The sequence below is a fragment of the Chenopodium album genome, chromosome 7, assembly GCF_948465745.1.
Source record: "Chenopodium album chromosome 7, dcCheAlbu1.1, whole genome shotgun sequence".
Taxonomy (NCBI): Eukaryota; Viridiplantae; Streptophyta; class Magnoliopsida; order Caryophyllales; family Amaranthaceae; genus Chenopodium; species Chenopodium album.
Window position 1 is genome coordinate 2,755,593 of NC_137840.1, and position 72,089 is coordinate 2,827,681.

Genomic DNA, 72,089 nt, shown 5'->3' on the forward strand with positions numbered 1-72,089 from the left:
TATAAATTCACTCATTATACTAACAAATTATTAAGTATTTACATGAAAAAAATTAATCAAAGTAAATAATTTGAAAATTAATTAATTAAACTACTGCTGGAGTGTTTGACTGACGGACGCCAGAGAGATTAGGCTGATGGAGTTACTTGCGAAGTTGTGAGTTTCAGATTTAAGTTAAAGTTAGAGAGTGTGAGATTATAAAGTTTGGTAGAATTAGTCAGAAACTCAAAGTCATATATGATGTGCGTTGGGTTGTATTTTGAAAACAATTTTCTTAAAAATAAAAACGAGTCAAACGGATCTGGATACGGGTTGTTGGGTCAGACCCATATCCAGATCCGTTTTTCAGGACAGGATCCGTATTCGACCCGGATCCGTCGGGTCCAATTTTACAAGATCCATATCCGTGAAAACGAATATGGATCCACGGATCCGGGTCGGATACGGATCTATTGCCATCCCTACTTGTAACATAGTGATTTTTATTAAAACTTGTGCGAGCTTGGTTTGAGGTACACATGTGCCACTTGACGTAACTTAAACATAATGACTTTATTTTCAACTTAGTGACCAATATTATTCATATTGACCAATATATTAAAATTTTCGTTATAATTTATATTACTCTCTTATAAGTTATAGCCTTTATTTTCTCAAAAAAAAAAAGTTATAACCATTATTATATCACACGGGCTTTTTTTTAACATAATCTTTATTTTAACTTATTAACAAAAAACTTTTATGTTTAAATAGCAACGTTTAAACATAGTGACCTTAATATTAATGGTCCACAATAAATTACAGTGAATTAAATTTATTTAAGAGTTACAAAAACTTACTAGTATGAGGAATGCATGTGTTAGAAAGAAAAAGAAAATTCTATTTTCTTTTTATAATTTAAAATTTGAAGATAAATCTATTAACAATTATTAAAACAAAACATTACTAACATCATCATCCTTTAAATTATCCTACGTGTCATCCTCACATTAAAAGGTTTTCCTCCATTTCTATTGATGATGTCATTAATTATTATTATTATTATTATTATTATTATTATTATTATTATTATTATTATTATTATTATTATTATTATTATTATTATTAAAACCTACAAATTCAATCAATTTACAAGAAATTGGTAGGGAGCCGAGATACAATGTGGGCCCCCACCCCTCTAGCTATAGCGATCCCGATCCTACTGAAGATGTGAGCAGTTGCACGGGCACCAATATCCTAAGTCTTAGCGAACGTCTGAATTCGCTTCAGCAATGCAATAACATCCTTCTCTAATTCCCCTTACGAAGAAAAAGAGAAAGGAAGAAAACCACATCCAATAGCCCTGCAACGTGCCTCATATTTGTCCCGCTTCCACTGAGCCGCCGCCGACACAACACGACCAGGAACGAAGTTAGACAACCCCGATTGTGTCAAAGGTGAAGACCCCGTCAAGTCGATACATACATCACGACCTCTATCCCAGGAATAAAGCAACACATCTGCTGGTCGTAGCGCCCCATCGTTCCCTCTAGTCAACCCAACGCTAACCTCCTTTCGAGCAGAATTCCCAGACCGAAAACAAATATCAACAAGGGTGTCATGAACAACGTTGTGCCGATGCTTAATACCTACCATCCCAGCACAAGACATTATATGATCCCCATAAATATCTCCATCAAAAACCTTTAAGCAAGCAGAACATGGTGTTGAAACGGAGAACAAAATAACACCCAATCGATAGCAAAGAACACTACGGTAAGTCTTACCATTCATAGTCTGACCCAAAACTGATATCGGAACCGTCCGCAACCAGGCCGAAGAGTGATCCCCCTATTGGGACTTCCATAAGGCAATCTGACGCGGAGATAAGGAGAAAGGGGAATCCGCAGATGCAGTGACTTTCGTGAAATATGTATCTGCCAATTTTTTCATGAGTCTGGGGGCAGCGATCTCACTAGGGTTACTCAAAAGGTCAGTCTCCACAGTCCTGTTAAAAAGACTTAGAGTACCATCAAAGGCTGGTCCCGGACCAACAATACCAGAATCGCGAAGAAGCGTAGCCTGAAGACCAGAAGACTAGAGACTGACCTTTTTACACAATTATTATTATTATTATTATTATTATTATTATTATTATTATTATTATTATTATTATTATTATTATTATTATTATTATTTTAAACAATTATTATTTTAATCTACACTATACATTTTTTAATAATTAAAAAAAAAGCTTCTCATTTTTACACAAATGATAAAATTAATTTTGCATGCATGATAACAAATTATTTCATATGCATAATAACAAAATTATTTAAATCGTGCAGCACGAGTCTAATCTAGTTTATTTTTATAAACTTTAGATGCTCTTTTAACTTAGCCGTTAGATATTTGCTGGTTTTGCTTAAGTTGTTAATTGCTCCGAAAATCAAGGAACAACTTAACAATCAATCAATAACTATATACTAAAAGACACGCCAGCAATGACACGTGTCATTTCCTGGTGTGTCCTGAGTTTTTTTTTTTTTTGGCTGAATAAAATAATATAAAAACTTAAAATAAAAAAGATTTGATATATTTTAACACAAATATTTATATAGCCGTAAGAAACACATTCTTAACATAAGTTTTATAATTTTTTACAACATTTTATACCTAACAAATTTTTGGCAATCCTTTATTTTGATCAAAAATTTGTCAACTATATTTTATATTTGTTTATTAAAAAACTAATTATAATGATAGTTCAAGAATGATTATTGAAAATTTCCATTCAAGGCACGGAAATAACATAGTAACTTTTGATATTAGAGTTGTGAAAGAATTTTAAGAAGTATGATCTCACATTTTGTAGCAACATCCTTAACCTCTTTCCAACCCACTTTTATAGCTTGTATATATATGTTGCAAATGGTTCTGGCCAAAGGTAGAGGAACAACGGTCCACAAAATTTTCTATTAATTTAAAATCAAGCAATACTATAATTATTACAAAACATTGGTGTAATTTGGTTCGGAGATTTTGGTTGTCGTATCTCTAGCTCTCGAGTTAGATTTTCCTAGGTCGAAGGTCTGAGTTGCGCTCTTGCGTGTTCAAGCGGTTGTCCTCTCCTCTCAGGCGAGGTTTTCCGACCGTATTTTCAGGGGGATGGCAGGGGAGATCATTGAGAAGTGGTCTAAACTGAGTATTACAGATGAAGAGAATGATATCGCTGATCTTGGGGATTCGAATGGTGGGGAACATAGCAATAAATTAGCCCTATCATTGATGGGGAAACTACTGACAATTAGATCATACAATTTTGAAGCAATGCAAATAACTCTAAAACAAACTTGGTCTCTGTCCCGTGGTGTCATATTCCGCAAGATTGAGAACAATATGTTTATAATACAATTCCTCCATTGGCGAGATAAGGAGAAAGTGCTCGATGGTGCGCCGTGGAATTTCGATAATCAATTACTCTTGCTTAAGGAGATACAGGGGGATGAACAGCCCGATAACATCGAGATTAAATTGTGCCCTTTTTGGATTAGACTTTATAATCTTCCTTTCGATAGCAGGTCTGAGGGAGATGTGAAAACAATTGCTGAGAAAATTGGTGCGGTTATGGATGTTGAGAAGGATGAATTGGGGTGGGACAAATCGAGAAGGGCTCGGGTGATGGTTGATACCACAAAGCCGCTTCGCAAAATTCAAAAGATACAGAACAAGAAAGGTGTGGTGACTATAGTGCAATTTAAATATGAGAGACTATCTACTTTCTGTTTCTCATGTGGAATCTTGGGTCACACTGAAAGGGATTGCCCCAATGTTGAGGAAGATGCTGAAATTGATGAAAAGCAGTGGGGTCTTTGGTTGAGGGCCTCACCAAGGAAGGGGCAGGACAAACTCAAGGGGGGATTAGAGAGTATACGCTCAAAGTCTAAGACACTTTCTTTCACCCAGAAACCTGACGTACTCCGGGAAGGAATTCACAATGTGGCTGCTCGAAAGGCACTTCAATTTGGGCCAGAGGTTGTTGCTGATGATCATATCCCGATTGACATAGCTGCTGCACTAATCCCCGTGTTTGATATCTCCAAAAACAAGACTGTGTTGCGCACAAAAGGGTTTGTGGATGATTCGATGGGAGGAAAAACACTAAGGGGAGTATTGAAGTGGGAGTAATAGATGGTATGGGAAAAGAAGTCCAGGAGGTTGTGGGTAGTGCTACGGAGGTGGTTGTTCAAGAAGATGGGGGGTTTGTTGTTGAGAAGGGGGGGACTACTGGGATTGAGGGGGTTAGGAAGTATGAAAGTGGGGTGGTGAAAAAAACAAAAAATACAAAAACATGGAAAAAGTTAGTTAGGATGGATGAGGGTTATGGGGAGGGGAAGGCAGAAGCTTTGGGTGGAAGTGGGGGCTCAAAAAATAATAATAAAAGGGTAATGTCCGAGGTTGGTGATGATGAGGAAGGGAGCAAGAAAAGAAGAGTGGTGTCTTGTAATCACACTGGGGACAGTACAATCCAAGTAGAGGGTGATGGTGTTGAACATACCCTCGAAAAACAATGAAAATCCTAAGTTGGAACGTCCAAGGAATTAGCAACCCTTGGACGGAAAAAACCCTCAGAGATTTATGTTGGAGAGAGAGGCCAAATATAGTTTTCTTGATGGAAACTATGATTGATGAGCGGATGTTAGAAAAAATTAAAAAGAGGTGTGGTTACACTAGTGGGGTTTGTATTAGTAGTAATGGAAGATCGGGGGGTTTGGCTTTTGGTGGAAGGATATTGGTGTGAAAATGGTGTATTTTTCTGATCACCATTTTGCGGTAGATGTGTGTAATGAGGCGGGGGATCCTTGTTGGAGGGCTATTGGGATCTATGGTTGGCCGGAGACGGTGAACAAACATAAGACATGGGAGTTAATGAAAACATTGAAGAGCTCATGTACCTTGCCTTGTATTATGTTTGGAGATTTCAATGAGATTGTCAGTATGAATGAGGAGGATAGGGGGGCGATGATAAGGGAATGCTTGATGGATGCCTTTCGGGAGGCCATTAATGTGTGTGGTATGCGAGATATGGGTTTCAAGGGTAACATATTCACTTGGCAAAGGGGAAAGACAGAGAGTACGGTGGTACGGGAAAGGTTGGATAGATTTTTGGGTGATGATGGGTGGTGTGTGCTTTTTCCTGAATATGGTGTAAAACACCTCCCAAGAACCGACTCTGACCATGCGCCAATTCTAATGGACACTACAAATTATTTCGAGAGAGGTAAAAAGAAGAAGCTGTTTAGATTTGAGGCTATGTGGCTTGCAAAGGAGGAGTGTGCTAATGTGGTGTCAAAGGCGTGGAAGGAGGGTGAGGGTGTTTCTCCGCACCTTCGCATTGCTCTTTGTGCTAATGAATTAAAGAAGTGGGCTACTTCTTCGTTTGGTGATATCAAGAAAAAAATCCGAACACTTGAAACTCAATTAGAGGAGGCACAAGGAGGGAACGTAGATTGTGCTATGTTGGAAAAATGTGAGAAGTTGGCAGGTGATATTGGGGAGCTTCGCCGTCTTGAAGAATCATATTGGTACGCTAGATCGAGGGCAAATGAGATGAGAGACGGAGATAAAAAATACTACTTATTTCCACCGAAAGGCGTGCCAGAGATGGAAGAAGAACCGAATTGGTGGGTTGTTCGACAAGGAGGGCGTATGGAAGACAGGAGATAAACAAATTCGAGGAATTATTGAAAAATATTTCTCGAATTTATTCACCTCGGATAATCCAGTGGAGTTCGAAGTAGCTTTGGAAGGGTTAGAGCAATCGGTTACAAGTGAGATGAATGACATTTTGAATACCGAGCCATCTGATGAAGAAATAAAGGATGCATTGTTCCAAATGCACCCTAACATGGCCCCCGGAATCGATGGTATGCATGCTCTATTTTTTCAAAAATTTTGGCATATTGTTGGTTATGATATTATTACCCTTGTCAAGAAGTGGTGGAGGGGTGTGATTGATATTTCGGAAATTAATAAGACCTATTGTAGGGAATAGTTTTAAGCCTTTAAAATCCCACTAGCTTGAACCCCACTGTGATCATACACTAAAGTACGGTGGCGTCCAAAAGGGAAGAAGATAGAGCAAAAGAGTCGCCAACAAGTTTTTAAGGAACTTGTAAACCGTCACGAGGTGAAGGTTACACCCCTTAACGATCCAAGAGATCGTCAACTCCATAAGGTCATGAACCAAATAAGGGTTCGGGGATGATGGTACAAATCCAACCTAAAAGAGATTGAACCTGCCCTAATAATAGGCCTCTACTTTATTCTGCTCGTATTCATGTGCGCTTTCTGATTAACATACAATCAATAGGATTAACCCTAAACCTGCTTAATCTATGTTGGTTGAATATTAATGCACAAATAAACTATTATTGGCGATCACTTGAATTATAATCACAATTAACCTAACAAGATTATTAATTATCTTATTAAGCGTGGTTGCAAGTACCAATTCCCTTTAAACATGCAATAAAGGTGATCAAGCAATAACAATATGATACATATCAAGCAACATAATAATAAATAATCAACATCATTAATAAAAATAATATCAATCATAATCATAATCATGTTAAAGCATAGCAAGATCCTAGGCATGATACTAACAAGATTAATAACAAACCCTAGCATGTCACTAAACAATAAAAATCAAAGCTTTAGTCTTAACATGATACTAACAATCATAAGTATTAGGAAGAATATAGGAAGCATCGTAGCAATCATACTTGATATTAGAATTACCCTAGACATGATACTAGGAATCATAATAACAATCTAAACATGATATCTACATCATAATATCAATTAATCAATTAAAGCACTTAAAGTACTTACTTGGATGCCTCGTACCTCTTTCTAATAACACAATACACGCGTTAGTAACTTCAAGTAAAATAATGATCAAAGCAATTAAATTAAATAATGTAAAGAGAGATTTGGGACCAAACCCTCAGAAATTAAAACCTTTCACGTCTAAGGAGAAGGCAACTTCGAATATGGCTAGGTGTATCAAGATCTTGAGAATACAGAATTTTGTATTCGAGAAAACAAAGTTTTAGAAAAGAAAGAATGAATGATTTTAAGAAGAGAATTGAAGATTCTTGGTGAATGAATATTGATAATCCGTCCATGAAAACGGAGTTTTTGATACGATATTTATAGAGAAAAACATCCAAAAAAGATAATTTATCAAAACAGAGTCTGAAGACCACAAAACCACTTTGGCGCCAGACCTGGCTCATTGGCGCTAGGACCAGTGGCTAGCGCCAGGCGCCAATGCTGGCGTCTGGCGCCAATCCTGGTTCCAGGCGCCAAGGCCTGGGGTTGGACGCCAAATCGGCTTTTAACACGTTTTTGAAAATCTGATAAACTTACCGTACTGGAAGATAAAATAATATAATTTCAGTCGAAAATGCTATTTGATCTAATTAAAACTCTGAAGAGTCCTAATTGAATTAAGAATGATAAGAACCTTATAGAATGTTCTAGAAGACTAAAAACCATTCCTAATTGCATTAGGAATGATAAATTATATTAGGCCCTCCCCTAGATCATTAGGCCGTACTTAAAACTCAAACCGGGCCCAGTTTAGTAAATTGGCCATAATTTCCTCAATATTCATCGGAATTGGGCTTATAATATATCGTTGGAAAGGTCTTTGCAAGCCCCATCCAACTACACCACTATTGGACCCATATCATGGACCAACCAACTGGATTGGCTGTTTTCTTAAAATAAAGTTTTCAAAAACAGAGAGAAGAGGAAAAGAAATAAAACTTTCCGCAACACTAGACCTTTCCACACTTTCGTTTCATTCGATTATGATTCGACGTGAAAGGCACTCATCACCGGGTTTGGTTTTGGGGAGACACAAATGGGTGTCTACACCTATATTGTGTTGATTCCTAAATGTGATGATCCGAAACATATGACGGAATTTAGGCCAATTAGTTGTTGCAATGTTATTTATAAAATAATATCAAAAACAATGGCGAATAAGCTTAAACCTTTTCTGAACGATATTATTTCTATAAATCAGAGTGCTTTTATTCCGGGTCGTCTTATCACAGATAATGCGTTGATTGTTTTTGAAATCTTCCATTCTATAAAAAGGCGGGGTGAAGGGAGGAATGGTACAGTGGCTTTGAAGCTTGACATGAGTAAGGCATAAGATAGGGTGGAATGGGATTTTTTGGAGAGGGTTATGGCAAAAATGGGTTTCTGCAATGATTGGATCCGCCGAATTATGAACTGCATTTCTAGTGTGTCTTTTGCTTTCAAAGTAAATGATGATATTTCAGGTTCGGTGGTGCCTTCGAGAGGTTTGAGGCAAGGAGACCCAATATCCCCTTATTTATTTCTTATGTGTGCTGATGCTTTTTCCTCTCTATTGTCAAAAGCAGCTAGAGAGAAGAAGATTAGTGGGGCAAAAATCTGTAATGCGGCTCCAAGGGTTTCTCATTTATTTTTTTGTTGATGATAGTGTACTTTTTGCTAAGTCTACTCTGCGGGAATGCTCCAAAATAGCTGAAATAATCAGTGTGTATGAACGAGCATCTGGTCAGAAAGTTAATCTAGATAAGACGGAGGTCGCCTTAAGTAAACATGTGGCTATTGATAGAAGAGAAGCAATTATTGAGGCACTTGGATTTCGGGAAGTTGAAAAACATGAGAAATAGTTAGGGCTACCAACGATGATTAGTAAGTCAAAAAATCCATCTTTGCATGTTTGAAGGAAAGAATTTGGAAAAAGCTCAATGGTTGGAAGGATTTCGAGACCGGGAAAGGAAGTACTCATTAAGGTTGTTGCTCAAGCTATTCCGACATATATGATGAGTGTGTTCAAGACTCCGAATGGTTTAATTGATGAAATTCATAACCTATTGTGCCGGTTTTGGTGGGGGTCGAGGGAGAATGCTAGGAAGCTACGTTGGCAAAGTTGGGAAAAATTATGTTTCCCGAAAGCAAAAGGAGGCATGGGGTTTAGGGATCTCAAATGTTTTAACCTTGCGCTTCTAGCTAAGGAAGTGTGGCGGCTACAATCAAATGATACGACTCTCCTCCATAAAATTCTTAAAGGAAGATATTTTAGGAACTCTTCGGTTCTTGATGCTCTTCGTGGCTATGATCCAAGTTATACTTGGAGGAGAATGTGGGGGGCGAAGGGTTTGCTTCGTGATGGACTGGTTCGCAGGATAGGTGATGGATCGAATACACTAGTATGGGGATCTCCATGGATTATCAAGGAGGGCAAACCGTTTGCTCCCACGATGCCTAGTGATGGGGATGTGAACATGAGTGTTCGTGCTTTAATGCTTGAAGGTGGTGGGGAGTGGGATCTTTCTGTAATTAATGAGCTTTTTGATGTGGAGATAAGGAGTTGTATTGCTGCGCTGCCATTATCTAGAAGGGGAAGGGAGGACTCATGGTACTGGCATTTAACAAAGGACGGAGTTTTCTCTGTCAAATCTGCCTATTGGTTAGAAAAGGGTGGAAGCGAGCCTAGTGTGGTGGGTAACATTGATGAAGAGCTATGGAAATCAGTGTGGTTAGTGAAGGGGCCTCCAAAGTTGCAACACTTTGTGTGGAGTGCTCTTAAAGGCAACCTTGTAGTCAAAGAGAGGCTAGTACAACGCCACATTATACAAGATGCTTCTTGCTCTATTTGTGGAGCTGCATGGGAGTCCATCACTCATGCCATCCTCGAGTGTGAAGTTGCTTCTGCAATATGGGCACATAGTACCCTCAAAGATAATTTGGTGGGCGCCCCAACATCTTCTTTTGCGGAATTATGGGGATGGCTTGTCCACAAGTATAATGCTGAGGATATTAGGGACATGGCTACGCTTATTTGGGCCTCTTGGCGTTGCAGAAATTTGATGGTTTATGATGAAGAGCAACCAAATGTCGTGATGCTAGCTGTTGGGTACATCAGGTTAGTGCAAGATTATTGTATGTATGCTACTCGTGTGTTTGGTAATATAGCAGCGCAACATCGTGTTAGCAGTGTTGGGTCTTGGTTATGCCCACCCCAAGGGGCCAAGGGTGTATCAAGATCAATGTTGATGCCTATGTCCCAAACGAAGGGATGGCTGGTCTTGGTGTTGTGTTTAGGGATGCGCAAGGGAGGATTGTTCTGGCAGCAACGAAGAAAGTACCCCTAGTTGTTCCTGAATGTGTTGAGGCTCTGGCAGTGAGATATGGCTTGCAATTTGCTCAAAGGTTTGATTACAGGAACGTTTGGGTCGAATCTGATGCTTTGATCGTGGTGTAGAAGGTCTCTTCAAGGACGCAAGGCTTCTCTCCTATTTATATTGTTTATGATGACATGGGTGTTGATAGGAGCGGTTTTAATGTTTGTCTCTTTTCTCATGTTAAACGAGCATGTAATACCGTTGCACACCTTGTAGCAAGGTGGGATACGGAAACGAACTCTGAATATGTACGCTTGGGTTCTTTTCCCCAAAGTATTTTGACTTTGGCGGAAATGGATACCGCTTAATTAATATATGCTCCGTTTGCCTTAATATATATATATATATATATATATATATATATATATATATATATATATATATATATATATATATATATATATATATATATATATATATATATATATATATATATATATATATATATATTGGTTGTCGTATCTTGGGAAAGGAGCGCATAAATACATTCTACCAGTGTAATGGGGCATTTTCCCTTTAAGGATAGTACGTTGCAGGCTACAACCCAGGCTATTCTAAACTTATTCTTTTACTATTATTTACTTCTGTCTACTTGATTGTTATTATAAGTAAGAATTTTTGACAATTATCACCTACAATTGTTGTTGTTTAGCAATTATTACCTACAATTTTATTGACATCTAAACAACAGGAATTTTCTGAATACTATGCTACAAAAGCACGAGGAAAGATAATGACTATAACAGGAATCGACAAAGAAATAAGACCATCATAACTTAAAGTTTACTGGTTTTTGTAATTTTCTTAAGACTTTCTCCATTATCAAATTTCTCTTTTAGTTGCAAAACAGGCATATATTCGCAATTTGTAGCATTTATAGTTTCACACTTTTCAATGGAAAACTTTGGCCACTAATACTCCGCAATTTAATTTGGTTTTAGTTAAAAAGATATTAAATTTTGATAATTGAAAAACATAAACAAATCTAATAAGATCCCATGTAAATGTTATAACCATATTCTTTCTTTAAAAAATGTGTGATTAGTAAAAACATTCATATTAAAAATAGACCAGATTAGATAGTACTAACTACTAGGGGCCTGTTCAATTTACTTATTTTCAGTTCAGTTCAGCTCCAATTAGTTCAGTTCAGTTCAGTTCAGCTCTGTTCAGTTTAGTTTAGTTTAGTTTAGTTTTATGCATTTTAATTTTTCAGTTCAGTTCAGCTCCAATCAGTTCAGTTCAATAAATATGAACAGGCCCTAAGTTCATGAGGCAGACTAGAACACCAAACTATACCAAACCAAAATTTGAAAAGAAAAAAAAAAAAAAAAAAAAAAAAAAAAATCAAATCAGAATATGTTCAATAGTGTGAAGAGAACAAAGCTAAAGTTATGCAAAAACATTTGTATCTTTATTCTTGAAAAAATATTGTAGTAGTTAAATTTAAATTTTAACCAGAATTAGCGGCCATATACAAGTGCGAAGAATATCATTACAAAAAGACGAGCAAATGGTGCTCCTTGAATGCTTTAACATTTGCTATAGATAATTAAGACAGATTTCAGCCAAAAAAGAGAATTACAATCCTTTACATGTACTGCTTTAGCCATTATTAACTAATCATCACTGTATTTTTTAATATTGAAATATCAAAGTAAATACTTCGTACATCTGAGTCCTGTAAGAAAGTCAAAACATCAACTGAGTCACATCGCCATCGAGCTGTTGTCATCATTCAAATAAACATGACTGACTGGAAACTCTTTGGTATGACATTGTTTCTCCTTGTTCACTGCAGGGAAAGGAAAACCTTTCAGCCAGTAAACACTTCTCAATCCCATCATAACCAGTCTCCAAACATGTAAGAAGAAACCTCGGGTGATGCAGACAGAACAAAATTTGCACAACACTGCAGTTCCAATTAGGAAAAGAGCCGATGACTTAATGAGAGCATTTCAATTGCATTGTATGCTTCATTTTCACTTTGACACCAGCACACCACAAGATATTGAGAAAGAAACTTCAACATACATGGCAAGCCAGTCCACATTTGGCTAAAAGCTTCATCACCAATTCACCATATGACAGTCAAAGTTCATGTGCTCTATCACAAGACATCTGTTGTTTGGGTAGCAACACTCACAAGTCGTTTGGCCCATGGACTCTCATCAGGCACCCATGAAATTGAGGACCCAACAAACGAGCACCATCTTAGATTCAACAGAGCAGCAACAAGGTGCTCGGAATCTCGAAACATCTGTAATATATGTGTGTCAGCATTTTGTTCTTCACTAAGAATGAGATTCTCATACAACCTTCTCATATCCTCGAGAGTCTCATGATCTAGGGAGATCATTCGCAAGCTCAAGACCTGCAACGCCTCTACTGCAGTGCTTAGAAACCCTCGCTCAACATAAGCACTAAATACACAACTACAGGTTGATTGATCTGGTTGGATCTTCTCCCGATGCATTGCCTGAACCACAGTCTCGATAACATCGATCCTTCCCTGCATCATTACATGAAAGCAAAAGTACTCACAAGATGCTCAAAATCATAAGCAAGAAGGGGTTACACACTAGCTGCCTTGCGGCATTTGAGCATTTTCATAAAGAAAGCAATAGGAAAAATATTGGTTAAACTGCTAGCCCTAAAAGAAACAAAGACAAGAGGGGGAAATATAAAGGAAAGCATATTTTAGCATTTGTTCAAACAAGACAGGAAAATATAATACAACTTTCCAATAAGGTAGCAGAGATGCAGCAAATCGTGCTAATACAATAAACATAAAATATAGACATATGGAAGATGCAATGCACCCAGTAAACGAGTGAATCTATCAGCCTTACCTTGGATATTGCTATAATTTTATTATTGGATATAGATAGACAGAAGATTGAAAAGCTCCCAGTAGACTTTGAAACAAAGTCCAGACAACAAATTGCATAGAATAGGATTAGATGATAGGGCCACGTTTGATTACACTTTACATTGATCCTCAAAATTTGAGGGAACTGCAAATGCAAATATGCAATCACATGATTCATAGCTTGCTTCACTTCACAGCAGAGATAAGGGAACCTTAAAGATTAGATGTATTTAAGGCACCGATCTATATACTAGGGAATCATAATCTGATTTCTGTTGAATACAATCTACATCACCAAGCCAAAACACAGCGCTAACCAGAGCTATTGACCATTTGCATTTCAACTAGAAAGCCTCTCTAAGCCACTCTTGTTTTGCTTAAAGTCTGTAGGGGTTCCAACTACCCTTACATGTATAACAAAAGATTGAACAATTAAAATAGGATATATGTTTGACAAAACATAAATAAATACCTACCTTTAAACTTGCTTTTAGAAGAATGGGATTGAAAAGCAATACATCAGGTTTCTTTCCTTCAGATATAGCTTGATCAAGAAGATCCACAGCATCAGTGAAAGCATCATATTCCAACAGAATCTGAAGACGTAAAGAGAATTAAAGCAAACACAAAAGGTTACATCACAGATGTTTGGGCACTCAAGTGCAACGGAATTGAAATATTGAACTACCAATATTGTAGCAAGAACTAACAAACCAGAAAACATGATTACAACTTTAAAGCTTGGGTTGCAATTTATATCATATTTTTGACTTGGTGAAACTATATACTTTTGAAAAGCAAACACCTCTAAAAAGAAAAAGCTCTTAGAGGTAATTATAAGTCAAGTTATCGTAAAACAACAGTATAGCACTTTCCACCGATGAAAATTACTTTAGATACATCACATATCACTATAGCAGTGATATCAATATTAATCGCAGCTGTATATATAAAGGTAACTGGGTTAAAATTCATAGATAAAACTTAAGCTCTCAACAGCTTGACAATTCACAATTCCATAATAATCTAGGTATAGCTTTCATACAATCAGTTATGAACATACTAAACTTATTTTTGCTATCCAAAAGGAAAGAAGGAGAGAAAAGATAAGCAACAGATCTATTATCACAATAAGTTCATATCAAAAAATACTACCCCTGTTTTGTTATCGCAACACTTTCTTTTTCACGGACTCCCATGCAAACCTTTGACAAGTGATTTTACAAGATCTTACATAGTAATATATTTATGTCAGTAAATACTGTGAAATAATCTACACATCTAATGAATTTTACAAGATCTCACACAGTAATTTATGGGATATTCGAGATGGTAGCTTCATACTATCACAAATCCCGCTAGGTGGAACTTTTTTTTTTTTTTTTTTGTCATTTTCTCAAGTGACCCTGTGGTTATGCAAGTACACATAATGTGCCCTCTTTGCTCATTTAAATGGAAAGCCCATCATTTAACCACAACCCCCTAACCAACCCAACCAACCATCCAAAACCAAAACCAAACCCACCAAAAATCACCACTTAACCCCCAAATAAACCACCCACCCACTAAAAACCTCCACCCCACCCTTAAAACCACCACACAACCTTTCAAAACCACCATTTAACTCTCCAGATGACCACCTAACCCTTTGAAAACTACCTTCACCTTGAGTCCTTCACTCCTATCTATATATTCATGTTTATTCCTTTTAACACTAAATCAAGTGAAAATCAAAGGGGGAGGAAGTGGTAGCCAAAGTTGGTATGGTCATCAGATGTAGTCGGTGGGTGAGGTGGTGGGCCAAAGGTGGTGATGTAGGGTTGGTGGCCTGGTAGGCTTGGTTGGGCCAAGCAAGGGGGCCACATGGTTAGGGGGTTGTAGAACGCATTAACTATACGGGTAAGTTAGTATTTTAAATTTTAAGCCTAAATTAGCCATGTATATTACAATTGGCACATCCTAGTTATATTGTAAAAGTAAAGAGCCATGAAAGAAAACAGCAAAAATATAAAATTACAAAACCACCAAATGGAATTTGCAAACATACTAGGCTACTATGTAGAATTTATCTCTAAAGTTTGACCACCAAAAGGCAAGTGTTGCAATAATTATAAGGAAAAAAAAGGTTGAAAGTAATAAAGGAAAGGAAAAAATTGACGGGATTAATCCCAACTTTGCTCCGTCCGCTCAAAATAATCCTAACTTTCGATTATTTTTTAATGATCCCAACTCTATACTCTATCCGCCCAAAATAGTCCCAAGTTACCAGTGACTTGTTAACAGGTAAGATTTTTTTCTTTAAGGTTTAATTTACACGTGTCACCACGTGATTGGTCAAAAATAAATAAAATAAACTACTCCCTCCGTTACGAGTTACTCGCAACAAAGAGGGAGTTTACGGACTCCTAGGCAAAATATTGAAAGCATGATTAATAAAAAATAAGTGCATACACTTAAGTATTAATCCAACTTTAAAAAAAAATTAATTAAAAAAAAAAAAACACCATGAATTCACGAACAGCCTATCACCACCACCACCACCACCTAGCACCACGAAACCACTCAACACCACCATCTAGCACCACGAAACCACCCAACACTACCACCTAATACCACGACACCACCCACCACCCACCACCAAAACCTAGATACCACAACCCCGAACTCAAACCCAGAACCCCAAAACCCACAACCCCAAACCCAGAACCCACAACCCTAAAACCCACAACCCTGAACTCAAACCCAGAACCCACAACCCCGAAATCGAACCCAGAACCCCAAAAAAACCAGAACCCACAACCTCGAACTCAAACCTAGAACCCCAAAACCCACAATCGACTAACCAGAAATGGATGTAAATGACAAATTAATGCCTTCTCTATTGTCAATTTAAGCTTTAATACCATAAAACCTTCAAATTTAAGCTTTAGAAACAACAAGAGGAGAAGAGAAAACGACTTTCGGCGACAAACAGCAACGGGACATCGGCAGTGGTTGCGGTGGAGATCAGGGGAGATGAACAAAGAGAGAAATTTCTGGGTAACTAGAGTGGAGTTTGGTGGTAGTAGGGTTGGTGGTGGTTTCCCATGAAGATGATGATGAATTAAGATGGAAGGGAAATTATTTTGGTAAAAATGGTTTAATCAATGTTAAGTTTAAGTTAACAAGGTTAAATCAGTAGTTTAATTAGGATGTTTAAAAAAATAAGTAAGGGTAATGTTGTAAAATCACACTAAAAAACTTACCATTAAAGGAAAGAAAAAAGTTTGTTGCGAGTAATAAGTACCGGCCATTTATAATAATTGTTGCGAATAATTCGTAACGGAGGGAGTATAATTTTTTTTGAAAGAAAAAAAGCTATTATTAATATTAATATTAATAACTAATTAATTAATTAAAAAATTAAAAACCACCATCAACCCCCAGCACCTTCCAAGGCCCTCCTCTCCGGCCGGCGCCACCTCATCCCCTTACCGGCACCGGACCCAACTATTAACAGTCAACCCCGTCCCTATCCCTCTACCGGTTGCCAGCCCTCTCCCTTTCCCTTAAACCACCATCCACCATTAAAGAGATGTGTCAACCGCTCGAAGTTCGCATCGAAAAAGAGCAACAACATCTCGACAATCGTATAATCCCTCAATCTCTCTCTTCAAGTCATCTCCACCTTCAATCATCATCCTTTCACTCCAAGAAATACCCTCTCGACAATCGAGCTAAACTGCCTCCGATCCCAAACGATTCCTGAAATTGGAGGGTGTGGGAATGATGGTTTAAGGGGAAGGGGGAGGGTTAGTCGGGGCAACACCGGCGCCGGGGGAAGGGGAGGGCGTTTGGGTGGCCTGGTGGTTTTGTTTCTTTTTTTGTTTTGATTTTTTTTTTTTAATTTTTTTAGCCAATTATAGAATGACACGTGGCTGGTAACTTGTAATTGTAAGTTGGATTACCGGTTGGGACTAATTTGGGCGGATAGAGTATAAAGTTGGGATTATTAAAAAATAATCGAAAATTGGGATTATTTTGAGCGGACGGAGCAAAGTTAGGATTATTTTTGGCAATTTTTCCTTAAGGAAATGGCCAAAGGCAGGGTGGCAGACAAAAGCCTATGCCTCAAAGTACAAAATGCAACACCATTCACGAATTAATCCTAGCGTTACAATTGAAGGCAAATGAGCTCAGACTTCACATGAAAATGTATGAATTTGATTGTGTGAGGAATATGGCCCACCTCATACTCTCACTCTTTGCTTTACCTCTAGCTTAGATTCACAATGGTTAGAGATGTAGAGTGAGCGGGTCAATCCACATACTATGCCAGCGTAAACAAATAAAAACTAATAATCACTATGCTTTGAGAGAAATTCTAATGAACCAATACCTTTATAAGTGCAGTATATGTTAACGTCTGGGGAGAAAAGCCATCACGAACCATCATCGAAACCAAAGCACATGCAGACTTGAAACAGCGAATATTTGAGCAGCAATCAATCATAATATTGTAAGTAGCGGCATCAAGCTTGATCCCACACAGTTTCATTTTTCTGAAAATTTCAATTGCCTTGTGATTCTGCACAAGAAGCAAAACATTAAAGCAGTCATCAATGGAGAAATAGATTCCTCACTGATAGAGAAGATTGTAGGAAGAGCACACCTCTTTAGCCTCAACAAGTGAATGCAGTACTGTATTATAAATATCTATTCCAAGATAATTATTGACCGAAAACTGGCTTTCTGCTCGATGCAAGTACTTTAGCAGCTCCTGCACCATCCCTTCTGAGCCAAAGGCTTTTAACTTCAGAACAGAGAAACCCAGGGGTGAATTGAAGTGAAAACATTATATATTTGGATAATACAATACATAAAAGCATGATACATTTCAGAATAACAAGGCTTCCAACTTCATAAAAGATGAAGCCAGAGGAGAAAACCTAATACATTACATTCAGATGATAGATTGCACAGAGCATGATGTGTTCCAGGAGAACAAAGCGCCCAATTGTTTCACATCTATAATCAATGCATAAAACCTACTTGAAACTTTACAAAATTCAACATATAATAAATAAATTAAAACTACAGATGCTATTATAGAAATTATTATGACAGATGAACCTTAATGAAGCTAACAATTTTCTGCCTTATCAGTTTTGATACAGCAACTTCAGAGTAGCTAATAATTCAAACCAATTCTTTAGTCCTTTTGTTGCTACTTGCTAGAGAGAGCAGTGAAATAAATCAATGGGCAAAATGCACAAGGCTGTCACATATCTATGTATACCAAACAAGAATAATGAAGACGCTAAACCAAAGTCTATATATATTCTAATTGCAATGCAGGAAAATCAATCAGTGAAATACAAAGTGTATTAATAACTTTTTTGTCCACCAACAACACATGAATTAGCTATCTTAGAAGATAAGAAACCACGGTCAATGCTTGTTAACAAAATTGCAAGAATATGCAGAGAGCATCATCACAATCAGAAGCTCACTAATCAATGATCATAATAAATTTTAACACAAATGAAGAAAGAAAGTGTATTTCAACATACTTGGTAACACAAATGATAATATATTAAAATGCATAAAGCCTCAAGTATTACATTCGAAGAAAAGTTAAAACCATATCACAATTAAAAATAAAAATAAAAGTTTTTTTTTTACCAAATTCTTCATCGAACACTGACTGTGCTGAATTCCATTTTGGAGCATATCCATTTCTATGATGTTGATCCTTTTAGCAACATCTGCATGCGATAACAAATTACCTTCTTCATATGGGGCATTGACATTCCCAAATAAAGAAAATAACAGCTCATATGTTCTGATATCTGGCTTAATTTTCACTTTTCTCATCTTAGCCAACATTTTGATAGCACGTTCAGGTTGATCCTACAGATATCAGTGGTGTCAAAATTACATAATAGAGAGGCAATTCTTCAGCAATAGCAAAGTATCAAGATGATGATAGGAAACCAGCCTCAGCTTTATCAAATTATATGAATACTTTATGCCAAGATTTCAGTCCAACAACCTTCTTTGAAAGCGAATCTCATGGAGTCATGGTACTTCCAAGCATGTTTTTATCCTGAAGTTGTTCCCTCGAGAAAACGTGGAATACAGGAAATGAATGCTAGAACAGTTTGATACTACAGTGTCTTTTCACAAGTATCCTAGCATTGTCGGAAAAATGTCACTTACTTTGCATTGTTAACTTGTTATGGGCTAAGGTGGTAAGGGCATTCAACAGTTACTCCATTGGGAAAATTATATGAAATTTGGATACTTAGTAATATTGGTTTTTCTGTTTGATTAGCTTGTTTTCTTTCTCTGTACTTCAATCCATAATATATTTTTCTTATATAATAAGTGATCCCTTAGCTCATGCTTTAAGTCGAGCACAAGAAATATACCATCACTCTTCAAATTCACCCCAACACCAGCATGAACTCCAAAAAGGACAGGTACAACAAGAGTGACAGACAGACAAGACTACTATTACATCACCCTAAAAAGAATTAAGCTCTAATCGCCAGTTTAATTTATGGGCTTCCAAAGACATTTTTTCCATAAAGGGACTAGATGTAAATTTCAAGAATCTGACACTTAAGAAGAAAAACAACAAGGAATCCTGAAATCTAGACTACCTAAGACTTATTCAAGCCTAGAGTACAAATTCATTGGTTTGTAAAATTATCAGCTACAAATAAGAATCTAAAGACAGCCATAACCACACGCCCAATACATAGTGTACTCCATTCTTCAAAATAATAAATTTTGATAAATCCAATTTTGGAGTGAAAGCAAAATCTTATAAGCACTTTTTTTTATCTTTTTGACAAGAAAATTTTCATTAGAACTGCACAGAACAAAGTTTAAAAGGAGAATAAGGTGTCCTCATGAAGTAAACTATAAAAATATTATATAGCTATTATTAAAACAAGTCATTGCTGACATCATTAATGGACATGTGTCAACTTCTTGTGAAATATCTATTTATAACATCATCCTTATTAATTTTTTTCCCTCTGAAGTTCTAAGGCTAAATAAACAATTCTCTTCTAAAAATGAATGAAATTATAACCCGACATTTTTCGAACAAAGATTAATGATTTTATACTTCTTCCTTCCACAAATATTGCAACAATTACCATTTAGGAAGTTTCATTAATATTGCAACATTTCTCTATTTGCACATATTTTCACTTTTTCTCTCCTCATCACATGGACCCCTATTTTTATTCCTCTCAATCTTTCTCCTCTTCTTAAAATCCAATGCCCCCCCCCCCCACCCATGTTGTAATATTAGGGGAACATAGGAAGTATAAAATAAATAAATATATTTTAAATCGTGCAAGGCGTGGGATTAACCTAGTACTTAACTACAAATCAGCCTAACATCTGGCCATCTTCCCTATATAAAACTTTGGGAAAGCTCAAACTGCTTAAGCCCATAATGAAGCTAAACCAGCAAGAATATTCTCTTAGACACCAAGTTCCCAAGATGTAAACCACACATAGTCCTAAAACCCAAGTATACAACCTTGTCACCTCAAGATAATCTATTTTAACCTCAGGTCTCTAATAACCTCTTAAGACTTTTGGCTACACCCAGTGGAATTTTGATGGGTATAAAAGAAGAAAACTGGACAAAAAAGATTGAATAAAACTAACAAAGCATCAAAAGACATATGCGCCCTCTTCCATCATCGAGAAGAGAAACACTTTCCAAAGTAAAGAGCTCAATTTTACTATATTGTTTTGGATCTACAATTAATCCTGCATATCCCTAGGATTGGTAGAATTGGTAAATTCTTATACTTCCAAATAAAGGCCTTCAAGATTACAAAGAATATTAACTTTAAATGGAAACAAAAAAAAAATCTTGTTCTTGATTTAGTAATGTAAGTACAAATGTACAAACTAGCTTAATAGCATACCAGCTAAATTATCAAGTGTAAATCCATGCCTCGCAACAGTAATAAGGATCTTAAACTTCCAATTAGTTTTCATTATAGTAAAAAGCATATCCCCTCAGAATCACACTTTGATCATAGTTTTAGATAATTTGATTGACATTATGATAAAATAAGATGTAAGTGGGGTAGTTGAGTATTAAAAAAGAATAAGAAAAAATATTGGAGTTAATAGTTTATAAAAAAAGAAGAGGTGTGAGATGGAAATAAATTAAAAGGATTTTTCGTCAAAAACTACCTAAGAGAACCCAAATTTTGTGAGAAGCTACCTATTTAAAACAAATGTTGTAAAAAATTACCTAATAAAAGGTAAGGTGTTGTAAAATACTACCTTTGGCTAGATTTCCACCATTGACCTAGTTTTCCAGCGTTGACCCACCTCAAAACACCCCAAAACCACTTCGAGGATTGGTTTTCTAGGTGGTAAGCTATTTTCGAGGTGGTAAAGATGTGTGAGTAAAAGACATAAAGGATAAAGGTTTGAGAAAATTTTAACAAAGGAAATGAATAAAGTTCATAAAACACGAATTAGGTAAAATAATTAAAGTAAATACTAAGATAAAACAAACAAAAGTATATAATTCGTATATAATTATGACACATTGTTGAAGTTAATGTTCTTCCACACCGCCCTATCAAACACCATATTTCATCAATCTCCAAAGCACTCATACCACTCTCAATCACGCTCTTCCCTATTAGTTCTTCCTCTACCCCTCGTGATCCAAAGACTTTGTAACTCTTCAAGCCTCCTTACCACTTTACCAAGCCTCACTTTGTCTCCTCACATGGCAAAACCACCTTAAGCGATTCTCCCTCATCTTGTACTCAGTCGATGTAACCTCTACATTCTTCCTAAATATCTCATTCCTCAAACGATCCTTTCTTTTATGGCCACACGTCCATCACAACATATGCATCTCCGCCACATTCATCTTATGCACGTGGCAATGCTTTACAGCCCAACATATTGTACCATATAACAGAGCTATAATAAAGAAAAATCTACTTACCATCCTATCACATGCTCCAAGAAAAGCATTGTACGGAATAGCATTAGGACTTGCTGCAATCTGATAGAGTAAGTCTTCAGCCAAATCCAAGTGCAAAGCTCTGCTACAGAGTATCGAAAGGGTCGAAAGAGTGGAATCATATGGCTTCAAATTTTTACCTCGCATCACTTTCATCTGCGAATGTTGTCACACAGGCAGCAGAATCAGTGCTCTTGATTAAATTTAATATCAAGAGCAAGCAGCAAACCAGATAAGTATGAGATTTACAACTTACTAGTTCCAAAGTATCGCTGATGCCTCTCCTTGGAATAATCGCTTTGGCCAAACCATCATAAGTATGGGATGAAGGTTCCATCCCAAGATTTTGCATCTAAAGATATTTGGACACTAAATTCAGTATTCTGTATTGAACAATATACATAATGACTTGAAACAACAAAAGAAATGGAAGTCAGAAGAGAAATGCAATATATAAAGCAAGTCAAAAACAGCAAAAACAAATGATGACTTGTAAGTATGGCAATAGAGCAGTAAACAAAGGACACATTGCAACATCATATTACACTCTATCACAAACAATTTGTTCAAACTTCAAAGAAAACACTATTGACACCAAAAGCATTAGCAGATCAAGGAACACCATGAACACTTGAAAATGTATAACCAACTTAGGCTGAAATCCTAGGCCAGAAGATAGGATAAGTGATTATCTTAAATAGGCAAGTAACGATAATTCATTGGTTAATGGAAGCATGGAAATGTGATAATTACCTCACAGAGGATAGAAATCATACAATTTCATGGGTACTTCATATCAACCAATACACTTTTCTTGGAACATAGCAGTCACATTCATGGCAATAGGTATGTAAGCATATGGGCTGATCTGTAATGTTTTTCTAGGCTTACTGAACCAATATCTTAAAGTCATAAAAGATTATCAGTGATACAGACTCGTGACAAGCCAGACATCACCAGCATGACCAAGTCATGCCATGTCAACAACTTATAATATCACCACACTGCAATAAAATAGCTCAAGTGGCAGGAAATAGCAAAGGACACAAACACAGCCACAATTTAAAACCCAAGAAAGCCTACTTAAGGAAATAGAAAGAATAAAATCATTAGTTTTTTGAAATAGGGCATATTAGTTATCAATACTTCCTTGTACACATAAAAAGGAGTAGGCAACAAAACCCAAAGATCTTGTCCTTTTTGAACAATTATTGCTTCAAATTTCAGATGTAATCATTTCTTCACATACACAGTCCGCCGAATGGGAACACTTTTGTCTATAGTTGTACACTAGTATACAAGAGCGTTTTTGCAAAGGCATGCAAAATGCTGCTTAAATTAGGGTTATTATATGGTATAGCATGAACTGCTCTAAAGAATTAAATATTCCTACTCTTCAGTCTGCTACACCTATGGGTAGTGCACCATGGGTTTATACTAGTACTAGATGCCTAAGTCGTGTTCAACGCTAGTGAACTACAAAGTATAAACTCGGTATGGGGAACACCAATAGAAATAGGCCCTGCCTAAAAGGTGGTGAGGGTATCTGAGTCAGCATAGCCAATAGCCCGGAAGCACGACCAAATACAGCATTGTGTGTGTGTGTTGGGGGGGGGGGGGGTGAGAAAAATAGCGTGACCCATTCTTTCCATCCATGCTCAACAAATTGCAAAAGAAACCAGCTTTCACACTTCAGCAGTCCAAGCCATCTTCATCCTCCTTTCTAAATTCCCAAGCCACAAACAAATCTTGCACTTACTAGGTTTAACTAACTCACCCCAAACAAAGCTAGTGTTAAAGAGAAAGAGATGGCTGACAAAAACCATCTCATCTTCACACACGCACACACTAAAATAAATTGTAAGGTTAAACTTACTCCTTTAAAGCACATCCCCGTACAAAAACTAAACCACTCCAGACATTTGCTTTTGGAGAGAAGCATTAGACAGTGAATCAAAAATTAGAGTTCATGTATAGTTCTACAGAAGCAATCAAAATATTCATTGTGTTTTATAGAAGAATCCATTGATGCACTACATTTACAGCTATTATGTAAATGTCTTAAAAGCCATTTATCCTTAGAAGCAGCAGACTTGTTATCAATCGTTAGTCCTTACAAATTCTTCTTCCCAAGAAATGATTTCTCTGAGGCTGTTTGGCTCAGAGCTAAAGGTCTAATAGCAGAGATCGAGTAACTAAATTCTAACCTTGTATTTCAGAGAAAGAGTGAGAGTATTAGGAATATCTGAGTTGGGAGCAGAAAAGTTCTGCAATTTGAATAAGTAAATCCCTTCATTTTTTCAGTTCTAGCACTAACTGTAACTCTTATTTCTAGGAAAGTTTGAAAAAAGTGAGTGCAAAGGTAGATGAAGTAAGAGCCACGGAAAAAAATAAATATAAAAACTAAGAAGGTGAATAAAGGGCAAAATACAAGTTTCTTAACCTGAGAAACATACCATGTTTCTTTTCACCTGAGAAGGTGAATAAAGGGCAAAATACGTATTTGTGTCTTTTCAGCAAAACAAAAAACCCCATACTCACTACTCTCTCTCCTCCAACAATGGAGTTGATTCAACAAAGGAGTTTGGAGATCGAAGAATTCTTTCACAATGGACGCAAAGCTCACAAACAATAACAAACACCTAACATTTAGGGTTAACCATGCCCTTAATTTATTTATTTTTTTTCTAAGGGTTTTCGTTAAATTCGATGGCGAAGCCGCGGGAGATGGTGCCCATGTCGAGGTTAGGATTTGTTGTGGTGTCGGTGGTTTTGGGCATGATGCTGGTGGTGATGGACATGGTGTTTGTTATGGCGTTGCAATTCATCCGCCATTGATAATGGGAAAGCAAGGTTGGAGAAGAGAAGGAAGGTTGAAGGAGGAGGGAGAGAATGAGTCAGCCACCAAAAAAAAAAAAAAAAAAAAAAAAAAAAAAAAAAAAAAAAAAAGAATAAAATATTTATAAAGTTGCTAGTATTTACCATTTTGCCATGTTGAGAAACATTTCTCAATGTTGAGAAAATGGGGCAAGCCCGTCAAGTAAGAGCCATGGAATTAAAAAACAATGCAAATGCTATGAGGTAAAGAAAAAATGGATAATAATATACTCCCTCCGTCCCCAAATGATAGTCCCTAATGGCCTATTTTTAGTCCCAAATTAATAGTCTCATTTGCTTTTTTTAAGTACCATTAATATCAATTTTTTTATCAAAATTCCCTCCAATTACAACAATATTTGTGCAAATTTAACTTTTCCGTGTAAATTTTGTTTTTCATGTACTTTTATTACTTTCTCTCTCTACAATTTTACATACCCAGTGTAAATTTATCTTTACAATGTAATTTTACTACTTTTATTTAAGTTTCTTAATTCCCGTGATTTTTGCCCAGAAGGGACTATCATTTGGGGACAGAGGGAGCATCTATAATGGAAAGTGAGTATACCCAAAAAAGATGGAGTACTAATAATTCCCATTGCTTGTGCAGTACATAACCCCTCCCCAGCTTTTCTGCAATCTACATGTCACTAAGTAAGAAATCTTCCATGTGTTGGCGAACAGAAAGGTCTACAGCAAAAGAATGCCGGATAGCAGATATCCCAGAAATTTTAATCACAACTTGATCGAGTGAAGATCTGAATGTGGAGCAGATTTTTTCCCATTATATCTACTAAAATACTCGTGAAGTTTAGGTATCAAGGCAACATATTCTCTACAAAAATATTTCTAACTCTAAACTTCTAAAGACAATTATACAAGAAAGAAAATTAGAAGAAGCATGACTACAGTGTGACACTTCCCTAAACATCATAAGTATGTTCAGATTGACCAAAAAAGTACAAGAATGTGAAATGGTACAAAATTATTACCTGCACAATCAATTGCTGAGCTAACTTAGGCTTTTGGCAATGACCACATGCATGTATAACATCATTGAAAGACCACCTCAGGATCTTCTTTATGGGTTCCTTTTTCGGATCCTTGAGCCCTTTTATCACAGCTGACCGGTTTATGTTATCTTCAGCATGTAAAGGACTACACCGCAAAGCTTCAATTGAGTCCATAATCATTTCTTCACCATTAGAAGAGGCAGAATTGGCAAGTTGGTCCTTATGCAGGTTGGAGCACTCCACAATACCAGAAGGGATAGGAATGTCCAGCTCTGGGCAATAAATCTTTCCCTCCGCAGATACACGCAAAAAGATGTATTCTTTAGACACCAAAACAACCATATGTTGCAATGTTCTATATGCAGATTCTACATCCTTCAGACGTGCAAAAGACCATATAAACTTCCTCAAAGACAAAATGTTCACTTTATAATGTTTGCAGTGCTCTTTCCAAATTTCATGCACAACAGACAAATTTTTCTGCCAAACTGCAAGCTAAAAGCAGTCAGTTAGAACAAACAACCATTCTATAGACTGCAAAAGGCAATAAAGTCATCCTAAAACCTCAGAGATAGCACTTAGTTGAACTAGTAAATTGCCCAGAAAACTAGAGCATAAACTGAACAAACCAAAGGCTAACACATAATATATTGAACATCATAGAATGACTAATATGAACAATATTAGAAATGATATTATTACATGAACCATACAATTTAGGCAAAGGCATCATGTTGTCTCCCCACCTTCACAATTACTGCATGGTGGCTCATAAATCATAATCTATAGGTCAACAACTTCTTTCCTCCCACCCTACAGGAGACTAAAGGTGTCACTTACTCATCCACACTTACTAGTAGGAACATTATCACTTAGCTTGGTGTGGTCAGTGATCATCGAATAATATATGCCTCTAAAAGACAAATTATTTGGTTCATAATTCCCATGAGCTATCATCTCAACCAATCTAGTCCTCGTCTATCCTATAAAGTAACAACTTATAAGGAACGTCGTATTGTTGCATTCCTGCTATATTGTTAAGCATAAAATGCCCCATAAGACTCAAACCCAGCTTCCAACAGAGGTAAATAGACAGTACTTACAAATATAAGGAGGCATAATCCTATCACAATATGTTGGATTCAGTAAGAGAGGGTACAGACCCAGAAGTAAGCTAGAAAGCATCATCAACATTACATTATGGTTAGTCTTATCCAACATGACAATTTTTATCTTGCTAGCATTTGCTTGTCCTTTGATATTTCTTTTGTTGGGAGGAAGGGTAATGGTGTTGCCCACATACTTGCTAATGTTAGTAGATCTTTTGATGGTTTAAGAGTGTGGATCAAAGAGGTCCCCCCTTGTGTTGTAGCTGCGGTGGCTTTTGATGCCCCCTAATCTTTCTTAATAAAATTCTGGCTCTCTTCTCTCGTCAAAAAAGTCTTGTCCCCCACAAGATTTTCTTCACTAAAAAACTGTGATAATGGGTTACAATACTATAATAAATTTACTTTTAAAAAGAGAAATAAAATGTTTTAATTACTTAAAATTCTACTCTAATAAATCTGTATAAGGGAACCATATTCTACTTTAACTTAAAATCAGAACAAGACTGTGATGAAAAACATGTAAATCTCACATACACCCACCTTCCCCAACACTTGGTATATGTATTTTTCATATTTCTTTCTCCTTTGAACAGCACATTCTGGACAATACCTCCTGACTCAATAACAGAACTTGACCTAATCCAAGAAATTTTCTCTTCCACACAAAACAGCTACAACACTAGAAGTGCATAGCATGCACCTCATTATATTTTAGGCCTAACTTGAAAATGTTCTTTTAATAAAGGGGGCTGTCTAAGAAGCATATGAGAATTTTGAAAAACCTTTATTGATATAATTGATTGCACTTAATTTGTTGCACATTTAATTATTTGTATGACAGAACTAAGTCTCCCACAAAGTTTAACATTGGATTTACTATGATAAATGCATCGGTTCACCTCAGCAAATCAATCATCAACCCCTAAGCTGCAATGCAAATATATATATATATATATATATATATATATATATATATATATATATATATATATATATATATATAATGAAGACATTATATGTATTGGAAAAGGGAAAGGAAAGAAAAATTAGACAAAAATCTAGTTTAAGGTCATTAATTTCGTCTACAGTTTATTGCAGTGTTGATTCCAATGAAAGCTTGGTTTCACAGACATTGGCAATTAGTTAATGAGTCAGGTTACGAATTATAACTTTTGTAACATTACTTCATGTTTTGGCTTCAATTCTAAGTTCCATATAAGGTGCTAATGGGCTACTTTTTAATCTTTACACCATCTAATGAGTTGAAGTGAAAAGAACTTGCTCCTATTCTTTGCTCTGCTAATTTCTACAGTTAGCAAATAGGTAGTGTTATATATAACACCCATATTAATGATAACTTGTAGAACCCCTCATACAATCCCAACCTGTGTAAATAAACACTTGAAACTAAACTGATCCTCGTCTACTCATATTTAGTTGTTTGATTAGAATTGTTGACTTAATATCGAATTACTCTATTAAATCACTATCTAATGCAACATCAAGTTGGTTTAGGATTTCCGACCTTTTAGAGTATTTATGGTTCATTGTATTAGTACAAGTATAGCAGTGTCTTGACTTTTTTGGTGTTGAGTGTTGAAATATCTATAAGTTTAATCAAAAAGGTTGGCGACATATTCATGTTCAAAAACTGGTTGGTATTCAAACACTTTACTTGAAAAGGTTGAAATGATTGTGTTGACTTCTATTAGCTCTACAGCTTAAATGGGTGACACAACTCACAATACTTAAAAAATTATTTAGTCTGGTTCTTGTCATGTTACCATATACAATTGGCTTTTGCTAATTCTAAATACTAGTAATTTTCCATTTTCCTCAGCTCATCTTTTTATTCTAGCACACTTCATTTTCTCCTTCAAATATCCTACAATAGCACTGCAATTTAATCGACAAAAGATAAAATAAATAAATAAACTACTAAATAAAATCAGTATATTTTGGGTAGAAAAAAACTTCTAAATTTTAACAATTAATCTTGTGAAAATGATTATTTATTTTAGGAAATTTTGCAAAAAACCACCTTTTAAATCTTATTTTTTGCATATAACCACCTTTTAAAAAAAATGTTGCAAAAGACCACCAATTTTAAAATTTTTGTTGCAAATTACCACCATTTCAATGTAAAACAATTGATAAATTTGGCTTAAAAAGTGGTATTCTGCAACAAAAAATTTTAAATTGGTGGTCTTTTGCAACATTTTTTTTAAAAGGTGGTTATATGCAAAAAAACAAGATTTAAAAGGTGGTTTTTTGCAAAAATTTCCTTTATTTTATTGCACAATTAATTTATATACCTTGAGAAGTGCTGAATATGTAACTTCATTCTTCCCCAGGCATTGGCTCTCCATCAAATCCAAGCACTGATTAAAAAGCACCACATCTTGCATTTTTGTACAAGCTGACAAAAAAGTATTGCACAGAGGGAGAATAAAACTTATACGATCATTTTCTCCTATAAATTTCACCAGATGAAATGCCTGGAAAAAATATATAGATAAAAAAAAAAAAATAAGATTTAACTGAACATCAGCAATACAAAATTTTAACATCAGCAATTAATAATTAATGGTATTGCACAGTACAAAAACACACAGCTGGAAAAGGTACATTGTTACCAACAGCCTGAAGCTGTGCACTGCCACATGATTCAAGCAATTCATGAGCTAAGATAAACGAGCAAGTTCGGAATGTTAGTTTGCAATACATCTCCAAAGCACCTCCTTCGTCCAAGCCAAGAGAGATGCATCCCTTCCGTCCAAGCTAAGGTGTTCAGCCTAGTTCAGGCATGGGTGGTTGGCTAGAAGAACCACCAGTGATGAACAACGAAGAAATCAAGGCCACGAAGAAGGGAACTAAGGAAGCGAAGTCCATCAAGGTCAAAATACTACTACCTCCGTTAATGGTTATGTGCAACTTTGGGGAGAGGAATAGACTCCAATGCAAAACTTCTTAATGGTGTTTAACAAAAAGTAAGGGTATGTCATTAATAGTTAATCAATCCAAATCTTAAGAAAAAAAAATGAAAGAACCATCCAGCGTCCTAGCCATCGAAACCCACCAACGGAACCACCACCTCCACGAACACACACCAAAACCCAGAAAGACGGTCTCCAAAACCCACCGACAGAACCACGAGAACCCACCCACCAGAACCCAGATCCACGACCACCCACCAAAACCCACACACCAAAAACAACCACCCACCGAAAACGAACACCTACGAAAACCACCCACCGAAAACGAACACCTACGAAAACCACCCACCGAGAACGACCACCAACCGAAAGCGACCACCCACCGAAATCCACCCACCAAAAACGACCAACCCACCAGAAACTAAACCCCCAACTCGAACCCAAAACTTCGACCCACCTCAATTCGAACCCAAAACCACCTAAGAAACCGCCACACCCACCGAATACCCATCCAACCCTCTAACAACATCCTACGTCGTCTTCTTCTTCGTCGTACCACATCTGGAATGAGTTTGAAGGAGGAGAGAGAAAGGTAATGGGGAAGATGAAGAAGGTGAAAAATTAGTGTATGAATGAGGAGAAATTGGATGATTTTGAACTAGTTTGGTTGATATAAATGAGTTATTGGGGGAGATAAATTAAATTTGAAAGAAGTAGTTAGATTAATTAGGTTAGATTAGTAATTAATTAATTATTTTTTAAGAATGTAATTGATGTTATAAAGTTTTAAGTAAGGGTATTTTTGTAATTTTTTCACTAAAGATGGAAACATTTGGAAATGTTGCACACATATTTAGCGTCCATTAACGAAGGTAGTATTATAGCAATGATAAGGGAAACTATATTCTCCTGTCGTTAGAGTACATGGCTAGATGTGGGAATAAGGTTCGTTGAAAATATCGAAACTTCCTCGTTCCCTTGGACTACAAGCACTATTAAGTGTGTCGAGTCAGGTAAAGACAATAAGGCCTTATTGACTCAAAAGTTTGATGAATCGTGTTAGGATCTTTGGAGTTCCAACACATGTAGGAGAAGCCCTAAGGATTTGGGAGTTACGCCCAACACTTACAGATTGCTAACAGAACGATGTAAGCAAAGAGAAGACAAGGGGCCCCATGAGGCCATGATCATCTTTACTATCCTCACGAGACTAAGTTCACAGTGAAAAATTGCTATGGTTTTATGGTATGTTCGGGTGATAAGATACAAGCATACTCAGAGTTTACAAGATACCCTGGCAGCCCCACAAGGTTGTCTCAACCTCAGTAAAATTGTTTTCAGGGTCAGTTGGTCAGTCCTCATGAAAAGCTTCTAACATTCAGTTGCAAGCTTGCAAAGAAGAGTTCAAACCCCTTATACACTTTGTTTTTTCATGGATAGTGGAGACAATTACTATCTTATATCCATACTGCTTCCGATGCAATTCTTCCTTTCTAGATTATGCTAGTCTTAGATGTCAAATAGAGTTTTATAGGGTGCAGAAAATTTGTTTGGTTTAGTCCTGCTTTAAGGATGAATAAGTTTTGGCACTTAAATAATTGTTATTACTGTACTTTGAACAAAAAAATATAGATAATGCCGATAAAATGTATGTAACAAATTAACTGCATACAGGCTGACAAAAACTCCATACCTCTTCCAAGTAACCACCATTACATAGAGCACGAACAATAAGAATATAGTGTTTCCAGTTCAAAGCAATATCATGTCCTTCAAGGACCCTCCAAATTTCCATAACAAACTGCAACAGGTAATAGATGCATTAATAAAGAGTAATACACTTTGAGAACTCATCTTAAATTTTAAACTCGTGAATAAAACTTGAACATATGAGTGAAGGCTTACAGCATATGATTAAAGATTTTTAAAAAAGTGATTCAAAATTTAGAACATAATCAAAATTTAGACCATCTGCATAAGTAATAATTTAGAACACCATTTAAAATTAAAACATGGGAGTAAAAATTTAGAAAATCTGATTTTAAAATTACAACACATGAGTAAAATTGCCTGGTGCACCTCTTAGAAAAAGAAGCATAATAAAAGATCCACGTGCTTCGGGTGCGCCTCAAAGAAAGCGCCTCACCTACTCACCTAGAACATAAAATGCGCTCTATCTTACTTGCCTAGCCCCTAGACACGACTTAGACGCGCTTTTTTTATACAGTGTTGAGGACAATGCATTCACAACATAAAATTGTCTCAAGGATAGCTACACTCACCAATGGATCTGGTAATCTTGCACAGTATTCAAGAATGTAAACAATATCTTCAGCATTAATTGCATGGATTGCAGCACCAGCATCCGAAAGCATATAAGAAGCTTGGCTTCTGTGACCTAATTGAAGAGCACTGACTACTCGAACACCTAAGGAATTGGTGATTGTATCTCCCATGCAGCCATAAGTGAAGAGATCTGCAAACAAAAGCACAATTGAAAGTTTGATCCACAATAATGACAAGAGAAAAGAACAAGAAATAAAAGCATTATAGCAATGACTAACTTCTAAGCAATCTAAAGTTCTAAATAATCTAACATGAACAGCTTAAATTCAATCTGCAACAAATCATAAGCACATACATATGAACAATTAAACAACTAAATTTTTAGTTGTATTATGGTATACAATTTTCCTTCAAAGGACTCTATTAGTAGCAAAAGTAGTTCACTATTGAAATGATACAGCACAAGCCAAGCTTCTAACTGTATGCCAAATAGGATTATTATAATACTATCCTGAAAAGTAAAGTGATAAAAAGTAATAACATGAATCTTCATGAATCTGTAGCTTGCAATGAGCATGCAGTCAACAATTGTTTACTACAGTTCTATTTTCTAGAAATTCGTTGTTAAACTTACTCTCAGAGAGGTAATGATTATCCATCAAACTCGCAGAAGCTATAACAATGAACACACCAAAAACAATTGCAACATTGTGCTTGGAGACCAGAAAATAGAATATAGATACCAGATAACTGAAAATGTAAAAACATGCGAGGTGTAAAACTGTAGTGAAGCAGGAAAGCTCTGGACATTTCCAACGTTTACAGTTACATTTATTTATGAGAATGACGATAATAAAATAAATTTGACGATATCTTGAGTAGACAAGACCCCTCACAAACCCTTCATGTTCTTGTTTAAATACAACACAGCGATATATATATATATATCAAAATCAGAAGAAAAAAAATAGATCAGCCACGAAATTCTCCCTTGCCTTTTGTGCCAGCGATAGTTTGGAATGAATACACCATAAGATGTCCATTAGTCTTTCCCTGCATCAGCATAAAAAGTCAATCATGATCCATGAACCATTATATCTTAGTTCCTCCATTTCTTTATATATGGAGCACTTTGACAACTTAGTCTAATAATCGCCGCAATCAAATAAAACCTATCTAGGTAACACAGCCGCTTACACCTAAACAAGTATGTCTAAGAGACCAGAAAATGTATACCCTTTTTGGCAATAATGGTCCAGAAAACAATTCAGCAATGGACCGCCGAGGGCACTTTAATCTGTACAGCAAGAACATTAAAACCATACAATAAGAACAATTTGGAAGACAACCATTGAAAAAGGCGGCACATAAACAAATGGAATGGTAAAGAAGCTCTCACATCGTCCGATACATTCCAGAACTTCAGACAGCATAGCCTAACATACAGTAAGATTTAGTTGAGCAGTTTTTGTAGCAAATGAGCATTGAAAGCCAAATCTCTCCACATTCGCCGCCCACGAATCGAACAAAGTTCCTGCTTGACACAACCATTTGACCTTTCTCATCAATAAAACCACCATATAATTACAATTTTCACAATAATTGACCTTTGGTCTTTCAAACATTCCAGAACTTTAGCAGAGCCAGGGCAGGAGGAGCGGCTGCCCTGGGGCTAGGAAGATAAGGTCTAATTTTATAGTTAAATCCTAACATTAAAGGATTGTGCAATACATTAGCAATCAAATTTGATTGAATTATATCAAATAAAGCTCATAATTTTAGGGATATGTGATTCAATTATCAAATTTCTAGCAACGCATACAATCGCTGGTTATATGATAATCTTTCATAATCTTAGATTGTGAAATTGATATGATAATTACTAAAAGAACAACTTACCTCGAACAAATAATTTGTAATGGAGAACGTCAAGTGCGATGTTCAAGTGCGATTTTGAATGCGCTTCAATGGAGAACTTAGCAAGAGAGCAAGAGCAATTCACTGGGCAGAGCTATGTTCAAGTTCATCCGTGTTTTGATTCCTTATTGACAGAGCTCAACTCAATGGGTTGGAGCCCCATTAATAAATAACCTGCCAGTTATATTTGGGTCAGATCCGTCTTATAAATAAATGGGTCGAGTCTCTATACAATCGTTTAATTATGGGTCTAGGACGGGTCGGGCATTATAATGAATTTAAATTAAAAACATCAATTTTGCTTTTATCCGGTTAAGTATTAGACAATTATGTCCTTAATTAAAATGTTTATTTACATATTTGCCCTTATAATGTTAATTGTTTTTTTTTTGAAACTCTTAAGTAATAGTGTGTGGTCATTTATACCCCTAAAAATGTTTGTTTACATATTTTCCCTTATTAACGCTACTGACAGTAAACGAACTTCCTGGATATGGCTAGTTATAACGCGCACATCTCAATTATTTGAGAAAATGCAATGCAGAGAATGCATCTTTTCGGAGTGCATTCTGACCCCAATTTCTTGAATTCTTCCTTGGAAGACTAGTTTTGGAGTACCATTACAGGTGGTGATGCAATAAGAGAGGAGAGGAGTGGCCTAGGTACTTGTCGTGACATGTTGATGGCTAACTGGCTATGGAGATGGCGCAACAAAAGAGCTTTCCATACGGAGCTTAATCTTCCGGTGGACCAAATTAGTTTTATTTTTGCGAGAGTTGGGTTGATCAAACAAGCTATATGGAGAGAGAAGTGTAACACCTCAAACTAATCAATAATAATAATAATAATAATTGTGTGTAGTAGTAGCTAGTACATATGAGTAGTAGTGAGTAAGTATTACCCACTACCATGGTATGGGTAATACTACCTAATACTACAATTTTTTTTTTCCTTGTTTTTTTTTCCTTTCCTCTTCGTCTTCTTCCTTCCTTAAACCCTTTTCCCCACCTCCATGGATAACTCCCATTGTCGGCCAAACCTTCGCCCACCACACCTTCACCTCCGATAGCAAGAAGCCCACCCCACCAGCTACTACCTTGGTCGAAATCCAAAAACACGCAACTACCTCCGTAAAAAATCAATGGAAACCACCCAAAAAAACATAACCCAAAAACGAGAGACACAAACTTATGGCTCTAGCCATCAAAAACGGTATGCTGGAAATCACTAAGTTCGGCCGAAATTGACGCGGGTAATTTTTTGTCGGTGCTCAGTTACTATAATATTATTAATTTCTATACTATTATTCTTGATTTGTGTATTATTATTCTTGGTTTTTATACTGTTATTATTAATTTATATATTGTTTTTGAGATGAGAGACTGCATTTTTACAACATGAGTAAGTAATACACGAAATTACATTTTTGCCCCTGGTATGGGCCCAACGAGCCCGTACCTGGTAATGGTCTATCACTACTCGTAGTACGTAGAGTAGTAGTAGACTAGTACTATGTAGATGAAGTGAATACATCAACAATAATAATGATAATAATAATAACATAACAGTAGTAGATTGGTTGTACTATATTGTGTAGTAGTGTATAGTAGTAGTATTATTATGACTCAAAAATTAAGAACTACACCAGTAGTATCAAAATGTAAGAAGCTATGATAATTAAGCAAGGGACAAAGGGTGATGGTGCACTGGTGCTACATATATATGGGTGCTGCAACGGCGGCAATAATAGGAGGGCAACAACAAGGTGGTTGGAGTGGTGGTGGTCATGGTGGTGCGCGATGCTCGCGGCTAAAGAGAAAGGAAGGGGAAATGAGGAGAAGGGGGAAGGAAGATGAAGAAAGTAGCTTGGGGAGGATGATTTTGAACAATGTGACTGATTTTCATGGCTACTTATAGCCTCAATTGGATAGTATTTCAACTTTATCAATCAATTCAAGAGCAAGTGGGAGGTTCTATTGTTCTAGTCCCATTTTTGCGAACATGGTGGACTTCAAGGAGCAAGAAAATGGTGTTCTGTCCGGCAACCATAACTTTTAATCTGTGCAATCAAACGACAATTATACCGTTGAAATTGAAGCTCTTAAATAATCAAAAGTTAAGCCAAATCGGATCACGGATGGACCTTGATCGGAAGTGATTTCCAAGACTGTTCAAGTTTGAGTCAATTTTAGAGTTGAATGGTGTATAAGGGAGCTACGTGAAGCATTATTTATGAAACCATTAGGGATAACATAGCCCCTTTCTTCCGCCAAAAAAAAATTTTTAATCCAACACAAAAAAATGATATTAGTTTCCTTATCTTTTCATAAAAATTAACGTCCCTATAATTTAAAGTACTTAATCGTCTAAATGCAAATGTTGTTAGCCTAAAAGGCAAAATTTGTGCGACTTCAAGTAAACGAGGAGTAATATAACAGCTAATTCCGAAAGTCCGTAGTCCGTAATATGTTTGGCTATAAACATTACGGGTAGCAGCATAAATCCTCTCCTTCCTTTGTTTTATCCTTGTACTACTCCATAGATACACTTTCTCTGTCATATCAGTAACACAAAAAGGGCTTTAATGGAGGTTTAAGATTAGGGTTTTCAAGCTGAATCAGTCAACCAACTTAACTACCACCATGTCTTCTTCACTCATACTAAAGCCTACCTCACTCTACACTCATTCTTCTCGCTCTTCGCTATTTGCTTTATCAACCAACTCAAGAGTTTTCATTTCTTCAGTCAGTTTTCCGAGGAATTTCACCACTCGACGCCGATTATCTCTCGGAATTCGTGCTTTGAACAATTCATCTTCTGATAGTAATACCAATGATACTGACATTGGCAATTCCCAGGTCTCTTTCTTTTTCGCTATCATTTTCTCTATTTTTGTTTGATTTTGTGTTAAATTATGTTATTTTTATGCTCCAATTGATCATTATATTCCTTATTTTCGATTGTTTTTGCTTGTTGATAGAATTTGTTACTTGCTTGATTGCAATTTCGGTTTTTAATGGAGAGGTTTTATGTCGAATTGCTTGTTTTCGAGATTGAACTTTAATGCCCTGGAATCTGAAATGTGTAGTTGTGAATTGTTATCTGAACTCTTCTTGGTGATGATGATAAAACTTTAGTAAAGTTATCGATATGGTCAAGCTTGTAGTTGCTTTGAGAGCTGCACATGAGCATGATTTTAGGCCCGGAATCCAGTTATTACTATCGCGACACGTAATTAGGTCTAGGTAGAGTGTCAGTGCCATAAAGTTGTAGATTAAATAATACAAAGAATGGAGGAAGTAGGTTGCCTTGCCTTTTCCATTTATAGACTTACAGGAATCCTAGTTTGAACTTTGAAGTTGTTCATTCTAGTTTTATAAGCATTGAGCTTTCGATTTGATCAAGAATGTTTACGAGAGAAAAGGGAAAACATTGCTACTAACGTGGGCAATACATACGGCAATTTATAACAATGCCTTGAAAATGAGAAGATTGATTTCAAGGTTTACTTCAAGTGCTTTATCGCTTGCTTATTCTCTCTATGATTTTGTGATTAATGTCAGTTGAAAGTTTGAAACAGCTTTGCTTGTTTGCACAGGAAAGTATGTGTTCTGATTTCATGAGTAATCTAGTTAGAAACTTTACAGGTCTTTTTTGTTATCTTTCTTCTAACTGTCACTTTTCAGATGCGTGCTTTAGCAGAAGGAGATACTGTAGAACTGTACAATTTGTTTTTCTTTTTTTTTATATCCTGCAAGCAGTTTTCTGTTATAAAAGACCAATGTGTTTTGTGGTAGGTTGAAGAATGACCATTTGGATGTTCAATGATTAAATTTGAATAAGATTGTGAAATTTAATAATTGACTGTTCTAGTAACATTTTAGATTTTGTGATGCAAAGATATCTAGAATTCTAGATATCCTTTTCAAATCTGTCCAAACTATACATTGAGCATTACTAGAAGGGTTTCTTTATTTTGTTTATTTATGATATTATTTATTTAGTTTGTGTTGGGGTTGGGAGGATGATTACAGGTTTCACATTAAAGAGAAAATAAGAATTCTTACCTAGTCACCTCAACCATGTATTTAGAAGAAATTATCGACTTCTGATGACACTCTGCATGCTTTATTTCTCGGTTTCTAGCTTTTATTGCTTGTCTATAGTCATACTTTGAAATCCTCATCAATCCCTATTTTTTAAAACAATTATCTCCACAATGTCTTATTCCTACTTACAAAGAGATTACTGTAGGTCTAGTGGAGTAGATACACCTTCTCTTAATGATATCTTACCTTTTCAAATTACCAGCCAAAAAACAGGAAGGATATTCTGCTGGAGTATGTGAAAAATGTGCAACCAGAGATTATGGAATTGTTTGTTAAAAGGGCGTCTCCACAGGTTTGTGTTTTCAACATCATAATCTTCTTTTTTATTGTGAATTAATTGCCCATTTTATAACAAATTTTTTTCCCCCTGAAATTAATATATGAATTCCAAATGTAAATGTATTTCTTGTCACTCCTTAGGTGGTGGAGGCAATGCGTCAAACTGTTACAAACATGATTGGCAGTTTACCTCCACAATTTTTTTCTGTAATTGTAACTACTGTAAGTCCTATTCCCTAACCAGGTTGTATCTATGCCTCGATATCCATGTGTCTTGGCAATCACATTTGCATATGAGTAAAAGTTGTAGCACTTTGTTGATCAGGATTTCTACCACTTGTTTCAGGTGGCTGAAAATCTTGCTCAACTTATGTATAGTGTAATGATGACTGGCTATATGTTTAGGAATGCACAGTTCCGAATTGAACTCCAACAAAGTTTAGAACAGGTGGCTCTTCCTGAACCGCAAGAAAATAAGGTAACACCTTTCTATGTAATGTTTTAATTCTTCCGACTTAAATTGTTTCTTTTGGGTTTCTTCTGGTCCTATGCCAGAGTTTGTAACTTAAAATCAGGCCAAATTTTCAGGATGCTCCAGATTATGCTCCAGGTACGCAGAAAAAAGTGTCGGGTGAAGTTATTCGGTGGAATAATGTCTCGGGACCTGAGAGAATAGATGCTGAGAAGTACATTGAGCTGCTTGAAGCTGAACTAGAAGAATTGAATCGTCAAGTTGCTAGAAAATCTACGAATGGTCAAAATGAGTTGTTAGAATATATGAAGTCTCTTGAACCCCAGAATTTGAAGGTGAGGAAGACCAAAATCTTGTTTTTAATTAGGGCACAAACAAAATATAGTCAGAGTCTTCTCCTGCTGCTCGTGTTTTTATGACATAATTGTGCCACCGAGTTTTATCGCTTTTAAAAATAATTACACGAGATTATTTTAGGAAAAGTTGATATTTTTCTTTTAATAATCCCAACTTTTGATTATTTTGGGGGGTATTTACTTTCTTCAATCCCAAACTGGTCAAGGAAAGTCAATGACCTTTTATAACCAGTTATGTGTCACGTGTCAAGATGTAGTTGGTAAAAAAAAAAAAAAAGAAAAATATAAAAAAATTAGGAAAACCAGAAAACCCCTTATCCCTCATACTGGACCACCCTAACCACAACCACCACCTGTCGCTGACAAGGCCTACCCTTCCCTTCCCTTGCCCCAAAGCTGCGCTGATTTCTCCCCAATCCCCCCGCACCGGTGTCCGGCGTTGCGACCCACCCCCACCCCAAATCTCCTCCTTTTCTGATCCGGTTCTCCGCCTCCACAATCGAAAATCCCTTTAAATCCCTCCCACCATTTGAAACTCCCTTGAAACCCCTCCCTCACTCCCGAAAACCCCCAAAGGCCCCAATAGCCCCTTCCTCACCGTCGAAAATCCTAGCCGCCGGGGTAAGGGGAGTGGTGATTGGAGGTTTTCGAAGTGGTGGAGGGGTTTATTGGTGGTTGCGTGGGGGTTTCGGGGAGGAGATGGTGGTTTAGATGGAAGCTGCCGGAGGGGCAACGCCACTGGTGGGGGAGAGTGGTCCGGCGAGGGAGAAGGCTGGCTGGCGGGTGGTCAGATTTGTTTTGGGTGGTTGGGGTTTTGGCTGGGTTGTTTTTTTAACCAGTTAACTTGTGAAACATGTCATTTCAAAAAAAAAAAAAAAATCAACCGTAAGCAGTAATTGGAATTGAAGAAAGTAAACAACACTCAAAGTTGGGATTATTAATATCAAATTTTACCATTATTTTATTATATTTACTTGTTACAACTATCTAAAATATAGTCACCTTGTAAGCTTTGTTTATCACTTTAAAGTGTTGTGTTTTTTTTTTGTTTTTTTTTTTTTAATTTTTTTTTATTTATCATTTTTTTATTTTTATTTTATTATCGCTTGTAACATATGCCTATGGATGCATGCACACCAAATTTTGTATTGTGTTAGGCTAAAGCTAATTTCTATTTATAAATCATCCATTTTTTTTTAAATTGAGGGTATATATGGGGGTTCTAACGTTTCTTATATAGTGTAACGCACAAGAGTTTCTGAACTGAGGCACACTCATGCATTGCACTCTCTTTTTGGGAAATTGGTTCTACATATGTCCCCACCCCCCCCCCCCCCCCCCCCCTTTTTTTGTTTGTTTGTTTTGGTGGCCAAAATGCATTCACTTGTTGTGAGAGATCATTTTTATAATTTAAGCAGCAGCACCAAAAAAATGTTAGAGAAGGAATAAGAGAATGATGTGGGGGGAATTGGGGGAATGCAAGGTAATCGTGTAAGCTTGAGGCAATGGTGCTGGCACCTTTTTGCATCTCACACTCGGGAGGCACTTTATAGGACCAGTCTGAGCTTTTAAAGTTTCAAGAACTGCTAGCCATCTGATCCATACTAAAAAATGACATCCATATCCAAGTCTAAGCATCATAATTGCTAATAATGAGGACTACTTTAATAAATGACACAACTTGCATAATTCTTGTATGCATTTGGCCTAATTCATATTCTCCAGTGTACTGAGGTTTTACTTGATTATTCCAGTAGAGATCTAACTCAATTGGATAATTGTTCTTTGTGTAGGAGCTGACAAGCACTGCCGGAGAAGATGTCATTCTGGCAATGAACACATTCATAAAGCGCCTGTTGGCTGTTTCAGATCCTGCTCAAATGAAGGTGTAGAGCTGTTCAGATTTCATCTTTTTTTGTTTTTTTACTTCTATTATCACCCAGCACCACATTAAGACATTAACTGCATAGCATATGTACCTTTTTAGTTGAGAGAGTTCTGGTATTCTCATGGTAGTAGACTGTCTAAGGGAAGGATTTGGTTTTAATTCTTAATTAAACATGTCCAGTATTCAGTGGGCATCTGATTTGGCTTTAATTGGGGACAGTAGGACATGGATCTGAGTTTTCCACTTTGGTTGTCTTTTATGAAGCTGCTGGGTTCTGAGAATGCTTTATGTTTTTGTCCGGCCTTAAATGATCTCTTCTCTGAGTCCGTTACAAACTAAATAGCAAACCATTGGAGAACCACTCACTCATACCAGACAAAAAAGTAAAAAAGAGGTTTTCCCTCTTGATGTACCATAAATGCGAACTTAGGAATTCTCAATTTTTGTTTAATGATTTTTAATGGATGACTTTGACTACCTGGTTGCTAATATAGCGGAGTTTGCTGATTTCCTTGCATATTTACTGCAGACTACTGTTTCGGAGACTAGTGCGACTGAACTTGGCAAGCTATTATATTGGCTAATGGTGGTGGGCTATGGTCTCCGCAATATTGAAGTCCGTTTTGATATGGAAAAAGCACTTGGAAGTCCACCTAAGCTGGCTGAGCTACCTCCAGGGGAAATCATTTAGGTTCTGCTGAGGAATTGTCTATTTATGTTCTCCATTATTATGAATTCATCATTTTAAAGCTGCTTGTGACGTGATTTATTTATGTCCAGCTCTAGCTTAATAGAGGTTTATATTCCATAGAGAATAGGTTATAAGATGAGATATTCAATGAGAAATGGATTTTCAGCACACCCTCTTTCTTTTAGATACAAGTTCATAAGCCTATCATGTTTGTGCAAGGGTATAACAGAAATTTTGCAGGGCAACATTTTCAGAAATACGCCTTAAAAGTGTAAGCCCCATTTTACATTTTGGGGTATTATCGCACTATAACATGAATATTGAATATCATCATGGTTATTTGGAGTTGAGTGTAGGCATGGTTGTGGCCTCTGGGCTACATGGCCTGCGGCAGTTGTGCTGTACTTGCCATGCCAAAGGATATAGGCCCCAACAACTTCAGGTCCGTCCAGGTTTTATTCTGCACTGCCAAGACACTGGCCCCATGAGTCACGGTAAAGTTTTTTCCAATTCTTTTGACAAGCCTTATTGTGTAGGCTGGTGGGTGACCCCTCCTGTTTGTACTGAAAAAACCGCAGCCTAGGCAAGGGGCTCGTGTTTGCATATGCGTTGGACTATGCCAACACGGCCCACTTTTAAAGGGTGTGGTTATGAGTCTATAGCATAACAGTATTCTTACAATTGTGTTTTGGTGCCCCTAAAAGTCACAAATATACTGTCAATGCATTTTTTATTGGAGAGATGATGGCGTTTAACAGAAGGAATTTCTGATATAGCTGCAGCTGGCAAAGGAAGTTGCTTGAGTTTGTAGGAAGTATTATTAACGGTTCTCAATTATGCTCAGAATAATGATAGCATTGCTCTGCTTAAATATAAATCACGAGCAATGGAATATGTAGTACCATTATTCCGAATGGGACAAGTGGATTTTTTCGTCTTCAAAGTGTAAAAGTTAAAATTATTTATCTTTTCGTTTAAATAAGGAGGGTAATAATGAATTGAAGCAAGCAAGCATCAATGCCAACAAATTATATTGGTTTTGGTTTAGATTATATTTCAAGCAACGAGGCTTGTTCTCGTTGATTGAGCTGAACCTGAACTGAACTAAATATTTTATAAGAGAAGGAAATTAGGAACTGAACTGAACTGAAAATAAGTTGAAGAGAACAGGCCTTCATTTGATATAACATATTAACATTGATTAATCACGGTATGATGGGATGGTTTGAGTAGAGGTGATAAAAAAAAATCAGTCTGTGTTAAGCCTTAACATTATATCTCATGCCCAAACCTGCAAAAAGTAACGGACTTTTTGAGCCTATTGTTGTCACAATGATTTCTTTACGTGTTGAATTGGGTAATACACTTTATTATTTTATTTTTTTTTATCTAGAATAGAGACATAATAAAATTGGTACACCATATTCAATTTGGATATAATTCGGAATTAGATCGATCGGATGATGAGGAATTCTTAGCCTCTAATAATTAGAGTCATGAATGACTCTAATAACACACGTTGATATTTCACATGATACCAACAACAAAATATTTTTGCAATTCGTTGGTATCACTGAATAAGGATGTTGGTATCATGATGATAACATCTAAACGATAATGAAATACCAATGCGTATTATGACATTTTTTTTCCAAGTGCGATAAAAATGAATGGACAGTCATTTACTTGGATAATCAAGAATGAATGTGTTTTGCATAATGAATTATGTACTCGTATAAATTCTTCACTTCACTAGTTCACTTACCGAGAAAAGAAGGGTATCAACTATTTAAGCATCCAATTCTGACACCTCTTCCTCACGTCCGTGCACAAAGATGATTTGTTTTCGTACAAAGCAAAGCACTAAAAGTATGGCCACTTTTACTCCTAGTATAGTACTCGTAGTATAATATTGTAGTAATTGAATGCTTATCATCTAAGTTATTGTTTCCCAAATGTTTATAGTATAATTTTTAGACTGAAAATGACTTCAAAATAGAAGAATAGCTCTTAGACAAGTCCATCAATTGCATTAACAAAATGCAGTTAGGGCCTTGCTGCACCTATTTAGAGCCTTGTTTAACTTCAAAATAATCAAGTATTTTTCTTATTTTGACTCCATAGTCTACACTTGACTTTTGTTTATCTTTCATATTAACAATATGCACTTTCTTGATGTAATTTGCATCAATAGTTGATGCCAACATGATTTAAACTTATATAGGGGGTATCAGATCAAAATATCCAAGTATAATTACCTAATTTTCAATCTAAAGATTGGAAACCGAAATTTATGTTTTCGACATGTCAATCGATTATCTTTGGTCCTACTTATACATAATTTGCTTTTATTGTGCTAGAATATATGAGTATGCCATTTATCAGGCATTTAAGGTCAGCAAATATGCCAAGCATTTGAGGGTAGGAGGGAGATTAAAAACGTAGTATAATCCTTTAAATTTTGCTTTGATTATACTACCTCCATTTCTAAAAGTTCTTAATACTTTCACTTTATTTTATTTTTGGCAAAGTCATATTTCTACTTTATCTCTCTTATTGCACAATATTTATAACCTTCCATCTAATTTGTATTCCGTATTACTCCGCTTAATAAACTATTTTTACTTTATCCACCTTTTTCTTATACTAGATTAAACCCCGTGCAATGCACGGTTGTTAAATAATTCTAATGACAATAAATTTTACCAAAAATAATGGATATAAATATTATAAATAGACTTAGTAGTAAAAAGTATGAAATATTGGGAAAGAAATTAATTAAACATGTAATAGTTTTAATGGGTAATTTGATATTTAAGGACATTTATTTTAGATTTTATACAAAATAAAAGTCATAATTTAATTACAATAAGCTTTTTTTAGTAAGTGGTTTTGGAGGGAAAACTTTTTATAATATTTTGCCGAGTGTTCTCTAAGTTTCGCCTTTAGTATAATGTAATTGATTCATCACACCAACACTCCATATCTAATTTCCTAACTTATTTGCAAATTGTAAATGTTTAAAACTTTTTTTTTTTTTAACCAAATGTTAATTTGAAAGAAGGCAGACATGTTTCTTAAAAAAAAAAAAAAAAAAGGCAAACATGTAGTATTATCATAATTATTGACCCTAGATTTATCTTACCTTATTTGAACCTATTAACTTTTATCTTATCTAAATTTATTAATTTTTATCTTATTTAATCTTACTTAACTTTTTAGACCTGATAAAAATGAAAATAAGGTAAAATTATCTTATATGAACTTATCTAGACGATTTAATGAATCTAAAATATGTGAACACAAGGTAAGGAGGGGAGTAGGTAATTCGAATAATGAAATTTATATGTCCAAAACATTGAAGTGGTAAATCAAATAAATAATTACTTTGTAAAATTGAGGAGTTATTTCTTGTATTATCCATAATCCATTTTCTTAATTATTATGAATCTAAAAAGGAGTTAACCTAACTAGTTATACTTTTAACTAGAGGTTGAAGGTTTAAACCTTAGCTTTTGTACTTTTTTATCCAAGATCCGCCACTATAAAGTATATATAGGTTTGTAAAATTATACAGGGACTATATTTTCCTCCCTTTATTATTATTAGAATGAAAAGGAGGTTGTCACTTCAAGGGAGTAACAAGTGGGGAGGAAGGGTTACGAAATCCCAACCCCCAAAGTGTATCTAGTAGGGTTTGATCTCACAACCTCTTGATTGTGAGATCCAAACTTTGTATTACAATTTATTTATTTATTTATTTTAAATCAATTTATTTATTTGTTTTAACATACAAAGTACAATGAAAATGAAAGAGAAAAACATTTAAAAATATAAAGCAAAATTATTTCTATATTTAGGTCTCCTACATCTAAAAAAATCCAAGCTTATCTGTCTTGTAAAAGATTAAAACACCAAAAAAGCAAGAAGAATGGGTTGTACTTACAAAGTTGCACCAGAATTAGAAAAATTGCAAATTGGCAAACACAACAACACCCAACAAAAAAAAAATAAAAAATCGTAAGAAGAAGAGAGTAGAGTGCAGTGTGTTTGTGTGTGCAGTGATTGGTAAGAACGAATCAAATTGTCGTCATCGAAGCTGCCATTTCCATTCCCACCAAATAAAGCATCGCATCGCATCGCTTCGTATCGCTTTCTCTCTCCTCTTCACCTTCCTCCATTTTTCCCCATTCCTCTTTCTCTCTCCACCTTCTTCTTCTTCTTCTTCTTCTTCTTCTTCTTCCTCCTTTTCTAGAGAGAGAAACGGTGAGAGAAAGTTGCAGAGGAGAGGAGAGAGAAAATAGTGTTGTTGAAGCTTTTTTGTTGGCGCCAATGGCGAATCAACGGCGGCGCCACCACCATCTCCACCACAGCAACACCAGCATCAGCCGCCTTTCTCGCCGATTTCTTCCCGCTGTTACCGCCATCGTTGGTGTCTTCTTCCTCTGCTTCTTCGCTCTCTCTCTTCTCGCTCCCCGTCCTTCTCGCCTCCTTCACCACGGCCGCACTCGCAGCTCATCTTCGTCTTCTTCGGTAATCTCTCGCTTTCGCTTCAAACTGCAGTTTCAGCATTTTATTTTTTGATTAATTTGTGTTTTTTTTGTGTTTTGCTAAGGATGATGATGCTTCCGTCGGAGTTTCGATCTCTTCTGTTCCGGTTAGGGCTTTTGATTGTCTTTTGATTATTTTTGGATTATTTGAATTCGATTTTGTGATTTTTGAGTGTTGCTTGGATCTGATTTTTTTTATTTTTTTTTATTTTGTTGTTTTATGAAATGTAGGATGTTGGAGGAAAATCTAAACATGATATTTGGAGGTCTAGAGATTCTGAATTTTTCTATGGTTGTAGCAATGCCAGCAGTAAATTTATGAGTATGTGCTCTTTTTCCTAGCTTGTTATTTCGATTATTTATATTTGCTGTTGATTAATTCAGTTTCTATAATTTGCAGTATGAAGTATTTTGTATTGGTATAATAATATGTTGCAATGTCTATTGAAATTTTCCCTTTCATTAATCAGCAATAAGTTAATTGCTAATATATCTTTGCTACTCGCGTATATTTGATTGTTAGACGTCTTCTTCATATTATAGGTATATGTTGAACTGTATTTTTGAAAGAATTAGTTGAAATAGCTGTAGAATTATGTGTGATAGTTAATGTGTGACTAGTTTTGGTAATAATATCTACAAGGATGTTTGAACATGTTTGAACCTTAGATGTACTCGTCGTTGTAGTCTTGGGAGGTTAGGGGATTAACTAAATATGCTGTTTGTATACTGAACTTATATGGTAACAGTCTTGATACTATTTGCATATGGATTCATTGTCATTTGTTTGAACCTGTGGTTTCATTCTCATTCTCAGAAGCTGATACTATCACACGTCCAAGTCGTTATTTGATGATTGCTACAAGTGGAGGCTTGAACCAACAAAGAACCGGGGTATATATTGCATTACTTTGTTATATAAGCATTGAGTGGTCTGTATATGGTTTTCTGTTTGTATGTTATCTTATTTGCTTTGGTTCAATTGTGTGCCAGTTTGTGAGTCTGTCCATCAAAATCGTTTACTGGTCTCTGATGTTTGGCCTGTTACATGTAACACGGATATCTTTGCTCTTTTCTGAAGTGTTTCTCTGCTTGATTAAATTTTAGCTTTAATAAATGATAGGATTTTATTGACTATATGATTACTGATTTACTGTGCTGTTCATTTACTACATAAGCATAGTTTTTATTTTTTGGAAACCTGTTTTCTTGACCAGTTTGTGAAACATAAGTCGGAGTTGGATTATTCCTGCTCAATCAAAAAGCATGTATATAGTAGAATGGATGATGCATGTTAAAGACTTTGTCTTTTCATCTGTTGTATTTCTTAATAGGTGTTTAGGAAATTTCCAAATACCAGACCTACTGACTTTAGAAACTTAAGAACTACAATATGTGCTGTTGTTGGGTACTTTAATTCTGTGACATTGTCAATGCATTGCGGACGGATCACTGCTATGCATGGATTCTCAATCACCTTTTGATGTCAGTAACTCAGTATCAGTGATTTTCTGCTCATAATCCATACATAAAATTTCAGCTCTTCTGTGTTTGCAAATGGGTTTGGATATATATATGTTTTGAGTATATCACTCTTCATCTTCCATAATATTTTTATGGAAACTATGATCCCCCTTCGTCATTATACTGCTAGCTGTTAGGATTAGTGCTCTGTGTTTGGGATAACACTGCAAGAGTGCAAGTGCTGACTTTGGGCTACTGGTAATTAATACATGCAACTTTTGCCAGATAATTGATGCAGTTGCTGCAGCTCGTATCTTAAATGTCACTCTCGTTGTGCCAAAGTTGGACCAGAGATCTTATTGGAAGGATGCTAGGTTTGTTTTTGTAGTGATTTCCATAAATCTTCTTTAAACAAACTTCTGGCATGTCTATTTTTTCATGCCTAAACAAATTTAATGCTGAAGTGCTGGATATTGTTGTATGCTTGCAGTAATTTTGAGGACATCTTTGATATTGATTGGTTCATATCCTTCCTATCAAATGATGTGAAAATCGTAAAAGAACTCCCAAGCGGACCAAAAGTCACAACCATGCGAGTTCCTAGGAAGTGCAATGAAAGATGCTATGAAAAGCGAGTTTTACCTGTTATAATGAAAAGGCATGTAAGTCTTCAATATATTTCTTTCATTTATTATCTTGAATTTGTTAGTTTATCAGAAGCTTGTTATTTATTCATCTTTTTTCTTCTGACTATCACAGTAAATTGACTTCCAGCTTATAACTAAGTATACTTTCTGAACTTATGACCATCAGAATAGTGAAACATTGGCTATGTGGTTGCTGAAATTCAATTTTCTTCATGTCAACATGACTTGAGGAGTTATCTCATTGACATTAATTCTTGTCCATCTTTTTTAATGACACAGGCTGTTCGGCTTACCAAATATGATTATAGGCTTGCAAATCGGTTGGAGACAGATCTTCAAAAGCTAAGATGCAGGGTTAATTACCATGCTTTGAAGTTCACTAGTCCCATACTAGAAATGGGCAAATTATTGGTACAGAGGATGAGAGCCATGAGCAAGCATTTTATTGCTCTCCATTTAAGGTAGAGCCAATATATCTTTGGAATTATATTATATTTATTTATTTATAGCATTGCTATGTTTGTTAATCACAATTGCTATAACTCCAGCTCTCATGTGCTCATATAAGAGCAATAATACATATATAATGAGTGACCTTTGTGGCTGAGCATATTTGGGCCTGCTTTAAGAAATGGTTGGAACTGTAGTTTTGATCACACAATATGAGCTTTGTGATCGTTGTTTTAAAAAGCGCATCTTAGGTGCGCCTAGCCACAAGTTATGGTGAGGTGTATGATTGACTCAAGCAACCTTGGGCACGACGAGAACAATGTGGCTCACCTGAGGTGTAGTTTGTCGAAGGCGCTTGAGGTGCAACTATAAGCTGCATGTGTGGTTAAAGAGTATTTGTGAGGCCATGACACATCCCTTCCCCCCTCCCTCTTCACACTTTCTGTTTGCTCAGTTCTCTGTCCCCTTTATTTGTTCAGCATTCCCATGAACAAAGTTGAGCTCTTTTTGCTGAAAAATAGAGTTAACTTACTTGACTGTGCCTTTTATTAAGATGTCTGCCTATTGTGCACTTAAGGTTGCCTTATTCTGCTTCAATGCAGCATTCCATGTATTTTTTTCTCCCAGTTGGTACATGATTTTCCCTTGCTGCCTAGATTTTTGGAGATGTCACCTAGAATTCCTCTAGTTGCAAATCATTTTATCATAAATCTAGACATGATATATCAAAACGAAGAAGTAGGGGGGTGGGGTTATTTGTTGAAGATTTACCTCTCCCTCGAACATTGTGTTTAGAGTTTAATTATTTGTAAATTAGGCTTGGACGTGGCATCTGAGAGGAAGGGCAAAAGCTTAGGGATTTTCCTACCCTTCCTAATTGTTTTGCATGCAACAGAATTTTCAACTAGGCAAATCTTATGTGGTACCTTTATCTCTGCGTTAGTTCTACGATCTGTCCCTGATACAATGAAGACTCATGTCAACTTTGGCATTAATCTTAAGAGTAATAGTTGAATGGAATTCAATGAAGTGGAAGAAAAGGTTGATGTGATGGCTAGAGATATGTAGTAAAAAAAATTCTGAACTATTTTTTGTTATTTTATGATGTCCAATAAAGTGGTAGTGGTATTGTGGGGCACATATTAGGTTTCCATACTACATTATCTCTAAAATCGTGAGGATGAGGCCTAGTACTCTTCAAATAGCGAAGCCTTCACTTTAGACATGCAGATCAGAAACAAGAAAGCAAAACAATAACACATTGGATATGTTCCTGTTACTCACACAGGGTTCAGACAAAAAACATATCACTGATATCCTTCATTAAACAAAAGAATCTGTTATATTAGAAGGTAAAGAGTTGTTTGAATTATCAAGACAAAATTTCATTTGTTATAATTTCACCACTAAACACGGAGGTCTAAGGATTTTCTAATTGCACTTGTCAATCTTAGTGGTATTGTGGGTAGGAGAGAGTAAATGGATTTTAGTGGTAATTAAACCACCTTTCTTACCACTTGCTGTCTTACCCACAAATTATGTGGTATACTGGTATAGGAGAATCAATAACCCTTTCTTACCTTTCTAAAGAGAATGGAAAGCAGTTTAGTGTTGTCAAAAAAAAAAAAAAATGATGTATATGCATGTCAATCAGACAATCATTTTTTGCATCCTGAATAATGTATGTCTCTTGAGGAGGCGAGGCCCATGCGACAAAGACCAAACATGGGATACTTGTTGGCTCTGTCAGGCAATCTGCTTCTTATATAAATGTTTTGACTTTTGAGAGACAATCTTTAATAGTCATTCGGGCCGTTAAACTCGTTTACTAATTATTATATCTGATGCACTTGATCAGATAATAACTTGTTGAATGTCTCCTGGTAACATTTTTTTTTATAAAATTGAATGATGACAGTGCTTATGAGTTGGATGATTTCATTTGTGAAAATTTGGTTTATAATTTGATCCATCCTATTTGTTACTGCAGGTTTGAACCTGATATGCTTGCATTCTCAGGATGCTATTATGGTGGAGGGGATAAGGAAAAAAAAGAACTGGGTGCTATAAGAAAGAGGTGGAAAACTCTGCATGTAAGAATTTTGGTCTTTTCGTGGCTTGAATGTTGACAACATTGATTTTTTTAGCCAACAATGTATGTTTGATTTTTTACAAAATTAATTGTCAGAAGATAGTACCCAACTTGCTTTGGTTTTCAACCTTTATTATGAATTTCCCTTGATATGATTATAGCTCTTTAGCTACCTATTGTTTGGCATAGTTCAAATGTAAAGTATACAAACAAAAGTACTGTAAGAGCTGACTGCCCATTGCTATGCAGGGAAGCAATCCAGACAAGGCAAGGAGGCAGGGAAGATGCCCGCTCACTCCAGAAGAAGTGGGGTTGATGCTGAGGGCTTTAGGTTATAGCAAAGATGTTCATATTTATGTGGCATCTGGTGACGTGTATAGGGGAGAAGAAACCTTAGCTCCACTAAAGTTGCTCTTCCCCAATTTCCATTCCAAAGAAACAATAGCCAGCAAAGAGGAGCTAGAATCATTTTCCAGGTTTTCTTCTCGCATGGCAGCACTTGACTTTATTGTTTGTGATGAAAGTGATGTTTTTGTCACTAACAACAATGGAAATATGGCAAAGATTCTGGCAGGACGAAGGTGGTTCCCTATATTTTGGTGTCAATTGTTGCAAGAAATTCAGATATTGAATATAGGTGCTAACTAAATTTGCTCTCACTTTTTTATAGGAGGTATTTTGGTCATAAGCCCACTATTCGCCCCAATGCTAAAAAGCTATCTAAGCTTTTCCTGAACAAAGGTAACATGACTTGGGAAGAGTTTTCTTTAAAGGCTCGTTCTTATCAGAGAGGATTCATGGGTTTGCCTCATGAGGTAAGACCTGGCAGAGGTGAGTTCCATGAGAATCCAGCTTCATGCATCTGTGAAGATTCTGATGCTAAGGCTATGAGAGATGCAAATCTACGGAAATTTGGGTCAGGGAAGGATCCCACCAAGAAAGAAGAAGAGACCGAGGATCATGAAGCTGATGATGAGTCGGAACCAACAGACCCAGACACTGATGGAGATTTGCTGCTTCAAGAGAGACAGCCAGCAAATGAGACCATGCTAGATTATGAAGGATTTTTGACAGATGAGCCTGAATTAGAAGATATATTATCAGATTAGACAATTTTGCCCTTACGAGAGATATTTTGTCTTTTTCTCTGGGATAACACGGAGTCTGGAGTAAGCTGGGAGCTGAAATTATGAGGTCCTGCCTACATATGAGAATCTGTACAAAGTTAAGCAGACACAATGAGGCTCACGACTTCTAAGCGTTCATTGAAAGATTATGCAACTTTGAATCTGTGTACATTGCTACAATTGGTCGGATGCAGAGATCTTTATACCTACTTGGAGAAGTGCCACTGGTACTATTTCAGACTACCCTTTCTGTTGGGGTACAAATGACATGCTTAATACAAGTTTGCCGCTTTTACAGATTAGATAGTTTATTTTGTAGTTTAATATTTTCCAACTTATTCACCTCTTCCTGATAATATTGCCATATATATAGTAGATTTAGCTTTTAGTTAGTGTATCAAATTAATTGGTAGTAATTGCTGATCATATCTGATGTCTCCTGCAATCATTTTTCTGCATCCGATTTTTTTTTTCCAATGCTCGACTATAAAAATTATTACCTCTACAAATCTTGGCAGGGCAAGGAAAACTGCTACCTTTGAAAGATGCAATTTTAGTTATCCCTATCAAACAATTGGGTCTCACAGTCGTAGAGTTCTTCACCTGAATATAAGTAGTCATTCCATAACTTCCATTATTATTAACCAAGTAAAATACGCAGACAAAAAAATAAATCAATCATGGAAGAATAACATGCGATTCTGTTACACCTTCAATTTCTACCATGACAAATGAATTTCACGAATCAGACTAACTAGAATGAAATCAAAACTAACTAGGAAAATTGTTTTCCTTCGTCATGACGGAGGTGACAAATCTGTATCATCGTCAATAGGTGGTGGTGGTGCAGGACTTGGATAGACACCTGGAGGTATATCTCGTGGTTGGATTGAAAGCAGCTGTGTTGAATCACCCACAACATCCGCCCATCCATAATGCGGTTCAGCCCTTTTATACACAAATCATCAAACAATGGATTTTAGTCCCCAAACTTAGAAATGAAAGAGATCAAAACTATTACGTTTGAAAGGAATTTTCAATTGAAAATGTGAAAATAAAGGCTTTGTCTTACTCGTAATATGTTCCTTCATCCACCACTATATCCCAACTTTCTCCGGTTGTGCTTTTGCCATACTTGTGTACTTTGCTGGCAAAAGGAAATGAATAATCAATATATTATGTCCTACTTTGTAAAATCTAAGGTTATAATTATAATTGCCTCCCAAAAGTTTTAAGCAAACAAAAATAACTGCATACCCATTTCCAAAATGCTCTTCTCCCCATGTCCTAGACCACCCTGCACATCAAAACAAATCAACATTTCAGTTTCACAAGAACATCGTTAAAAACATATAAGCAAGTTTCATCGGACAAATAAGATTCCTATATTAGATTTTTGTACAGGATGAAAAATTGATGAACAAGAATCAATCATTATTAACAACATAGCAACAGATAAATCAGTTCAGTCAGATTGTTAACTACTAATAATGGTTCCTTAAATCATTAGTATCATTGGTGAAATAAGAAAACTAAGAATGTCATTATCTTTGCTCAATAATATCATAGTATGTGTCAGTAGAAATCTAGTAGTGCAGGCCCAGGAAAAAGGCTTGCATATATGGGCTAGTAGATAGGAGCTATGTAGCACGGAATTGACTCAGGTTTTGGAAACAGAACTTCAAGTCCCATGCCATTTCTGCCTTTTTGGGCTTTGTTAGCACAAACACGAGGAAATCTCAAGCTCCAGAAGTTTCATGCTTACTAGGGTAGGAGCACATATGCAGAGAGCCTTTAATCATCACTGGTACTCTAAATCTCTGACATCTAATCTCTAGGCATTTGTTAACAACTAAGAAGGCATTCGAGTACCAGGAAGGCGGGAAAACTAAACATTTTAATCACATCCCAGCTATCCCTCAGTATTTATGTTTCTTCTCTTGTTGGAGTAACAAAGTGAAAAAGGCAGGAAATTGTCAAAGTGTAATGACTTAAGGTAGTCAATACGTACACAGGCAATCTGCAGTCTGAAAAACTGAAATCATGAATGTCAGAGAAAAATAGCATCACATACGTTCATCACTGGGAGATACATGCCAAGTTTCTCCTTGGCGTGAACCAATGCCAGAGAAAAACTTCTCCTCCCACTTGTCTCCCCATTTAGTTCCAAGTTCAGTCTCGGCCCACTTATCTGTCCTGGAAAAGAAAAAAAAAAAACATTAATTAATCCACACTTCATACCTGAGGGAAGTATTAACACAGATACGTCACACATGAAACATGCAATTTTTGACAAAAGATCTCATAAGATATTGTTCTATAGTCTACGAAATAGTAGAAGAGTACATCAATGATGTAATCATCAGTTTTCCTGCAAGAATAAAATTACAGCATAGCAATACTAGAAGCAAAGTTTATCACTTCCAATGACCAAGTAGTGAGAATCTAATCAGAAATGGCATATTAAGCAAATCTTTGTTCTTAACACACTGTTCTAGGGTTGTGCAACACCTACCTAACAAATCCCATTATCAAATTCTTTAATATAACAACACGCAAACATAATAGCTTAAACACTTTAAGGTTAGTTGACTATCATGAAAAGAGTGCAACAGATTTTCTCCAAAAGAACAGAATTTGATAATGTCGTATCTTTTGTTTTATTTCATGAGAAACAGTTTATCCTTTAGCCACAAAAAAAGCACAAACACAAACACAATTTTAGCAAAGATTGGCTGTAACCATTTTAAGACGGATCCTCTCCCATCGTAATGCTCTCCCCACTTTTCCCACCATGACTGTTCATTCAGCCTGCCATACTTGTGTGCCCCCTTTTCTGTCCAACCTTTAGCATCATATTTCTCCCACCTGAAGGCAATTAATAAATAAGAAGCATGTTTGTCATAATCATGAATAATCAAAGATTATATAGTTCTTGGATACTTACCATTTTTCATACCATCCAGCATTTTCAGAGCCAGATTTAGCCTGTTTCTGGGCACTTCTCTCTATCCTAGCTATATTACTGCCAAAAGAAGGGAAGCATTATTCTCTATGAACTCCAGAATGACATTGGAAATGGTCAAATTTAAGATGTGCTAGAAGCAAGCTTCAATTCTAAAGGCATAAGAGCAGAAATTTCCTACCTCCACTCATCTTGGTGCAGCATTTCTTGCCATGTTTCCCACCATGAATCTCCCTCAGCATTTCTTCCAGATTTCTCAACACCTGTGTTATATTTGCCAAGATGAGAAGCCCAGACAAAAGGTTTAACCATCAAAGACTAAGACACTAGTCAAAAAGACCTATATACTATAAACACAACCTTCTTCCACACATAAAATTTTTATAACATTATTTTAACGGTGAAACCGTACACACAAAAAGGGAGCTGGGATAGGCTAATGGCTAAAGACCAATTTACTATCTCAATCTAATGGAGGTGAAACTAACCATAAGCATAACATACACGATTAGACTTTTTCCGTAAATTAATAAATATTCTATATGCAATCATATGGCAACAAAAGAAGAAAAGAAGTCATATTATAGAGGGGGGGGGGGTATAGCCATGCTTCAAGATAAAATTAGAAATTTTTAACGGTTTTACCCACAGTAAACATGACTTGGGTTGAAAGTCATTTTTTCTAAGAGGGGGGAACCAAAATAGGACTAGTAAAGGTGAAAATGTTTCAACCAACATGGAGCCAACCAACATCAGAACTTACTCGCAGTCTTCATTAGGTTTTGGACTTTTGGTACATGGTACTAGTACTTTTATATTGTAGGCAATAGTTACACACTCAATGCTTAGTTTACGTTAAATTGAGTATTGTCAAATGTCACCTGCTTCCAAAGAATTATAAGTGATTTCAATAATATATGAACCCTGCCGCATATAAATATTGACAATGTCACAAAATTTTACTATGGAGGCAAAGCTACATTTATTCAGCTCTCTGAGATGGGAACTATATAATATATAATTATCTGACTACATAAAAACTTGAATAATGAAATGAACTTATACAAAAAGATGTTTGTTCTTCATCAACCCCCTTAATCTAGTTAAGATGCATACAGCATATATTCACTCTACTACAGGTAAGTTGACCTACAGGTACACAACTAACAGCCAAAGAATTTGTTATGAAAAAAGGGTAAAATATGTGTACCTAACTCTTTGTATCCAGTCCAGTCACTTTTCTCCCACCACTGTCAATAAAATCAACAAATCCATTAAATCATCCATGTAGGAGACAATGAAAGAAAAATAGCAATAATCTTATTGGCATCAAAGCTATGAACCATCAAGTTAACTTGGAAAGTAATATGCCTCCTGGATAAGATAAAAAGCACATTATACCGTTTCTTTCCATTCAGAGGAAGCATCTTGGGACTGACCACCCATTCTTGTCCATCGGCATCTGTACCCATTTTCCCCAAGCTCTTCCCCACTTTCACGATACCAGGTACTGCCATCTTCATTGATACCGGTTTCATTCACATTTTCATTTACCAAGTTTATGCCCCAATCTTTCTCATTTGCAATGCCAGTGTCTATGATGAAGAAAAACCACAAAAATATGTTGAGAACAATGATGGATTTTGCATGCACAATTATACAATCCACAACTATTATCCCCCTTCCCATTCTACATAAAATAGTTTTAAACCATAAATAAACAAATCCAGATACCTCTCTTGGGCGGCGTGTCACGTGATTGTGGACCAGAGTTACGCGGACTACAACGAGGTTTAGAATGAAAGCGGACTCTGCAATAAAAGACAAGCCTATTAGGAGCTGAGTGGGACAATTGTATTAGTTTGTTACATTTTATAGGTTATAATTTATTATTTCTACTCCATCATTAACTGAATCTTTGTACAATCATTTATCTTCTCCTTCTTCCTTTGTCACAATAAACACAATAATGCTCTCAGTAATTGGAAATATATTATCAACATTCCTGGTTATCCTGAACCTTAAACAATTTATACAATAGATCTATTCATATAGCACAACTGTCACATATATTGACTAATGAGTAGTGCTGATACTATACAATAAATTTCAGGTCAACTCATTTCCCTCAAACTAAAAAGATTCAGAATACTATTGTAAATATATGAACACAACTTTATGAGAACTTCCGCTTTAAAAAAACAGCAAAAAGGAACGTGACATTTTTAATAAACAATTTATAAATTATAACACAAACTTAATAGATTCAGATTGCTGAACTGATGAGACTTACACACCTGCACATGCACCAAAAACGCAACAATCATACAGAAGAGTGTCCCTCATATGCAACAGGTAAAATGATGACTCCCTTTCATAGTTGGACCTAACAAATGATTGCCAATTATCAACATTTTATTTTTAATTATCATGACCTAATACTCTAAAATGTGCTCTTGTATCTTGACTTTCTTCTTCAAAGAGACTTTAGTGATATATTGTAAAATGGACATCTAAGGACTTCTAATCTGCACTCTGCACCTCTGCAGTCCTTAGCATAGGCAAGAGCCTCATGATACACACTAAATGCTGACCTTAGTATATTTTTGTCCAAACAATCAATTCTTCTCAAAGTCATTGATTTCAACACTCACAAACCATAAAATCTCATTCTGATTTGAGCCATAAGACCACAACTAACTATTCTATCCTCTCACATTTTCTTTTTATTCATTTTTTTATTAATCGTATACTGCTCAATTCAAAAACATTATGAGACAGTAGAAGCAGCTTTAAGTTAGATTTTTAAGACACCATCAACACTCATCAATCAACAAAATATGAAAATCTCAAGCTGTAACTACCAATTACCAGTCTGCTGAACACTCATTACTCAACAAATGAAAGTGACCGTCACCTTTCCTATAAAATTCACAAGTACAATCCTATTTGATTATGTATTCCCAAACTAATCTCATTCCAATTCACAAAAGACTACAGTCAATAATCCATCCTCAAATTATTGACAACTTTTTTTACATGCTACTCAACTCGCTTCAAAATGAGCGGAGCCAAGTCTTCTAATTAATTTTGCTATACAACGGCTTTTAACTTCGCCAGTCAATTATTGAAATTTCTCCAGCGTTTAGTTACCAACTACCACTCTTCAGAGCACTCATTACTCAATAATTTAAAACTGACAGTCTCCTCGACTGTTGAATTAACAACATCAAACAGCTGACCAACTACTTGACTGCAGAAATGTAGAATTAACAAAGTTCAGACAGATAACCTTCGATAGTAAGACAAAGACGTCCTCGAAACTCTAAATACCAGCATTATCCTATTTGATTCGCATTTTCCATGAGCAAGCAATAACAGTTTGGCAGATCATCAATTCAAGCAAGAATGTACTCATTTCTCATACTCAAATTACATTGAAATACACAGCAAGAGAATAATAAATCAATTCAGCCAAAATAATTCATAAATCTGAATCAAAATCAAACACTTAACCAGAAATAAATAAATAAATAAATATATAAGTTCCGCTACTGTATCTAAGAATTCACAATTCGGCGAAAACGAAGGAAAATCCAACAGACCAAAAGTCACTATCAAACGATACAACCGAAAACAATAAAAGGATAAAGTACATTCCATACTTTAAAATTCCAGCAAAACACAAAAGGCGAATATCATAAGAATTAAAAAAATGCATATATTAATTATAAAAAATAAATAATAATAACAACAATTACAAGAAAAATAAAATGCGAGGAGAAAAAATTAAGGAGACGTACGGAGGAGAAGCGAAAGGCAACGAAGGCAAAGCTTGACTACGAACCCTACGATTCGTTGAACTCTTCTTCGGATCAAAGCGACGCCATTCTTCGCGTTTTTCGCCATGTCTTTTCTTCGAAACTACTGCGTCTGAAGAGCAACAACAGTCAATTCGTCGAATTCTCTCTCCTCCTCTTATGTCTATATCTCCGCCGTCGCCGACACCGGAGAAAAATCTCCGGCGATGCTTAATTCCGGCGGAAGTAGAGGAGGCGGAGATGTCGAAGCTTTGACAGTGGAGTCGAAGGAATGAAACAGCGTCGCCGTGAAGATTACGGAGCTTAATGCTTAAAAATGGCGTTGTAAATCCACCGGCGGAACTTGCCGCCATTAATGTCGATTTTTTCTCTCTTTGATTAAAATCACTCTTATATGAATTACTGGAATGGCATTTCAACCAATCAATCAATCAATAAAATAATAGCAAATTAATTCGCAATTAAATTACGAAAACATGAATAATCGGTGAAATTGTGTATGAACAATGTCAATCTGCAGAAATGAAACCCTAAGTTTGAAAAAGGAGGAAGAAAAATGGCGAACGTATGTTGAGACTTGAAGAAGAAAATGGAGGTTGAAGAGAGAGATAAAAGGAAGGAGGAGAGAGAAAGAGAGAGAGTGTTTTGAGTGAGTGAAGGTGTGTTTAAATAGAAACGATGCGAGCGAAAAGGAGGAGAAAAAACAGAAAGAATTGTTATTAATGAATTAAATAAATAAAAAGAGGAAGAAAAAGGGAGAACATTGTTTGAGGTTCGAGACAAATGTTTATTTTTATCGAGTCACACTTGACGCTGATGCTTCCAATTATGGTTATTTGCTTTGTCATTTTTTATTTTTTTTTTACTTTATTTGACTATTTTCTTAAAGTCTTAACACAAACTTATAAAAGAAATTGTAGAGCTGATTATAAAGATAGTTTAAACTCTAAAATGATTAAAAGTTATTCCTAAAATAAATACTCCCTCCGTTTTAAAGTGCTTGCTCCATTTTTTCATTTGCGGAGTTTTGGAGAAATTGGAGAAAGTAATAAAATATGTAGATATTGTTTTATACACCCGATTGTACCGTACACCCATGACTATTTGCTCTCATTTTGATGTTTGTTTTTCATTCTATCATTAAATGAAGAACAAAAACTAACCCTGGGTTTAGTTGGGTATATTATACTTCCTGAATGTATACTCCTTTCGTTTCTTTTTACTCGCAACAAATACTATAAATGGCCGTTACACATTACTTGCAACAAACTATTTTCTTTCCTTTTGTAGTAACTTTTTTTGTGTGACTTTACAAAATTACCCTTACTTTTGTTTTTAAACACCCTAATTAAACTTCTTATTTTATTATATTAACTTAAACTGTACATTGATTAACTTAATCATTTCCACCAAAATCATTCCCCTCCCAATTAAATTATCATCACTTTTATTTCCCAACCACCACCACTACCATCACCACCACTACTTTACCACCACCGTACCCAGAATTTCTCTCTCTTTCTTCACCGATCTCCCCTCAATTCGACCCCAACATCTCGCCGGAAGTCACGCCGATGTCGGATGTCTAATCGCTTGTGGGTTTTGGATTCAAAATCTAGGTTGTGGGTTTTAGGTTCGAAATCTGGGTTCGTGGGTGGTGGTGCGTTCGAAATCTGAGTTTGTGAGTGAGGTTTTAGGCTCGAAATATGGGTTGTGGATTTTGGGGTTAGAAATTTGAGTTCGTGGGTTTTAGGGTTCGTAATCTGAGTTCGTGGGTGGTGATGTGTTGTAGATTCCTGGGTGGTGGCGAATTTTGGGTTCAGCGTTGTGGCGGATTTTATGCAAAAAGGGCGAATTCTATGTTAAATTGCGGATCTAGGGTTCTGAGTTCTGGGTGGTGGCGGATTTTGGTTGTTATGGGTTCGTGGGTTGTGGGTTGTGGGTTGTGGGTTTTGGGGTTGTGGGTGGTGGTGGGTTTTAGTTGGTCGGTGTTTGGGGGTGGGTTGTAGTGGGATCGGTGTTTAGGGCTGTGGGTGGTGGTGGATTGTAGTGGGTTGTGGGTGGTGGTAAGTTGTAGTGGGTTCGGTCTTTGCTGGTGGAGGTGATAGGTGGACAAATGGTGGTGGTGTTTGGTGAATTCCAGTTTCTGGGATTTCAACTTTATTTTTTTAAAAAAAAAAATTTAAAAGTGGGATTAACACACTTAAGTGTATGCCCTTATATTTCATTAATCATGGTTTCAATATTTTGCCTAGGAGTCCGTTCTTCCCCTCTTTGTTGCGAGTAAAAAGAAACGGAGGAAGTATAACAATATCTCAAATAAGGAGGTTGTGGGGTAGGTAAAACAATTTTCAAAAATATAAAAAGTAAAAGAAGTTGAGAGAATATAAAATTAATAATATATGATCTATATTGGGTCCACTAGTTAAGAGAATTAGATTAAATACGGTGTATAGTAAAAACTTTCCAAATAAGGGAATGAAGTAAGTATTTAAAAACGGATTGAGTAAAGGTTACCTCAATATGCATAAAAGTAACCAATAAAAATAGAAATTATCTACGCTTTATTAGTAAAGAATCACATCCTAAATGACTAAAAATCAATTATTAGTGATTGATTGTAATTAAGTTGCCTTTATAAAAAATTTCTTGTTGTCTATTTATATAAAAATTGTATTATGTTTAAAGTTACCCAAAAAAAAGGCAAAAAGTCACCCTAAAATTAGCTAAAAGTTACCCTTATACTGCTCGATGTACACTAATATTAGTGTAAATAGAGTGTATACAAAAGTTTTCCAAGTGTTAATTAGGGGCTAATGTGCGTAATGTAATAGTTAACATTTATTTTTTAAAGACATAGTTAACCATTTCTAAATACTACTACAAATCTAAATACTACACATATTTAATTTTTAGCAATTAAATTTTCTCTCTCTTTCGCCATGGATGACCTCGCTCCTCTCCTTCGCCGTAACCACCACCAACTTCTCATCGGGTGGAAACTTGTTTTTCATCGTTGCAAGAGGATGACGATGATACTTCTCGACTGACGAAACACTACTTGCCGCACCAAATACTTTGTGAACACAAATAAAAAGTGAAAAAGGTAAGAAGAAGCTATCTCGCTTTAACAACACATAGACGTACCATAGCTAAATACGTACTCCCTCTATCTCTTAATTAGATGCCTACTTCTCTTTATCATATGAGTAATAAATACTAAATTAGACATTTAATAAAAGCACGGAAGAAGTATGATAGTGTAAGATCGATCACAACATTACGACTAATATTGCCACAACAACACCAAATTCTACCCTTTGAGCTCAAAATGAACGCAAGACCAACACATTAACATAACATGATTACCTAAATTGCTAGCTCTACATACATTAACTAAGGACCTGTTCTCTTCCGTTGAAATTCAGTTCAGTTCAGCTTAGTTTAGTTCAGCTCTTAATTTACGTCTAATGATATTGCTAACGATATAAAGCCAAATTTCATTCTTTTAAGCTCTTATTACAACAACAACAACAACAACAACAACAACAACAACAACAACAACAACAACAATAATAATAATAATATAATAACAATAATAATAATAATAATAATAATAATAATAATAATAATAAGTAATAAATAATAATAATAATAATCATCAATAAATAATAATAATAATAATCATCAATAAATAATAATAATAATAACAATAATAATTGAAATAATAATACTAATAATAATAATCAATAAATAATAATAATAATCATCAATAAATAATAATAATAATAATAATAATAATAATAACAATAATAATAATAATAATACTAATAATAATCAATAAATAATAATAATAATAATCAATAATTAATAATAATAATAATAATAATAATAATAATAATAATAATATTAATATTAATAATAATATGTACATTTGTATATACACATATGTATAGTAATAAATAATCAATAAATAATCAAAGATCACTAATCCGTAGTTAAAAATCACTAATTAATAAGTTCAGTTCAGCTGAGTTCAGTCAATCGGAACAGGCCCTAATTATCCTGTTATACTTATTATAAGCAGCTCATAAATGTATACACTACTTAACATTTCATAAATAATACGATTATGAAAAGAGACAATTATGTGGATGCCAGTGTCAAAAGTTTTAGGTGGTTTTGATTGTTGTTGTTGTTTTTTTTTTTTTTTTTTTCCAAGAAGAAAACTGAGATCGTAAGATAAAAACTTAATTTATTGGTCAAATTTATACATTACAAATCACACAATAGACAAATGCATGGTAAGATGTTTAAAGACAGAACAAAAAAAATAATCACTAGCGACAAAGAGAGAGTTAAGATAACAAATAGGGTCAAACTTTTTTATAAATATAATATTGTATTTGGGGTCCAACATTTTTTCTACTTTATTTTTGGGGTCTAGGTAAGAAATTCCGGTGAGTTAACCTTATTTTAACACATCATTAACCTTAAATAAAAAAGTTAGACCCCTATCTAATAAATTTATACCCTTAATGCATTTAATTATAGAAATAACTAATAAATTTTATACAAAGATTCCAAATTAATCAATCAATCAATCATCAATAATCAATCAATAATCAATAATCAATTATCAATAATCAATCAATCAATAATCAATAATCAATAATTCAATAATCTATATCTACACTAAAACAGAGGGCACTCAAGCTACAACTTGACACGTGTCACTTTATAATTAAAATATTTCCCGCTCATTTTCCACCCCTAAATATATCAACTATATATTATTGTGATAATGCAATTCACTATAAATATGTATATATTCTTATTAAACGGATTTATTTTAGTATTTTTTCCTATTTGTGATGATACTAATATCATATAATTTGGCTACAATTATTAATTCATAGAGTATATGTAATTTCTTGTTTGTATCCTTTGTCCAAAAAAAAAAAAAAAAAAAAAATGAATCATGTATCTTTATTCTCAAAGATGCATATAATTTAATTTCTTAATTTCAATAACAAAGAATCCACGTTAAGATATGGAGTATAACTTTTTTTTTGTTTTGTTTTCTTTTTTTTTTTTTTTTTGATTTTTTTTTTTTTTTTTTTTGAAATAATTTTGTTGTACACTTTGTAGGAAAATTCTATCATCAATGATACTAAAATTCCAATTATAAGTTTAACTTATGTTATAAAAGATGCTTATATTTTTATTACAGTATATAAAATGTGCATATAATTTGATTCTCAAATAATGCATTTTATAATCTTATAATTATATATACATGTGGTTGCTTGTACATTTATCAATGTACTTTTTTTTGGGTGTTCTACCCAGTTCACCCTTTGGGCTAATTCGGATTCGGGGATCAGTTATGGGTGGTTAGGTTCCAACCCCCTCCCATTTGTTGTTGCGGGGGATCGAACACAGGTCCTCCCTACCAAGTGTAGTCCCAATCACCACTACACCAACATCCAATTGGTATGAAGGGCAATGTACTTTATTCATATCTTTATGTATAGTGAAAATTTCGGCCTTATTCATATCTTTATTTCTATTTTATATATTCAACAACGAATTGAAAATATTAATTAAGTTATGTGGTAAGTGGATACACATTATCGTGAATAACATTGTCATGAAATTATAAATAATCAATTAATGTAAAAGAACTTCACTATTATGCATTATTCTAATTATTATATACATCAACCTTTTGTAGTAGGCCACACTGTGTGGCAGGGGTTACTCGAGTTATTTTGTTAGGGGTTACTCGAGTTATTTAGTTAGGGTTACTCGAGCTAATCGGTCAAGGGTTACTTGAGGGGTTACTCGAGGGGTTCACTCGGTCAAGGGTTACTTGAGGGGTTACTCGGTCAGGGGTTACTCAAGTTATTCAGTCAGGGGTTACTCAAGTAATTCTGTCAGGGGTTACTTAAGGAGTTCGGTCAGGCGTTATTTATAAATGAACATGAGATTTTTGTGCAACAATTTTTTATATATATATATTTTTTTTTTGAAAGAAATTTTCTATAAAAAAATAGATAAATAGTACTATAATTTTTTTTTTTGTTTTTTTTTTTTACCATACATTGAATACAAATCATTTCAATTTTTTTTTTTAACCAAAAGTTCACTTTCTCTCTCCAAACAAAACTTCAAACCCATTTAAATTTGTCAAACCTCAAGCAAAATTTTAAGAAATTCGAAATTCTGAGTCCAAAATTGTTCAAGATGACATATAAAAACTAAAGGTAAGACCAAATTCAACATTCATACTTGTTTATTTGACATTCATACTTGTTTATTTTGAGTTTGAGTGTTTGTTTTTTATAAATTTGATTGAAAATTGTAATATTTGATTTTATTGGAAATCAATTTATGATTTTGATGTAATTTTGTTGTTGCAATGAAAAATAATTAAAATGAAGTTCTTGAAGAATATTGATCGACTGATTAATACATTTTGGAAGAAGAAAGCAAGCAAATAGACAAATTTAGAAAAAGTTGTAGATCCAAATAATACAATGTACATTAAAATACAATAAAATGTTCTTTTTCCGTATACTTACATGATCCAAATAATACAATGTACATTAAACATGTAACCAACCTTATAATATATATGTTCATTAAAATATAATACAATTTACATTATAATACAGTAAAATGTACATTTTCATATACATACATGATCAGTTATACCAAATGTACATTTAATATATGAATAATGGTCCTTAATATTATCATGTTCTTTATTAATATTACAAATGTTCTTTAGATTTACAAAACATATAAAACTGGATGTTCTTTATATACTTCCTCCGTTTTTCTTTTATTGATTGCACCATAAGGACTTTTACACTATTCACTTTATCTTCTTTGACCATCATTTGTGATTTATCCATTAGGAAAAACATAGTCATGTGGGATCTAGCTATATTCGTCTCAAAATTTACTTTTCGAATATCAAATTTTTATAATTTTTACAAAAGTAAAATTGAAGATATTAATAGCTAAAGTAATGCATTGGAAAGTGTAAAATCCCTCGTGGTGCAATAAAAAAAGAACGTAGAAAATATATATTCTTTACAAAACAACTATATGTTCTTTACTGAATAACTAAATGTGCATTCCGCCTTCTTTTTTTTTTTAAAGAAAACCGGATGTACCAAGCATGGAGCATCCGCCTCCACGGAAAAAATTTCACTTAATAATAACAAAAACTTTTGTATACATCCGGTTCACACTAATATTAGTGTACATCGAGCAGTACAAGGGTAACTTTTAGGAAAATTTGTCTGAAAGGGACTAATATATTCACTATTTTGTGTGGAAGGACCTTTTATGTTGAAAGTTGTCTAAAAGGACCTTATAAGTTTGTATTGTTGTTTATAAGGACCTTGACATCGGAGTCCGGCGTTTAACTTAGATTCTTTGGCGTTGACCCCCCACGTGCATGTAACGTGACATTAAAAAAATTACCTTTTCCTTTTTTTTTTCCCCCTTTTCCTCCAACCCTAGCCTTCAAAACACTAGCAAAGTCAAACGTCGGATTCCAATGTTAAGGGGAAAAAAAGGGAGAGGATATTTTTTTTAATGCCATGTGACATGCACGTGCGGGGTCAATGCCGGAGAATCAAAGTCAAATGCCGAATTCCGATATCAAGGTCCTTCCAAACAACAAAACATACTTATAAGGTCCTTTTAGACAACTTTCAGCATATAAGGTCCTTCCAGACAAAATAGTGAACATATAAGTCCCTTCCAGACAAATTTTCCTAACTTTTAACTAATTTTAGGGTAACTTTTTGTCTTTTTTTGGGTAACTTTAAACATCATACAATTTTTATATAAATCAACAACAAGAAAAAATTTATAAAGGTAATTTAATTACATTCAATCATTAATAATTGATTTTTAGTCATTTAAAATTTGATTCTTTACTAATAAAGCGTAGATAATTTTTATTTGAATTGGGTTACTTTAACTCATATTGGGGTAACTTTTATTCATTACAGGGGTAACTTTTAATCACTTTAGGTTATCTTTATAATGGATGTACAATAATTATTGTACACCCGATTTTTTTAAAAGTTTGTGTAATAATAATAATCTATCTATAATAATAATAATCTATAATAATAATAATAATAATAATAATAATAATAATAATAATAATAATAACAACCGCTGACATCATGCTAGATACATGTCAAGTTGTTATTAAAAATTTTCCCTCCAAAATTATTCATGATAACATTATTTTATGCCCTTTATTTTTATTTTTTTTTAATATTTGATGTATTATTTATTATGGGATTTCTAAAAATTGTTATATGAAAAATAAACAAATTTAGAAACTTTTATTTATTCAAGTCGTGCATCGCACGAGAATAATCTAGTTTTTGGAAAAGGATTTACCAATACGAAGTATAATATAAGTATTAACAAAAGTACAAAACAGTGCATACTTTTTTATATAAGATGAACATCAAATTACGCGCTTAATAATAATCAAAGCCTCATAGAGTCATATAGGTACATATGCATTTTTTTTTTGGTAAGATGAAGGGTCCTATTAGGTCGGAATTTCTCACGGGTCAACTTAGAGCAAGTTAGCGGGTTAGACATTTGGGAGATTGGGGGGAAGGTAAGGGAAACCCACTTCCCAAATTGTTAATAGTGGGGATTAAATCTCCAACCTCATAGTTGGAAGGTGCTCTCCTTTCCTCTAAATCAAACTTAGCTTGATGTATGCATTAGGTAATTAGGTCTCCAATATATACACGAATCGGAAACTCCATAATTTTCTGATCTTTTAATGAACTTATGAATGAACATGCTATCTTAATGGGTGTAGACACTAAAATTTATTACTCTGTTAAATTAAGTGAATTAATTTAGATCAAGCTATCAAAGTAAGGGGATCTCCCTCCTTTATAATACCCCATTTCTCCTTTGTTTGAGAAATTTGTGCCTCAACTCAACAAATATACTCCCTATATTTTTAAATACTTACTCCATTTCTTCATGCACGGAATTTTAGGAGAAATTAGATAAAGTAATAAAATATGAATGTAGTGGGGTTAGTAGAAGAATAAAAAATTATAGAAAGCAAAAGTAGTAGAGAGAATTGGAGGAGAGAGAATATATATGTTGAGACCACTAGGTGAGAGAAATTGATTAAATATTGTAAAAACTTTCCAAATAAGAAAATAGAGCAAGTATTTAAAAACGACCGTAAATAAAAAGTGGAGCAAGTATTTAAAAACGGGGAAAATACAACATGTGATTGAATACTAACTTAATAACCTTGGCTATGGACAGCTATGGACCCTATGGTACATGAAAAATGACAATAGTGAAAAAGGTGCAAATCTACAAGTTATCCAAATTTAAAATTTACTACGACCAAGTTTTTAAAAGTACCTATGAGAATGAATTACGTGTCAGTTTGTTGATGCTTAAGATGACATGGCAAGTGGATAGGCTATGTCTGAAAAGAGGACAGTCTGACGTGTAAGCCAAAAACATGAGGACGTAAATATTGGTGAAAAGTATTGCCACGTGTCAAGAGTAGAATAAAAAGATTCAAGAACATGGACATCTGTTGCTAAACTAGGAAACCAAATTGTTGAATCTGGTTACTTTACTTTTTTTTTTTTGTTTTGGATAAGCTTTAACGACTCAGCTGTCTATTTATATTCTCGTCATCATAATCTTTTTCTTTGATCGCAAGTCGCAACTTGTACCTAGTAATGTGATTTGTCTATTACTCCGTATCACTTATGAACATATGTTCCTTTTTAAAAATATTTATGTACATTGATGTATGTCTGCCTCATATTAATTTGAACATAAACTAGTAAGCGACAAATATTGACAAACAAACAAATTAATGTACTACGTACTTTAATTGACAAATTTTCATTTCAACATAAGAGTTGATATGGGTGGTGTTATAATAAATACATTATTTTATTTTTAAAAAAATATATAAATCAAGAAATGAGATCACCGATTTTATACACTTTGCTCAATTGCTAACGATTAAAGGCTAAGTTCATACCGAGTCGAAAACTGCCAAAATAGAAAATTGTGAGTCATTCAAATAGATTAAGTGGTTCAAGTCAGATTCCAACAAGACAAGTGAAATGTTATACTTACACTTTTATTAAAATGAAATGTAGATGTGATATCACAATTGATATATATGAATTACAAACATAAAAACCAAGGTAATAAACCACTTTTTGTAAATTTTAAAAGTTTATTTGGTACATTGTAGATAAACATAGGCTTATTTGAAAGCAACTTGTATGGAATTAGTATTCTTAGTATGTGGACTCCACAGCAAGAGACCCTACGTACAAATCTTTATAGACAAGTAAAGAAAAATTTGTAATAGCATGAAATTGAAGTTTATCTCCTTTTGCCAACACAGAATCCACGTAAGAGAATGCCAAATGTGATTCACGAGCAGTGTGGTGTGCGTGTGATTGTGTGGCTGGGATTGCGCCTTTTTGCTTCACTTGGTCTAGATTATTCAGGTGGAAACTCAAGCTTGCCAAATTCACTTCAAACACTAAAATCCCACTATATCCTCTAAGAGCTTGACTCATTTGTTTCTAATTTGGGTCATTATCCGTTTAATATTTCGTTTTCAATATATATTAGGTTAGGGTACTTTAATTTAGATTTATGGTATGTTCTCTTCGGCTTAATTTCAGTTCAGTTCAGTTCAGTTCAGTTCATCTCTAATAAATTCAATTCAACGCACTTCAGTTTAGCTTTCAATTTCCTTCTCTAATAACAGTTCATTTCAACTTTAATTAGTTCAGTTCAGTTGTTTTCAATAAATCAGAACAAGTTAGTCTTATCTTTTGTGAAAAAAATAAAATTAAATTAGTCCTCTACTTATTAAATAAATGTGTTATTGTATGAAAGTCAAGATTGAGAGTGTCATTTTGATTGGCATGTAAGTGTGTTCATTGTCCAAGACATACCTTTGACTATATGTAGAAAATTAACTTATGTTCTTTGTTATCTTGTAAACAAAGTACACACTACCTAGTAAAGTAGTAAGTAATAATTTCGGCCAATAAAGATTAATTAAATATATTATTTTTGTAAAATAATTATCTTGCCTTAATTTCTACTTCTTTCGTTTTTTTATAGTTGCAACAGTTACACTATTCATGGGTTTCACCTTGACTAGCTTTGACGATTTAACATAAGAAAAAATATAGTCACGTGGGATCTTGTTAGATTTGTTTCGATTTGTACAATTTTAATATCTAAAATTTATAATTTTTACATATTGGTAATCAAATATATTAACGATTCAAAACATGTATCGACAAGCGTGAAAAGAAAAGTGTTGCAACTAATTCCACCCCACATTAAACCAGTTCATTTGACTAATCGAGTAATGCATACCTTAACACTGCCGAGAATATGTTCGCGCTGCTATATGTTCGCCCAGAATTGCAGACCCAAGGCGGCGCCAACACCAGTGTTGTTTCTCCCCGATCTTGATGTTCGTTCGCTGGCAAACCCTCCCACAGTTACAACTTTTAACTTTTCACTCACAAATTACATTTAGCTCAACAATGGTCAACTCCAGAGAAAACGGGTCAAAACCAATTTGGGGAACGGGACGATATTCAGCTGAATTGACGACGTTAGTTCACTGTTATCTTAATTTAATAATGATGACGTCTATAACCTTAGTACACCGACTGATTTGACGAATATGCCCCCATATAAACGCGCAAAGTTTATATGGCATATATATATATATATATATATATATATATATATATATATATATATAAACAGAGGAAATGGTGAGAGTGGCCCTCCTAATCAAATTAAATTAAAATTATATTTGATCACATGTATTTTGATATTAAATCTCATATACTTTCTCCGTTATTTTATTATTGCACCACTTGCCTTTTTAGGAAATTTCACAAATATTGCATCATTTCCTTTTCAGGAAAAAAATTGTTTGTGTTCACATAAAAAATACCCAACATACCCTTGTTTTTTCACACTTTTAATTTATCAATATGTCACATGGGCAATTTTATATTTTTACCTTTCTCTCTCTTACTTTTTTCAACTACCAAAATATTTGTACCCAACCCTTATGGTGCAATAATAAAAAAAACGGAGGAAGTACTTATTTTCCAAGCCAGTTATTATTTTCTTAAACTATTTTCATGAACATCTTACTATTTAACACTTTCCATAATCTATTTTCTACTTATTTTTCAAGCAAGAACTAGCCTTAATTTTATTTGTAATCCACCTAATTACCTTAAATCTATACTTTTCATATTTCTTCAATTCCTTCACGAGCTTACCATAATTCTTGTAATCCTACAACTATAAATACCTCCTTCATACCTCTCTTATTCTTCACACCAAAACTCAATCCTCTTCTTCTCTCTTATTTTTCTAATCTCTCAACCTTTTCTTACCTTTCTTCTCTACTTTTCATACAAATATTATCCTATGTACATTTGAAGCTAATTTTGGAGCAATTCTGGTAATTTTTTTTGGGGTTATGATGTTTCACAGAAGATTGTTTTTCTAAAAAAAAAAGCCTTAAGGTTAGGTTCAGGAATCACCCAATTTGGAGCTATATTGAAGGAGTTATGGCCTCTACATGTTCTGCCTATTCTCCCTACGCGAATGCAATTCTCTTTTATTCAATTCTTTTATTTTCATCATGGTTAGTTTTCTAAAATATAAATACTTATTTCAAAGCTATAAATTTATATTACAATATTATTTTTAAAGATTTTTGTAGTCCATGCACGTATAAATTTGGGTTTTTGTCAAAAAAATTATGATAATCATATGGTTATATTAATTGCAAGGAGACTGCAAGCCATGCT

General features: G+C 35.0%; 6 protein-coding genes across 6 annotated transcripts; 4 read left to right on the forward strand and 2 right to left on the reverse strand.

Annotated features, from left to right (window-relative positions):
* Positions 1 to 4,782: 4,782 nt before the first annotated feature.
* LOC145639867 (uncharacterized) lies at positions 4,783 to 5,706 on the forward strand. The gene has a single exon (XM_081691193.1). It carries the CDS (start codon positions 4,783 to 4,785, stop codon positions 5,704 to 5,706), a length of 924 nt encoding a protein of 307 aa, XP_081547319.1.
* Positions 5,707 to 8,029: 2,323 nt separating this feature from the next.
* LOC145639868 (uncharacterized) lies at positions 8,030 to 8,720 on the forward strand. Its single transcript, XM_081691194.1, has 3 exons — positions 8,030 to 8,201; positions 8,343 to 8,477; positions 8,569 to 8,720. Exons 1-3 carry the CDS (start codon positions 8,030 to 8,032, stop codon positions 8,718 to 8,720), a joined length of 459 nt encoding a protein of 152 aa, XP_081547320.1.
* Positions 8,721 to 11,597: 2,877 nt separating this feature from the next.
* Positions 11,598 to 34,373, reverse strand: LOC145640795 (pentatricopeptide repeat-containing protein At1g76280-like). Its single transcript, XM_081692027.1, has 15 exons — positions 34,235 to 34,373; positions 33,735 to 33,869; positions 33,572 to 33,632; positions 33,331 to 33,388; positions 32,332 to 32,525; positions 31,743 to 31,850; positions 29,429 to 29,611; positions 25,984 to 26,499; positions 22,371 to 22,466; positions 22,097 to 22,270; positions 18,772 to 18,999; positions 17,759 to 17,899; positions 17,486 to 17,674; positions 13,584 to 13,703; positions 11,598 to 12,747 (listed from the first exon to the last, which is right to left on the reverse strand). The coding sequence occupies exons 2-15, from the start codon at positions 33,746 to 33,748 to the stop codon at positions 12,346 to 12,348; spliced, it is 2,484 nt and encodes an 827-aa protein (XP_081548153.1). The 5' UTR covers positions 33,749 to 33,869; positions 34,235 to 34,373; the 3' UTR covers positions 11,598 to 12,345.
* A 2,311-nt stretch (positions 34,374 to 36,684) lies between these two features.
* LOC145638804 (uncharacterized) lies at positions 36,685 to 42,304 on the forward strand. The gene is made up of 7 exons (XM_081689841.1): positions 36,685 to 37,110; positions 38,564 to 38,653; positions 38,782 to 38,862; positions 38,987 to 39,118; positions 39,229 to 39,447; positions 41,262 to 41,354; positions 41,886 to 42,304. Exons 1-7 carry the CDS (start codon positions 36,895 to 36,897, stop codon positions 42,045 to 42,047), a joined length of 993 nt encoding a protein of 330 aa, XP_081545967.1. The 5' UTR covers positions 36,685 to 36,894; the 3' UTR covers positions 42,048 to 42,304.
* Positions 42,305 to 46,073: 3,769 nt separating this feature from the next.
* On the forward strand, positions 46,074 to 52,838 carry LOC145638805 (O-fucosyltransferase 6-like). The gene is made up of 10 exons (XM_081689842.1): positions 46,074 to 46,580; positions 46,663 to 46,704; positions 46,829 to 46,919; positions 47,415 to 47,491; positions 48,347 to 48,435; positions 48,552 to 48,723; positions 48,988 to 49,169; positions 51,149 to 51,251; positions 51,500 to 51,831; positions 51,921 to 52,838. The coding sequence occupies exons 1-10, from the start codon at positions 46,380 to 46,382 to the stop codon at positions 52,357 to 52,359; spliced, it is 1,728 nt and encodes a 575-aa protein (XP_081545968.1). The 5' UTR covers positions 46,074 to 46,379; the 3' UTR covers positions 52,360 to 52,838.
* Positions 52,839 to 52,981: 143 nt separating this feature from the next.
* LOC145638806 (protein EARLY STARVATION 1, chloroplastic-like) lies at positions 52,982 to 59,830 on the reverse strand. The gene is made up of 11 exons (XM_081689844.1): positions 59,146 to 59,830; positions 57,077 to 57,153; positions 56,744 to 56,937; positions 56,553 to 56,592; positions 55,524 to 55,605; positions 55,325 to 55,402; positions 55,120 to 55,245; positions 54,452 to 54,573; positions 53,635 to 53,674; positions 53,450 to 53,524; positions 52,982 to 53,325 (listed from the first exon to the last, which is right to left on the reverse strand). Exons 1-11 carry the CDS (start codon positions 59,514 to 59,516, stop codon positions 53,175 to 53,177), a joined length of 1,356 nt encoding a protein of 451 aa, XP_081545970.1. The 5' UTR covers positions 59,517 to 59,830; the 3' UTR covers positions 52,982 to 53,174.
* Between the last annotated feature and the right edge of the window lie 12,259 nt (positions 59,831 to 72,089).

Coding starts and splice junctions, on each gene's coding strand:
- LOC145638804 (XM_081689841.1), top strand. CDS start 36,895: ATGTCTTCTTCACTCATACTAAAGCCTACCTCACTCTACACTCATTCT. Junction 38,863..38,986: donor TTTCTGTAATTGTAACTACT/GTAAGTCCTATT, acceptor CACTTGTTTCAG/GTGGCTGAAAATCTTGCTCA. Junction 39,119..39,228: donor CTGAACCGCAAGAAAATAAG/GTAACACCTTTC, acceptor CCAAATTTTCAG/GATGCTCCAGATTATGCTCC.
- LOC145639867 (XM_081691193.1), top strand. CDS start 4,783: ATGGTGTATTTTTCTGATCACCATTTTGCGGTAGATGTGTGTAATGAG.
- LOC145640795 (XM_081692027.1), bottom strand. Junction 29,612..31,742: donor ATGGTGGTTACTTGGAAGAG/GTATGGAGTTTT, acceptor TATTTTTTCCAG/GCATTTCATCTGGTGAAATT. Junction 22,467..25,983: donor CTCAGCAATTGATTGTGCAG/GTAATAATTTTG, acceptor AAATATCTTTAG/ATGCAAAATCTTGGGATGGA.
- LOC145638806 (XM_081689844.1), bottom strand. CDS start 59,516: ATGGCGGCAAGTTCCGCCGGTGGATTTACAACGCCATTTTTAAGCATT. Junction 55,403..55,523: donor CTGCACCAAGATGAGTGGAG/GTAGGAAATTTC, acceptor TTCTTTTGGCAG/TAATATAGCTAGGATAGAGA. Junction 53,525..53,634: donor GAAGAGCATTTTGGAAATGG/GTATGCAGTTAT, acceptor TCCTTTTGCCAG/CAAAGTACACAAGTATGGCA.
- LOC145638805 (XM_081689842.1), top strand. CDS start 46,380: ATGGCGAATCAACGGCGGCGCCACCACCATCTCCACCACAGCAACACC. Junction 46,705..46,828: donor TTTCGATCTCTTCTGTTCCG/GTTAGGGCTTTT, acceptor TATGAAATGTAG/GATGTTGGAGGAAAATCTAA. Junction 48,436..48,551: donor TCTTATTGGAAGGATGCTAG/GTTTGTTTTTGT, acceptor GTATGCTTGCAG/TAATTTTGAGGACATCTTTG.
- LOC145639868 (XM_081691194.1), top strand. CDS start 8,030: ATGGCGAATAAGCTTAAACCTTTTCTGAACGATATTATTTCTATAAAT. Junction 8,202..8,342: donor GGCTTTGAAGCTTGACATGA/GTAAGGCATAAG, acceptor ATGATATTTCAG/GTTCGGTGGTGCCTTCGAGA. Junction 8,478..8,568: donor GATTAGTGGGGCAAAAATCT/GTAATGCGGCTC, acceptor GCTCCAAAATAG/CTGAAATAATCAGTGTGTAT.